The 72,089-nt window shown below is 42.0% G+C and overlaps 1 protein-coding gene and 1 pseudogene across 2 annotated transcripts; both read right to left on the bottom strand.

The window, feature by feature from the left end:
* LOC147465927 (uncharacterized) overlaps positions 1-150 on the bottom strand; it is a 541-nt pseudogene extending 391 nt beyond the window's left edge.
* Positions 151-41,610: 41,460 nt separating this feature from the next.
* Positions 41,611-57,065, bottom strand: LOC147465926 (putative zinc metalloprotease EGY2, chloroplastic). 2 transcript variants are annotated; one of them, XM_086522755.1, is made up of 12 exons: positions 56,892-57,065; positions 47,298-47,403; positions 44,718-44,777; positions 43,956-44,009; positions 43,631-43,735; positions 43,291-43,365; positions 43,111-43,216; positions 42,926-43,019; positions 42,646-42,799; positions 42,353-42,560; positions 42,101-42,261; positions 41,611-42,005 (listed from the first exon to the last, which is right to left on the bottom strand). In XM_086522755.1, the coding sequence occupies exons 1-12, from the start codon at positions 56,999-57,001 to the stop codon at positions 41,778-41,780; spliced, it is 1,461 nt and encodes a 486-aa protein (XP_086378881.1). In that variant the 5' UTR covers positions 57,002-57,065; the 3' UTR covers positions 41,611-41,777. The 2 variants fall into 2 exon arrangements, with proteins under 2 accessions (XP_086378881.1, XP_086378887.1); XM_086522761.1 differs by lacking the exon at positions 43,631-43,735 and having other exon boundaries at positions 56,892-57,058.
* Positions 57,066-72,089: the final 15,024 nt, after the last annotated feature.

Raw genomic sequence — 72,089 nt, 5'->3', positions numbered from 1 at the left:
GCGTGCCTCAATCTTGCTGAGGCGATCTTTGAGGTCACGATTCTCCTCCATGACACGATCAAGGGTTTCTTGAAGCTGTCCGATCTAAGTGAGCTTGCTAGGAGCCGCTACAATAGCCGCAAAGCTCGGCCAGACCCTTGCATTATTCATGCTTGAAGGTGAATCAAGCTACAATGTGAACAAACACTTAGGCAAAATGACTTTGAGGTAAACGTGTTCCAAAAGAGGTTTTTTTGCAGAGCCACTGGCAACAAGCAGGGGATGTATAGAGCACGACGACCACAGGGGGTGTGCAGACGAGGACCAGGTGGCGGGACAGGCTCTGCCAATTTGCAAAAAAAAAAAGGCTTTGTCGAGGACCAGGTGGCGGGGTTTTGGCATGCAACACAAGCAAGAAAATGAAAATGCAGGCTCTATGGACATGCAGAAATGCAGGCTCTATCGAGGACCAGGTGGGGGGACTTTGGGTTGGACAGGCAGGGCTAAGGGTTAACGCCCCCCCACAATGTTGCCCTCACCCAGGGGGAGACAAGAAGGGTAGTGTAAAGTTTAGGTTTAGACGCAAGCTCTGCACACACACACACACACACACACACACACACACACACACACACACACACACACACAGAGTTCATTTTGTTTTTATGTGTGTGTGAAAGATTGTGTATGTAAGAGTGTATGTGTGTGTTAGAGAGAGAGGTACAAAAAGAGACATAGAGAGAGTTTATAGAGATGTAGAGAGAGAGAGAGAGAGAGAGAGAGAGAGAGAGAGAGAGAGAGAGAGACAGAGAGGAGTTTAGAAAGGAATCATCTGCATCATGAAGACTCAAATTCAAACCTGTTTTCATGGGAGTGGCCATAGGTATTGCAATCCTCAAGTCCAAACTGACATAGCAATGTTTCTACGTAACTTTTTTGACACAATGCAAATACCACCATCACACTTCTTAAACTGTATACCAAAGTAATGATGCAACAGCCCCAAATCTTTCATCTTGAAAGTAGCATTCAAATCAGCCTTAAATTCAGCAATATGTCACTCATTTGGTCCAATGATCAACAAATCATCTACATAGAGAACCACAATGAGAAGTACATCACCCTCACGCTTTACATACAATGTGCTTTTTGTTGAATTTCTATGAAAGAATCATTTGACCAAATGAGTGTCAGCCTTCTCATACCTAGCATGAGGAGATTGCTTCAACCCATACAAAGATTTCTTACATTTGCACACTTTATCCTCTTGTCCTTTTTTGACAAAACCGCAAGCTTGCGTTACATAAACTTCCTCAAATATGTGACCATTGAAGAAAGCAGTAACAATGTCTGACTGATGTACATCCCAACTAAAATGAGATGCCAATGCACTTAGAAAATGCACAATAGTCATACAACAAGTGAGAGAAAAAGTCTCTTCATAATCTATGCCTTTCTATTGTGCAGAACCTTTTGCAACAAGTTGAGCCTTATAGCGATCAATCTCACCATCCGGCTTGTGTTTCAACTTGTAAACCCACTTCGTACCAATGGCCTTTTTGCCATAAGACAAATTACATAAAGTCCATGTGTCATTTTCTATAAGTGCATCATATTTTGATTGCATGGCAGCCATCCATTTTTTTGAATTCTATGCTTAGAGGGTCCTTAACATCATGTAAGCTTGACACAGCCAAAGCATAACAATCTGATTCATAAGATGCATGGTGAGAACCTGTACGAGTACGACTAGACAAAGGTGCATCCAATTTATTGTCACGTAAAGTATGCACCATCCATTTTGGCATACCTCTAGCCTGCTCATTCTCATCCCTTTCCTCATCAAGTACATCATGTACATCTGCATCAATAATAGGCTGATTTGTGACATTTTCAGAAACCCCCATAGGCTGTAAATTTGCCTCATTTCAATTTACATTCAAACTTCCACCACTGAAAAGAGGCAACAAAGTGTCATAAAGGTCATGTGAGCTTACATTATTGTCTCTAGTACATGACAACAAGGGCTGAATAGAATCTTCCACAAACACAACGTCCTATGAGACGAAGATACACATTGTCTGTGGATGATACAACGTGTAACCTTTGCTTTTAGCACTATAACCAACAAAAATACATTTGGCAACCTTATCATCCAATTTCCTACACTGCGTTTGTGGCACCAAAGCATATGCCAAACAACCAAAAACACGCATGTGCTCGATAGAAAGCTTTGTATAATGCCCTTGGGGGGTTCACTATGTGTAAAACTACCATGTCACGTGCGTTCAAGACATGTTTGTAAAACTCCTTATCTGTGAATTTTGTTAAGAATATAATGTACACTTTTCTTTTAAAATCTGTAAGTCTTTTTCAAATTTGAAAAAATAATGCCCTTCTCTATATATATTTCTGTAAGTTTCAAGAACTTTAAATACCCTTCTGTTGAACTAACGTGATAGGTTACATTTTTATTAGGTGACCTCCCTGAGATAATGCCATGCTTCATATAATTTTATAGACTGCAAAACTTTCAAAGGACATCTATTTAGTTCATAAGTGGCACACATTATGGACTCAAGCCAAAACAATGCGGCTTGACTTTTTACCATACATTGTGCCATTTCTATAAGTGACCTATTTTTCCTCTCAACAACACCATTTGGCTAAGGCGAATAAGGCACTGTACATTGGTGTTTTAACCCATGACTAGTCAGAAATGCATTAAACTCATGAGGCATATAATCCCCCCCTCGATCGGAACAGAGGGTGCCCATAGTACATTTTGAGACATTTTCAGCCATAGCCAAAAGTTGTTTGAAGCACATAAATACTTTGGACTTCGCTTTAAGTGGATATACCCATGCATTCCTGGAGTAATCATCAATGAAAGTCACAAAGTAAAGGTAATTTCCCAAGGACGGAGTTTGCATGGGCCCACAAACATCAGCATGCACAAGCTGCAACCTACATGTGGCCCTAACTAAATCATCCTTTGGAAACTTTGAATGCTGCATCTTACCCAAAATACAGCCTTCACAAACATGTTTGATAGGTGCTTCAAGAGGAGCCAAAGAAGCAACCATATTAGATTTTTGCAAACACAACAAATTGGCAAAATTCAGATGCCCAAAACGTGTATGCCAAAGTTTTGCATCTGAAATAGCCTTAGAATCCACAACTGCATTCGCAAAATTCTACCCACACTTGTCATATAAAGTGATCTTATACAACCCATGACATAAAATGCCAAATGCAACAATTTCATCACCGAAACTAAGATCATGTACTGTACATCTATCATCCACAAATTTGACTACAAGACCAAGTCTAGCAAGTGCAAATATAAACAAAAGATTCTTCTTGATCCGAGGTACATACAATGCATCAACAAGTGTGAAAGAACTACCATTTGCAGTAGTAAGCACAATCTTTTCAACTCCCTTGATCAGATAAGAGGCATTGTTGGCACACGAGTGACTGAATTCCCATGAGGGACATCCTCAAGAGAGGTTAAAAAGTCACGATGAGAGGTAATGTGCTTTGTAGCACCACTATCAAAGTACCATACTTGCGCATCTGCCACAACTGATAAACATGCATCATGGACATTAGGATCATATGTGCACTCTGCACTAAAAGCCCATTCAGCATCAACATCAACATCAACATCAACATGAACATCACAATCTCGTTTCACAGAAGACTCAACAATAGCTGCATTTGTAGTGGAACCAACATTTGCAGTGGAACCAACCTCTTTCTTCTTAGCCTCTTTGGCCTTCAACTCAGGACGTTGCTTGATCAAGTGATCATTAGCTTTACAATAATGGCAACACATCTTCTTCTACTCAAGATTCTCAAGACAGTCTCTTACAAGCCCACTTTGGCTTAGTGCAACTTATCCCTTTTTGTCCCTTGTAAGGTCCCTCAAAAGTTTGGAATTTGTGACTTTTTGGTATGTGGAAATTATTCTTGGGGTACCCTAAAAGTTTGGATTTAGAAAACCTGGAAAAAATCAACTTTAAAACCAAAAAAATTTCCACAAGCTTTCTTCCGATTTAATTTGGAGTTCTCTATCAAAATTTAGAGCAATTTTAGTGAATTGCACTTGAAACAACACTCAAGACAGTCTCATGACCCAAACACAGGAACTTTGGCTTGTATCTTGGTGTCTAGAAGGTATTTTTAGCTCAAAATTGAGATTTGGGATGTTCTCAAGTATGTCTACAAGATCATCAAGTGAGATACCCCCACTATGCTGAGGTACATGGATTGTGATCCATGTTCCTTTGTCAAATTATTTTTTCCAAATTTTCTCAAATTTTGACAGTTTGTAGACAAGGTCATATGCAAGCTCTGTACCAGTTTTCATCAAATTCTGAGATTGAGGTATATGGATAGTGATCCATGTTCAACCACATCTGGACTTGATCTCTTAGGTGTTTATTCCTAACTATGTCCGCAAGCTAAATCTCAAATCTTCTTGGATTTGGACTTGGTTTGATAGGTCAAATGTCCAATACAATGTCTACACTAAGGTTTTTTGTATGTCACCTATTTTGCTCCCTTTTGACCCAAATTTGCTCAAATTTTTTCACAACTAGGATTGGGGATATGTTTTTTTGTGTATGCACTATTGATCTGGAAATTTGTAGGTCAAGCTGTCACCATGGGTACATGGATCGCGAGCCATGTTTGAAGCCCAAATTAACTTTTCTTGGTACCATCAGAATCAACATGATTACTAGGTCCTATAGTAATTTTTGGATGGACCTATGGATTGAAACTTAGGTCAATTTTGACACTTTGTCAGAGTACTTGGTAGTTCTTGGTTTTTTATCTAGTCTTTGGTATCCAAAATCAATTTTGAAAAGACCACTAGACTCCTTGTGATGTCCTCTAGCTATGGTACAAGTTTGGTATTAGTCTGTGACATAGGAACATGGATCACGATCCATGTACCTCTGTGTCAGATGGTAATGAAACTTGACTCACACCTTGCCCTTGGTCCAGTGATCCTTGCTATATGGTTTTTATGTGATTTGGACTTGTTCATGACATGCAAAATTCAATCCCCAAGTCTGTTTTAGGGTTTTCACCTTGAACTTCTTTTGACTCTCTGCACCCACTTTTTGACCCTTTTTGATAAAAATTCTTTCGGGACTATTGTTCACAATGGTCTTTGCTACAGGCTTAAAAATTTTCTGTCCAAAAATTTCTCAGGGGTACACGAATCGCGATCAATGTTCCACCACTTTTGGATTTGAACTTTGGTGTGCTGATAGCTTGTGATGTTTGTAGCTTGCTCCACAAAGAATTTCTGGATTTGGATCAGTTTTGCCCTACCAAAACTGACTTCTAGAGTCTGCTGTGACAGTTTTGACAATGTTCTCTTTTTGGCTCTTTTGACCACTTTTTGCAACTTTTTTGCATACAATTCTTTTGGGAAAGTTGTTCCAAATGATACCAGCTACTTACTACTGAAATCTCAGCCAATTTTTTTTTATGTGTACATGGACCACGATCCATGTTCCATCACATCTGAACACCAAATTTGGTCTTACCTGCAGTGTCAGTAGTCTATTCCACCACTTCTTTTGAAATTTGGATATTTTTTTCTCAGTCAAAAGTGATATTTTTTGTTTGCCTTGCAATTTTTGGCTATCTGGAAGAATTTTGGTGTTTTGATCAACTTTTTTCAATTTTTTGCTATGCTCTCTTTTGGCAAAGTTGCTCCACAAGTTATCAGGGATGTACTTGTCAAATATCAGTCCCAAATGTCAAAAGGTATATAGATCGCGATCCATGCTTGACAACATTTTTTCATGAATTTTGTTATGTTGGTTCTCTAATCTCTGTAGAAGCCAAATCTCACCCCTTTTTGAATTTGGATCCTAAAAATTTGAAAAACCCCACATTTTGTGTCTGATATGCCTCTTTTGCATTTTTTTCCCTACCAGCCAATTTTGATGTGTTCTTTGAGTTTTTCTGTCAAGTAAACTTGATCAGAGCAATATCCCACTGATGCTCACTGTCACTGGTCCCTTTCCTTCAAAATTGGTCTCTGGGGTACATGGATTGCGATCCATGTTCCTCCACAAAATCTGTCCAAACTTTCTAGATTGCTTCTAGAGAGTATGTTGATGCCCTTAATCCACAAATTTTTGAATTTGGATCACTTTTGAGGTCTCTACCATCAAATTTCAGAATTTTAGAGTTATGGTCATTCTGGCAAAAATATGGTTTTCACCCTTTTTTCCCACAATCTTTTAGCCTAAATTTGATGGTGGTAGTTTCTACTTACCCTACTCCTAAGTACTGAAATGAAACATGAAACAAAAACAAACACAACGATACAAAATAAAGTCAAAACAAAAAACGAAATAGCACTTTGAAAGCATAGAGAAAATTGAAGAATGCACTGCTTTTGGCTATCTCACTTACAACACTCTTTACCTCTCGAGATAGATCTAGAAAGTCCTCGACTTCTAGACTCTACCAAGCACTAAAGCCCATGTCTAGCTGCTTCACTGCTACAGTGTAAATATAATGGAAGGCAAATTCTCAAAAAAGAATGCTCTAAATACGCACTAGGTCACTCACCATGTAAGGATCATATCCCCGGCAGTGGCACCAATGTTACGTCCGTCGCAGGTCACCGCGACGGACGTCTGTAGCATAGCTATCAGGCACTAACATAATGTCAATACTCAAGGAAGTGACTCGGATGGGGCACAGAGACTCTTTGAAATCGTCAATCTCAAGAATGAACCTAACAAACTAAGGCAACAACTCAACAAGCAAACAATCACTCAATGATCAGGGAAATCTGCCTATGTCCTTTCTTACAGCTCTAGGTCATCGCACCATTTCGGCATTTGAACGGACTTGAAATGCAACAACACTATAGGAGGAGGTCTAAAACACCTAGGTCCACTATCCTACCAAGTCTGGTCGCAATCCAACAAGGTACCAAAATCATGATCCATCATGAAAAACCTCCTAAAAACTGCAACAGATCAGTCCAAAAAGGTCGCCCTATGGTCTAGGAATACTCTCCTATAGTCAAAACGACCAAAAACAGTGATTTAAGCACTCAAATTTGCAATTAAGGCTCATAGATGTGTAGTCGCAAACCACAACAAAACTAACAATGCTTACACTTAAATGAAAGAGCAAAGAGAGAGGAACACAATGCATATTTTGGAATTGAAAATGTATTACCCAATCATTAGTTGCGATGATTACAAGTTGGAGCTTCTTCGTAGCTTGAACGTACATTTTCAGAGCTCCTTTCTTCTCTAAAGATAAGCCTCCTTTCATATTAAGGTTATTGACATTTATACACCTAGGGCATTCTAAATGGCCAGTGGCTGGCTCACACGGACTTTTACAATTGTCATGATAGAACTACAACTTAGGGAATTGACATGCTACTCTAGAATTAATTTACATAGAGTATCGCTACACTAGCTCGACAAAATGATAAACTACAAATGTGATGTCCGGCTACGTGTTCGGGAGGTGGGTGCCCGTTCAATCAATCCTCAAATAGTAGGTGGTTAAAAAATTAATGATACGGAAACATTGAAACATCTTACAAAGATAGGAGTTGAGAGAACTGTATGCAACCTTGTGATATTAGCATTTTGAGTGTTTTGTTTAGTTCTTCATATGCCCCATGAGGTTTGGTGGCTTTGAGGGAATGTGTCCAACCCTTGTTTACATATTAATGCTAAGGATGGGTTTACCATGCCATCAAGGTCCGTAGTCAGGACATGGCCTCTGGTAGGGTAAAGGCCCTTTGTTTCTTGAGAACATAAACATACTTCTTCCTCTTTACTATAGAACATGCTTCTTGCATCACAAAAGGTGACCTTCAAAGGTGGTTCAAAAGACCAATTGAAAATACAATCAGCCCACAAATGGGTAGTGGGGATGTTTAAGCCAAAAAAGAATAACTCAAAAAAACTCCTCAGGTTTTTGAGATCTAGCATAGGGTTTACAAACCGGATGTGGATAAAATTTCCACGATAATTTTTTTAAAAAAAAATAGAGTCTCTCATGGTGGGTATCTCACATCACCTATCAATCATATAGTAGTGATCCAGCACTTGCAAAGCATTGTTAATTAAATACAAGCCACCTGGTGCAAACATGTGGTTATGAGGGTTGAGATAGATGCGCCAGGTAGCTAGACATGGCCTATGGTGTACATCATCTACTGAAAGAGTTCGTAGGTGAGGCTTGACTCCATCTTGATTGCGGAGTAGAGTTTGAAGGGTGATGTTGCGTGAATAGTTGCCCCTTCCTCGAGCATGTCGTCCATGGTCTCCTTGGGCTTTCTTTGTCATCCAATTGCCATGCTCCTCTCTTGCAAGTGTGATAGCTTGTAGGATGAATCTATTTACCTTCATTTGATGAGGGCCACGCTTGGTTGAAGAGCACCATGTGCTTAATAGGTTCCTTTAGTTTCTCCATGTAAGCAAGGTGGATGATCACACGTGGTCTTAATGGCCTCTTGAGATTCTTTTGCAATCCAATTTAGGAATGCAATAGTGGATATTTTCATGTTTGAGCCTGAAAAAATAGAGGTAAATGATTTAAGATCATCCATAAAGCATGATCGAACCAGAGTACATTACGATCTTTGCATAGGTCGTCTTGGCCAACATGCTTGAATCCGCACTTGAAGAAGGACTGATGTATATTCTAAATATGTGTCATATAGTTTGGCTCTCTTCCCATAGTAGAAATGACTCCTTTGACCTCCATGATGCATCCAAAGGATGCTTTGCATGGATTGGCCTCAAAGTCAAACATTGTAAAAGGGATGGCCATGAGAGTATTCTCAATGAGATTAGAAGAATTAGAGTCAAGTATGTGCTGCAATCCCATCTTTTAACCATTTTTTTAGTGCCCTTAAGGAGAGTTAGAAGCAAACCTTCTTTTAAGGGTGCCATTAAGGAGAAGTTACCTAATGTTCAGGGTTTGTGGTGGGCATCTCCAGCGATGATTGCCAATAGCCTACACGGAATAAATAGGTATGTGTAGATTTTGAATGGATTCTTAGTGAAGTGGAGGGTAGGGCTATTCACAAAGAAGCTTTGGCTTGCAATCTGTAGCTCTTCTTCATCCAAATATGCAGGTAGCAGGACGCTATTGGTGTCCACCGTGGGTGACATTATGACCTCAAAGGCTTCTTCCCATGGCAATCCATGCACATGAGATTGGGGGACTATTCAATTCACTCTTTTGTTTCTCTTGCGCATCCTCCTCCACGATGGAATTGAGGGTTGCAGCAGCTCCTATAATCGCGTCACAATAGCACGTGGGTTTTCCCTTGCCATGGAGTATAATTTGAACCATTTTGGAAGTTAAAGTAGGTTAAGGAGTAGTAGCTTCGATTGTGCATCTTTCCTTAGAGTAGCACCATCAAGTTCAATTAGAGTAATGCGAAAGAGGGGGTCGTTCATGCATAACAGAACCCGTTTTACAATAGGAGGGGGTGGAGGTGAGAGGGGCCTGTATGCAATTTGGGAAAGTGCCTCCTCCCAACCTTCAACCATCTACCAACCATAAGACCACCACCGCTTTGATATTAATAAATTAAAATAGCGCGGATTTTTTATAAACTATTTGAAGGGGCTTACTGGCCATTGGTTGCATAAGTCAAGTTATGCTACTTGGCCACTAGAGAGAGTATATTTTTAAGAACTATATCTTTAGTTTAGCAAAAAAATAAGAAAGAAAGAAATACATATAGTCTTTGCAACAAAATTAGAACCATTGGATTCATTTAGAGGCCATGGAAAAAAAACCTTGATACAAGATAATAGTTGGGTAAGTTGTTGATATATTGTTGAACCCTTTAGTGATTGGATTTGGTAGAGAATTCTCTTATTACCTACCACCATCACCCAAAACAAAACATGAGAATGTTAAATTAAGTGGGTGGAAGACATGTGTCAAAAGACAAGTCTACTCGCTATAGATGTTTACATAATACAAACTCTAAAGGTGGTTATACCTGATTAGAGGGGTCCATAAAGTAGATGTTGGTGTAGTAACATGATAAAGCTCCCAAGCTAGCATAGTGTGTAAGTATCCGCTTGTAAAGGATCTTGCCATTTTCTCCCTTTATAAGTGAATTCCCATTCTGGTCTTCCCTCCAAAAAGAAAGTGGGTGAGTGGTGGGGTCTTCTTCTTTTTCTTTTGTTAAGAGAAGATTGGTGCTAAAGATTGTTTTGAAATAGCATAGTTGTGGTCTTTTATTGGATGCCTTTATCTTGGAGTATGTGGGATACCCATGCCCTTGTTTTTGGTTTTTGTTTGGTTTATGTGTTAGACAACCATGTACAAGCTTGTATGTACCACATTAAGGGGAAATATTTGACTAAAATGCTCCATGGGATTTGTGTGTTAGAGAGAGGGAGAGAGTGTGTGTAGATAGGCAAGAGTTTGTATGTAGAGAGAGAGAGAGAGAGAGAGAGAAGAGGAGAGAGAGACAGAGAATGTAGAGAGAGATATAGAGATACGGAGTAAGAATGTGTAGGGGGAGAGAGAGAGTGTGTGTGTGTATATAGGAAAGAGATAGGGAGAGTGAGTGTGTATATATAGAGAGAGAGTGTAGTAGATAGATTTTATTATCGTTCTGAGAGATCAAATATGACCTATGGGACCAAAGATACATGTGATGTAGTATGTATGGACTGATAAGTGATTCTTGATACTCGAGAATTGTGGTGATGAGAGTCGCAATGGAGACCCCACACTGTGGTTGGGAGAGGAAAGTGTGTAGGTATCTAAGGGTCATGAATGAAAATGTAAGGGAAGCAAGTTTGGATGTAAGCAAAAGTTGAGCACTCTAGTAGTGTGTGGTACTCAGACTCTTGAACTTGCAGCGGGCATAATATGCAGAGTCAAATTGACTCTTTCTTCATTGCCCCAACATCCTGTTTCACATCAAAGAGAGTGGGAGCTAAGTCGAATGGATGTGATCGTGTGTATCGCTAACAAACAAAAAGGCTCAAGCATATAAAGGTGAGTATGGTTTCCTCTTTTGCCAAAGAACATGGTTTTGTAGTTGGGGGCAATATGGGCAGTGTAATGTATGAAGAGAAATCCACCAGATTCCTCCCAAGCCATATTACCATGGCATTGTAGAAAAGCTTCATTCACTTGGGAGTCTATTGAGGCATCATGTAGTAAGTGTAATGCATCCCATCTCCCAAACTTCTTTATGTCTTGCATCCATACCACGCTCAAGATCTTGCTTTTATGCATTTTTTGAACTTTTCTCCTTACTTCCTATGCAATTGTAGGAAGTCGATGCGAGGGGTTTTGTTGCATTTTTATCATGTACTCCACAACCCTTTCCATGCCCATAACTTCAATTGGAAGAGATCCTGACTCAAGAAGTAGGAGCATATATGGTTTTTGTGTTTTAACTTGGAGAAAGTTTGTAAGAAAACACTTTTGGATATTCTCTCACTCTTTCCAAGTAGACTTTGAGATGCTCCCTCCGCACACTTCAACTCCATAAAGAAGGGTTGGTGTCACCTATGTGTCAAATAGGTACTTCTTGAGAACCCAATATTTGACACCCCCCCGCATTACACATGTTGTCAAATGCATAGTAGGCTCTTTTCCTAGTAGTGTTATTTTTCCTCTAGAGTTTTTTATTCCCATGCTTTGAGTAGCAAGACAACTTGAATGGATGGGACATGAATTCTCACAACAATGTGATCAACTTAAAACCCTTGATGAGACATGATTACGAGAAACTACAAATATTTATGCTAAAAAATGGCGTATGAAAAAATTATATGGACAAAATTTCAAAAGCAAAGAGTTTTTAGTGGGTGATTGTGTCCTCGTATACACAATAAAACAACATTCGACAATGAAAAGAGGAACGACTATTACAATCTTCAAAAGCAAAAGAACAAGCAAAACTTAGAGTTCTCACGGAGGAAAGATTGGGCACAAGAAGAAATGCCACAAGGGCTGCCACCACCACCAATTTATGATATTCAATCATCACCAAAATGTCTCGGCGGCACAGATGTATACATTAATGTGAAACTTTCTGATGGAACCTCAAAATGAGTATAAGTCGATGCAAGGGCAAGAGAAAATGTGATGAATTATACAGCTTATTGCAAGCTGACCATTGCACACCTTGCCAAGCAACAATTATATCTCAAGGTTGTAAATTAAAACATAATGGTGAGTACAAGCTGTGAAAATGTCAACCTCACTGTTGAACATCGTCAATGCCCACACTAGCTCCATATCATAGAAGACAAACATCAATGAAATTTTAGTTCTTGGAGTACCATGTATGCGCACCTACCGAGCACCACCCATGTGGTCTATGGATACCCTACAAATTGTCCATAACGGTCAAATACATGAAGATCCATTTGTAACTACCGACTATGAATGCCTAGTAATCTAAGTCAAACATCCTCAAGCCACTCCACACATCCACTTCCACCCACTTCAAGCATGCAGAGAACCATAAAATGTAATGTAATGGAATTGACCTATTAACTTGAGAGTAGCGGAAATTAATGAGAGTACTTTTGAGAGTTACTTTGTGAGCATAGCGGGTGAACATAATTGATGGTAGCAACATAAACATAGCCTTAAGTTAACTTGGCATGAACAATACTTTTGCAAGAGAGAGAATTTAGAGAACATGACAACAGTTGAGGACCGGATTTATGTGGAGCTGGCGGTCCCCCCTCCAATAGGCATTTGTATTATGATTTTTCCCATCAAGAGAGACTTGTTACAATAATACAATCTTTGTGTTCCTTGTGACCTAGGTTATGCAATGAAGATGGAAAGCTTCATGCATCACGAGCATAACATAAACTTTGAGGAAAGCATTAACTATCCCAAACCTGAGTCCCAAGACCTCAAACACCTTCGAAGGTGCAGAGAGCTAGCAGGGAATGAGTGTAGAGAAGAGGAAGAAGAAACATTTCATCGGAGAAAGAATTAGTTCCTCACTTATCATCACTCTTCTTGCTAGCATACATAATAGCATAGTAATGAAGATGGAGAAGATGGCAAGCTTAAGCATTGAAGCATGGCTCTTGGTTGGATTTGCACTCCATAGCCAATAGTGTTGGTGGTGTAGGCTCTCAACCTCTCTCCTTGCCTGGAGAAGGAGAGGGAACTCTTGCACTTTGCACTTCACACCATGAGAGTGTATGTGAGTGTGTGTGGGAGAGTATACCCCCTAAGCAAACCCCCTACTAGCTTTGGTCAACCCCCCCTTGTAGCTCATGCTTGAAGGTCATTGGACCCCTCCAGGCCTAGCCAATCATAAGCACAAGTCGTATCAAGCAAAAAGGGTAGCCTTGGGACAAGTGTCCCCCTTTCCCCTTTGAGAGAGAGGACTTGATAAATGCAAAGACAATTAATTAAATCTCCTAAATTATCATTGGACCTTGTGGGTGGCTAACCAATAGGCTTCAAGCACACCATAAGGGCAACATGAGGAGGAACTTGACAAGTGTCCCTTTTGCTTTCTTTGTACTAGGCATGCCTTGTGTGAGTGTGTGTGCATTCTCTCTCATCTACCCTGATGTAGGACTCACCCCCTGCTTGTAGGGATTGGCATTGACTTTTGCACATCTCAAGCCACTCAACCTTGGGCTTGGTTCCCACCACAATCTTGGCCCTTAAGCCCCTGAAGCTTGGGTCGGGGTTCCCACCTCAAATACAACCCTGGCTCTCAAGCATGACAAGCATCCCAGTCATCAAGCACGATAAGCACCTCACGCACCTTAAGCTTGGGTCGGGTTCCCACCTCAAGCTCAGCCCTAGCTTACCTAAGGTCAAAGGGATTTTACACTAACTATTGGAGGTCTTCAATGAAGCTAACCCTAAGGTCTTTATGCTCCATTGGTTAGCCTCGCTCTTTGATAGACCATCTCTCATTTGGGCCCCTTTACCATTGGCCCTGCATTGAGATAGATCTATAAGCACATGTCTATATCTTAACCCTTGTTCCTGTTTATTCTCCCACATTAAATGATCAGTCTTATATGAGAAAATCATCTGGGTTGGTTAGATATTAGATTTTATGACATTTAATTACCCAAGATGATGCTACGAGCATCCTCTACATCTATCAGAGTACCCAAACAAAATTACAATCAATGCCAACTGCAAAACCTTGTTGCATTAATCCTTGAAACAAGCCTCATATTTCTCAAGATCCTCATCATCATCAATCGCCACTCAAATGTTTCCCTCAAACAAACAATAAATGATGGATTTGGCTACCCAAACAACTAGGATCATCCTTGCTAGAGCCACATCATGCACCAATAGTTGACGAAATATAGACACCCTCAAGGAATATCATCATGGTGTTGTATGCAAGGCTATTTTACCCAGTCACTACATGAAAACATTCAAAGAAATCTTCATGACAAGGTTCTTTGAAATTGATTTACCAACCTTCAACTTGCTGACAAAGGACCTACAAGCACGGCATATTGCTTATCAAAATCGCGTGGTGTCCAACCCATTGGAGTACATAGCACATGGAGCTAAAGCTGTGAAACAAGGGTGGAAAAGTATGGATGTGCTCTGAATACACTCAATGCCTACAAATATCCTGACCTCAATTAAACAATGTTGAGGGTAACATCCGTCTAGGGGGGGAGTGTTTGTAGATGTTGAATACCCCTTTTAGTTAAAGTTCCTTTGTAAAATCCTCATATGTAATATCAAATTGCAAAAGCCCAACTTTTGATTTGTAATTTATGAATCCATTTATCATTTATACTGAGTTGTAAGCCATGGGAACTATGCCTAAGGCCATTCTTTAAACGAGACTATTCTTATGACATAAGTGATGCTATTAGACGACTTCTATTCATGTTTTGCTGACCTAAAAATCTATGAATCATGATTTGTGTACCTCTCAAAAATGGGATTATAGGGCCAAGATAGGTTTAATTTTTCCTTGCCTATAGTCTCCTAGGGTTTCATACTGTTCTGAGTTCATTTGGTTGAGGAATCATCAAGTAGCTAGTAGGAGCAAGGATTGAGCGTCCATTAGTTGTAGATTGTATGAGATGATTTGGTGATAGCTTGAAAGTGCAACTCTTTTCATAATAACTCCATTGGGTCTGAAAAACTCAATGTGTTTCCATGCCCCATCTGGATCGCTTCCCCTTGAGTATCAACATAGAGCATGCTACTGCTAGATAGCTATGCTATAAATGTCCATCCGCAGCAATCCGCTAACAATAGCTAAACTTTTTGTAACGAAATCCAAAGGGTTGTCGCATGTATAGACCTTGACAAGCTTGATCTGCTTGTTTGCCAACACATCCTATATAAAGTGATACCCCACCTCTATGTGTTTCATTTTGAAATGAAACACGAGATTCTATGCCAAAGCAATGACACCCTGACTATCACAATACAACACTAAAATCTATTGAATTTTGTCCAAATCTCCCACTAAATGTACAAACCACAATGCTTCCTTGTTGGTCTCTGACGTTGTAACATACTCAACCTTTGTAGTGGAAAAGGGCATACAATTATGAATCCATGATCTCCAAAAAATAGCCCCTCCTAGAAAATATGAAGATATAGCCATATGTAGACTTCTTGTTGTCTACATTCCCTACATAATTTTCATATGTATTCAAATATGGATGCACCACTATTGCAAAAGCGTAAGTAGTTCCTTGCCATACCTTTCAAGTACTTGAGGATATGTTTTATTGCATCCCAATGTTTCTTGCCAAGGTTAGCCATGTAACGACTCACAGCTCCCACTCCAAATGCCATGTCTAGCCTCATAGCCACTGTAGCATACATGAGACTACCCATCGTTAAGAGATATAGAATCTTATTCATCTTGGCCTTCTTAGCATGAGGTTTAGGAGAATCATTCTTGCTAAGTTTCAAATATTCCAGCATGGGGGTACTTGATGCCTTCCCCCTTGCAAATTGAAATGTTGCAAGACCTTTTGAATGTACGGTTCGTGAGAAAGCTCAAGAATACCCTTTGACCTATCATGATTGATATGCATACCAAGAAAGTGCATCAAACTTGTCAAGATTAAGATTTTATTTATCTAGATCATTCAAATGAACTACCAGGTACTGGCAACGAGAGAGGAAATGTCAACTTAGCTGATAGACATTTATCTAGATCATTTGAATGAACTACGGCAACCAGAGAGGAAATGATCAAGATAGTTGATAGACAGGGTGGCTATCAGTGGGCCAAAATTGTAAAAATGCCAAATCTTTATCCTCACAAACATCGCTAAGTTAAGGAGTGCAAGACAAACACAACTCTTGTAGAAGCCTAAACAAGGAAAGGATGATTTGAACAAGCAAGACTATGGGGATTGCAAACGACAAGTAGCAAAAAGCTCGATCACATGAGGCCACAATGCACTCTACTTATTCAACAAATAATGGACAACTGCCTTGTGGAAAAGCTTTTCAATGCTCATATAGCTATTTGGAAAGAGGAGCCCCAAATATTTCCTATGCATATACGAGGAGCTGGGAGAGGACCAACAGAGATCACAAGGTAGAGGCTGAGGGGGGGCGAAATGATGGCAAAGAGGGAGATGTAGGAGCTTGAGGGTGAGGGAGACATGGCCAATTGAGCCTGAAGGTCTTAGATATGACTTTAAGCTAGAACTTCCATAATGTAGGTAATTCCGCAGTTGAACAAAGATAGAGTTCTACCTTCATAGGACTCAAGAGAGCCAGCTATGGAGCAGATTTTTCTACTTCTTCCCACTGAGGTGGGCATTGAGACCTCCAGGGCTTCAACCTACATATCGTAGTGAGCACTAAGAGCTCCAGGTATTTTGCCTGACTCTCAAAATGCCAATGACTTTCCAAGAGAAGATGCAACCCTTATAAAAGTCCGTATCTAGAAGCGACCTGTGCACCCACTATTCTTGACTTGCACTAACGCCATCAATTCTCCTCACTCCCTCTTGTTGATCCACAATGGTGCATTCGTTTTATGGTGCTCCAACCTAGAGAGAGAAGCTGGGTCACCTTTGATACCTTTGCTCTGGTTGCCTCAACCAACACCCCTGCTACACAACGCTGATATAGTCTCTTGCACTCTGCCCTCTCGCCTGCTACTACAAGCTGCATGTGTACGCATGTGCCAAGGCCGAATCCAACACGAGCCCTCGCTTGCATGCACAACATTTCACATAGCATTTTCCCTGCTATGTGCTTCCCCTCTTGTCTCTGCAGCTCACCTTGAGAGAGAGAGAGAGAGAGAGAGAGGAGAAGATGAGGAGAATTCAAACTGGTAAATATGGGGCATTGATTTAGAAGTGGTAGTGTGTTTGGTGTGGATGCCAACGTGTCTCCATCTACACGGGCCCTTGGGCAAGCTCAAACAACCGTTACCATTGTTGTGACTACTAAAGGCTACAACACGAGGAGGAATTCCACCAAGGTAGTATTCTCCACCACATGGGAAAGACCTTGCCAAAGTTTGTGCATTGCTACGGCCAAGAAGAAGGTACACCCCACCTCAATTGTGGCAACCTTGCTCTCCTTCCACAATGATGCACTTGTGAGCTTTTGGAACTCGTTGGTACATGCATCGTGCATCAATTACTGATCTAGTTACTTACTCCATAGTAGGAACATACATTGTAGCTACTCTTCACATTCTAATCAAAGCAAGCATAAATTTTCCTTTTGGATTGGAATTCTATTTACTTTTTCCAAGGAATGTTCTAACAACTCATGAGATGTACGTACTCTCCACTTGCTCCTTGATTGACCAAGCTATAGTTGTCCTATGGATTTCCATGCTAGGTACATCATTTTCCATGCCAAGCTCTAGCACACTCTTCCCAATCAGCGCATGACCATTCCCCCCTCCCTCTCTCTCTCTCTCATCATTTTCCTTGGAGGTCTCCTAGGGTTGCTCTTACAATGTTATACTTTCCCTTTTTCTTTGTCTCTCCTTTGTCGGTGCAACACTGATTTGTAGTTGATGTTGTTGTTGTTGTTGTTGTTGTGTGTGTGTAGCAGTTCTAAATATATAAAATGATACGCAAGGGAACACTAACTGTTCACAGACAACAATTCTAGAAAAGTACAGTGGCTTTGCACAGTAATTTATTTGCAGTTGAAAATAAATTATGTACAAGGTAATGAAATAACAAAATACAGCTCAAGTATCCTTAAACCCAATGTCTGGGAAATCTTGTATCACACTACGAGATCCACCATTTGTTAAGAACTGGACGTTTTAATCAAGGAAGGTAGCCCTCACCTGCACCCATAGCCACAAGAAAACAGTTCGTTAGCACGTGACTGTACGCAGGTGATGCTGGGCATCCCAGTTGTTATCCATGTCACCATAAAAAAAAACATAGTTCTTAACTTGAATAATTGATTTTTAAAAAAAAACTTGGTAAGAGTGAAGATCCTTGGCTTCTCAGCCAATCTGATACAGACGGTACCCAATCCCATAGAGCAGCCATAAATTTTGTTTTATTTTTTCTCAAACATAACCCTTATTCCCAAAGTTCCTTATTTTTATGTTATGCCATTCCTACTACTGCCATATTCCAGCTAACAAATGTATACAACAATATGTTGGACCACTTATTCATAGTGAGCCAACTTAGACTCGGTCTAGAATTTTTTTTAAAAACCAATCTCAAGTTATGCCCAGCAAGAGGGAACTGTATGCCATGCTCAACACCATATCATGCATTCCTTCCTATCAACTATCAGAAGTTAGGGTAGTAACACTAAAGTAATCTGTGAATTCAAAGTATCCATTTAGTTAAATCCGAAAAAAACTTTTGCAATAAAACACATCAGATTTAACCAGCCAGGATCACTTAAGGTCACTATATGTTTTACCTTGTGGTATTGAGATCAAACTTACTAGTAAGATGTTAGGTAAGGCTAAGTGCCTATATACTTTAAATGAGAAAAAGAAGCCAGCAGAAGAAGTTAAAAAACGAATTGAGAAGCCAAGATTCGACCGAACTTCTACCATCATAAATCTGTCACTTCTTTGAACTAAGTGATAGGTTAATCAGAACCTACCTCTATGACAATGCTGAAAAAAACCAGTTAGAAAACTTGCTTTTTATTTAACATTAGTCCGGTATGTGAAGTCAGCATCAAGGGCACCATACCCGAAGCCAGCACATAGAATAACCTTTTTAGCCGCTTCAGTACACTAGGCTACAGGTAAAGAAAGTTGAGTTAAAAAAACCTTATTTAATCTTTATAGTCGGGTATGCGAAACCTATCATACCCTACTCTAAAGTAATATGCCTGGCCATTATTTCCAGAAAAAACAGTTTTGAATGTCCTTTGAATCCTCTCAAGTAGGTTTTTTTTTAAAAAAACACCAGATTTTAGTAACAGATTCAATTCCGGGTAAGTCTTTATTTCCGAAATTACCTCAACAAAGTCACCAGACTAATCCAACCACTTACATAAATCTCATTCATTTAGTGTAAGACATGTTATTTTCAGATCTGCAGTACACCATTCATGAGTACCTTACCCATTCGAGTAACAATATTACCCGAGTCAACACTGTATACCTTTCATGTCCTTTATCCTCATTTTTATGCAGTCAAAGGATAAGACATACACCTGGTAATCTGCTTTTTTCCAAAAAAAAATTATATAGGACATACAGAAAAAAACCAGTTAGACAGTCTCCCTTCATTTTTATAATTTTATTTCCATCAAAACATTACCCAGTAGATACTGGTTTATTTTACCGCATTCTTCATGCCAAGAAGAGCCATGTTTCGGAGCTAGTCTCCCAGTACTTTTACAAAGCAAAAAACATCTTTAGTCGAAGCAAAAAAAACCCATTCCATATACTTTTCTCCCTCTGAATTTAAGAACAGTCATCGGAGCAAAAAAAGCCGTCTACCTACCTGGTTTTTTTAACCCAAAGTATCATAATCATAAAAAAATCTTGTTAACCTGAAGATTTAGGAGGTAATTCTAAGTTTAACTTGAGCCATCCACGCTTCTTCCTTTACCAGTAAGAGTCAGATTCCAGAGCTAGGTTATATCTATGTATTTTTTTGTTTATTTTATGAAAACAAACACCATCAGTCAAACGGATAACACATGCCAGACTCTAGAGATAATTTCAGTTTGACACAAGAAAGCAAATCAGAAAACATCCTTTAATTTATTCCAAGTTTCTTTATTCCAAAATTCGATACTTGTAATCTGAGTCTATTCAGTCTGAGGTCAGCTCATGTAAATAACAGTACTCCGACTCCTTAGTATTTATAGCAGACATAAGTTTCTGACATTATAAGCCCACCATTTTTAGCCTATTTATTTTTTTAGATCTTTGTGAATATCTGGCTCTATGTAAAGACCAACAAGTTGATCAAACCCAGCTTAGCTTTACATTTTCAAATGAAGTCCGCTCTATAAACATGCCTTTAGACACGCTCAAGTCATTTTATTCCATTTCCGACAGAGTCAGACTCAACCACTCAAGAAATGATAAAAAACCAAATTTTTCTTTCCCCATCCACTGATTTCACGGACATACACATTAGTCAAAGCAAAACCATAACTTGCATTGATGACAAAGCAAGCCAATCGTATATATCTCCTCATACACCATTCACATGAAAGCTCAGTATCCGGAGATAATTTAACAAGTTTATTTTAAGAAATTTCCAGAAAACAGTCTCAGCAAAGCAACTTAGTGTATAAAGAAATTCCTTAGAGCAAGACAGAAATTTCCTGTTAACCTGAAGATTAGGAGACGATGACGCCTCCACACTGGCTTTCTCCGATTTTTTCGACATGCTTGAGCCACAGCCACCAATAGATGGAATACGCAAAGTTTTTGAAATAACACACGCAGGAAAATGATAACAGAGACGCAGCTATGTGAGTATGATAACTCACCTTAGAAGTCAAGTTTAAATAGTTGATGCTCCTCTGCAGCAAACACGACAGTTGAGTTGGACCGGTTAAGCCCTCAATCGAGGATCTCAGTCCAGGCACGTACACCGGTATCCTCATAGCCTAAGGCCCGGAGGCAGAATCCAGAGGTTTAGAGGGTAAGTTTCCACAATATCCGCCCTACTGCTCAAGAAAACATGGCGGGGAAGTCTGTCATCGCCGGCCTTTCCAAAAAACCCTACGCGGCTGCATGCAGAGGATGCAAGAAGGACCATAAGCCACGCTTACAGAAATTTAAGGATTAGTACTGAGACCAAATATTGTGAAGCCAAGTCGGATAGTCACCTCCACAATGGTATAGCCTATTTTCCCATAAAAGGCCCGGTTTTATTCACTAGACATGATTAAATACGGTGTCGGTTATAAACACCCCATTAGGTATTTTTTACCTGCTATCCTAGCATGACTTTTAGAAGTAAGTGGTTTTCACCAATTTATTTGTAAAGCCCGGTCAGGCAGACTACATCACCCCAAGGTAAAATTTAAATAGCAATGATTCCCGTATTCATACCCAGGTCACTAGACCCATATTTAGTAAGCAGTATCAGGTCTCGGGTATATAGTAGGTATTTATACATGCTATCCATGCCCTCTGTAAGGCTTCCACCTGCACAATAATGTGAAGAAAACCTTTTAAAATGTGAGAAACACCACCATATTAGGCACACTTTCCTAAAAAAGCTTTTTATTAGAGATGGTTGGTCAAATATAAAGCCCCAAGTATAGAGTATCATTCCAGAGTTTGGCATTCTTCATCTATTTTGCGTCCTTGGTGTATTATGGCCAACTTTCATGACCAGGTTCTTTTCATAGCAACAGCTCATCTCTTTATGTCAAATGAATCAATACGTCGAGCAACATTACTCCGTTATGAACAGCATCTATTCCCACAGCTAGGAACTTCTGTTTCTCAAACAAAATGGTGGACATATCAGGATCGAGTGACCAGAGTGACACTTTGGGGTCGTGAACATTTCAAAATAATATCCGATTGGCAATGTTTACTGAAGCAGTGGGTCTAGGGCCTAAATATTATTATATCGAGCATTCCATAAAGCCTGGTTTTTTAGATCGGCTATATCTGCTAGCCCAGTTTCTACCTCCTCAGAAGATTTTCCTATACCATAGTTATGGTCATCAGCTACGAGGATATTTTAACTGTACTCACCACACTCGGGAATATAGGGTAGCCTTGGCGACTCGTATCGTGCCTTTGGCAGAGCGGCCAAATACTTGCTTCTATTGTGATAGCTGTTTGTGTGATCATGTGATGGGCGGCATAATAGAGATGTAGCAGTAAAGCTCATTAGCTAAGCTTTCTTTTGTCCCGTGACATCTTTTTTGTGTGTGTGTGTGTGCCCACCCTTTCCCATGCACCTTATCCTATGAGGCAGTAGACCCCATAGAATAGGGGCCTACCACCTCAAGAAGTGTTTGTATTAATTCGCAACCAGCTATGTTGATGTTAGTTTTATTCTGTTCTAAGCAGACTAATCATATTATGTAAGTCAAACTAAGTCCAGTTGTGTTTTTCTAAGGATTTGCATATGCAAGCAACAAGGTCTTTTTTTGTAAACCCGTTTTTAATGAACTTGGCAATCAAAGCTTCAATCTCTTCATATGCTTTAAAACAGTAGGAAGAGGCATACCTTATAAGAAAAAGTATTCCAAGACAAGTGTGTAGAGAATTTTTGTATGGTCTATTTCTCTTTTTCTTCGTAAACTCAGAGGACACAAGTTTAAGATTGTCTCTTTTCCAAAAAAAAATTGTATAAAAATTTCCCAAAAAAGGTTGAGTCAAAGTAAACTCAATATTCAAGAAGTGTGTTCTAGAAACTATCCATTTATCCTGCCATAGTACTCTCTCGCAGAATGTAGGTTCAATACTTAAGCAAGGTGGATAAATATCTTTAAGAGTAATCTCAAATATGGGGTTGTTGACGCTACATAGGTCATCCATAAACCTGAATGAATGTGCAAAATGTGTGAGTAATGAGTTACTTACGGGGTTATTTAAAATTTTCCGGAGCCATTGATATTCGAAGTAACAGAGATAAAGATTACACATCACCGGAGAGCATGCAAACCCCATTGGGATTCCTAGAGTTTGTTTGTAGCAGGTATTTCCTAATTGGATACAACTGTTATTTAGTAGCCAAAGGATATACCTATAAAGATCTTCTTCTTTAAAGCTGAATGGTGCAAATTTGTTCGATTTTTTTACCCATCCTTTATTCGCTTTTTGCGAGATGCATGTATACCCAAGTTCCTTTCTATGGGCAAAGGCAATCTTTATAAGACACGATAAGGTATAAATAAGTCCAAAAGGCCCATCTAACGGGATATTTTCATAGCATTGAGTTATGTCTGCCGTGAAGATAGAGAAAATGCTTTCTGGGAGGTTGATAAGCACCTCAGCCGCGTTTTTTATGACCCAAAAAGGACAATAGTCTATATTTTTGAATCTCTTTATATCCCTGTGTTTGATGACACAGATATTTCTTATTTCTAGTAGGACCAAATTTAAGCAGTGGGTGATATCATTTGTAACACAAGAGAACAGGCAATTTGAAGCGTCAGAAATCCATCTAAATTTATGCTTATGATTTTTATATGTTGGGAAGAGTACATGAATTTTTAGAGATTCAGGACTATAGCCGAGTCCTGATAATTCCTTGTTCAATGTTGTAGCTACATATAGTGGAGAGTTATCAAGTTTACTAAAGTCATTACTATTAAGTCTTGAACTGGCTGCCTCAAAGGTCAATTTTTTACATATAACGGATGCAGTGTTTGACGCTTTATCTAGGCCAATAATGAGCCATTTCTTTTTAATATCATAGATAGAGGTCTTCATTTTTGGCGAAAGCCACGTAGTATCCGTGCTTAGCCATACTTGTGGCAAGAGACTGATCTTTTTCCAAAAATTTCTTTTGAGAGTTGATGTAAGTTGGAAGTGAACTTCCTCCTCCAGTTGGAGTTTTAAGGCCAAGTCGGCCAGGCATTCAAGTAGTGCAGATAAGGCACTTTGAGGATTAAGCGGCAAGGGAGGAATATGATTCAAGCCATTACTAAATAGACTACTTACTTGAGAATCCGAAACAATTTCTAAGTTAGATGTACAAACATGTAAACCAAATTCAGTGAAGCTTGACATTCTTGAGATGCTAGGGTTGCACTTGAGGTGAGAACCCACCCCAAGCTTAAAGTGCTTATGAGCCAAGCTTGTGGTGGGAACTGGGCCTATGCATGAGGGGTTGAGGTGTCAAAAATTCAAAGATTCAATCCCTACAAGGAGGGGGCGAGCCCTACATGAGGGGGGATGAGAGAGAACACCCACACACTCACACAAGGCATGCATGGTACAAAGAAAGCAAAAGGGACACTTGTCAAGCTCCCCCTCATGTTGCCCTCATGGTGTGCCTGAAGCCTAGTGGTTGGCCACCCAAGGGGTCCAATAATAATTTAAGAGATTTAATTAATTTATTTAGCATTTATCTAGCCCTCTCTCTCAAAGGGGAAAGGGGGACACTTGTCTCAAGGCTACCCTTGCTGCTTGTAATGCCTCCTGCTTGTGATTGGCTAGGCCTGGAGGGGTCCAATGAGCTTCAAGCATGAGCTACAAGGGGGGGTCGACCCAAGCAAGCTAGGGGGTTGCTTAGGGGGTATACTCACCCACACACACTCACAAACACTCTCATTGTGTGCCATGCAAAGTGCAAGAGCTCCCTCTCCATCTCCAAACAAGTAGAGGTTGAGAGCCTACACCAACACTCTTGGATATGGAGTGCAAATCCAACCAAGAGCCATGCTTCAATGCTTAAGCTTGCCATCTCCTTCTTCTTAATTACTAATGCTATTATGTATGCTAGCAACAAGAGTTATGATAAGTGAGGAACTAATTCTTTCTCCTACGAAATGTTTCTTCTTCCTCTTCCCTACCCTCATTCCCTGCTAGCTCTCTCCACCTTCGAAGGTGTTTGAGGTCTTGGGACTGAGGCTTGGGATAGTTAAAGCTTTCTTCAAGTTTATGTTATGTTTGTGATGCATGAAGCTTTCCATCTTCATTGCATCACCTAGGTCACAAGGAACACAAAGATTGTATTGTAACAAGTCTCTCTTAATGGGACAAATTATAATACAAATGCCTATTGGAGGGGGGACCGGCTCCACATAAATCCGGTCCTCAAATGTTGTCATGTTCTCTAAATTCTCTCTCTTGCAAAAGTATTGTTCATGCCAAGTTAACTAATTGCTATGATTATGTTGCTATCTTCAACTATGTTTACCCGCTATGCTCACAAAGTCATTTCTCAAAAGTACTTTCATTAATTTCCGCTACTCTCAAGTTAAATAGGCCAATTCCATTACATTGGTATCAGAGCATTTGGTTTCTCTTTTCTTGCTTAAGAAGAGAGGTCCTTAAGTAGCCTATAAATGGTTGATATTGTTAATTATATTAGGGTAAGTGGAACTAGGATCTATTATCTGTTTTGTTGAGCCCACTACGTGGGGGATGGTGCACACCTCGGGAGCTTTGGACTTAATAATGGAGTCTTTTTAGACTTGCCTATGGCTTTACCATTATTGAGCCAGAAGAAGTCCGAAAGGAGCTAGCCCTTGGCAACTTTGCTATGTTAGACCTACTCCTCTACTCTCTATAATTAACCACTTCGAGCCGTGGGTGTAGATACTTAAGAGCCGATTTTCAAAGGCTAAGAGGAGTGGCAACTAAGGTTTTGAATTGCCAAAGCATACACTAAGTAAATACATAAATTTTGTTAACATGGATGACAATAATCAAGAGAGTAGAATGAACATTGATAGCTTTGATTTTGCACATGAAGGTTCTAATGATGATGCTCCCATGTTTGTGAATTATCTCGTCACTAGGTTGCAACAAGCCATGGGCAACCCTGCTTTGCAAGCCGAAGTTAATCAAAAATTTCATGCTTATGGAATTTCCCTTCCTCTCCAGGAGGAGAGAGAGCTTAGGAGGCCTCTTGAAGAGACCCCCAAAGGAAGACTCTCTCCCATTCAAGAGGAGGAATCCAAAGAGCAAGAAAGCAATGAAAGTTTAAGTTCCTCTGAAGATGTGGCTCCACGAAGACGGCGGTCTAAACGATCACCCACTCCTCCCAAGAGGAAAAGATCAACACATAGTCCTTCTCCTCATCACTCTGAAAGGCAAGAGAGGAAACAAAGGAATAAAAGGGCTAGGAAGAGGTCACCCTCTTCTCCTTCTTCTTCACCTTCCTCCTCTTCTGCCGAAAGTTATGGTATTCTCCTAGAGAATACAAGAGGGGAGGACATCGCAAATCATTTCCTGCATGGCGAAGGTCACAAAAGCTAAAGAAGTTCAAGGAGGGAGGAAAGAGTATCTCTTTTCTCACCTATGATGGCACCTTCGGTGCTACCGACAAAGTGTTGGTCTTCATCCAGCAATTTGATGCGGCCTTTGGAAACGAGGGCTTCACAAAGTCCTCTAAGCTATGCCATGTAGCTATGCACTTCCAAAAATCAGCTCGTCAATGGTGGGCTAGCCTTCGTGGAAATGGTGAAGCCCCAAAGACATGGAAAACTCTACGAGTTTCCATCATGAAGCAATTCCTTGCAAGCGATGCAAAGGACAAAGTGCTTACCGAATGGCGCAGCTTGAAGCTCCTCTCCCATGAGTCTATCCACAAATATGTAGACAAGTTTTGGGATTTACATCTCAAGGCTACTGTCTTTCAAAAGATAGACTTTGCCGAGAAAAGGCAGCAATTCTGTGCGGGATTACCTGAAGAGATGGCCGAATACATCAACTCTCAATGGCATGGTACTATTAGCGAAGTAATCCATTACACCATGGTTGCTTCACGCATCAATTTCCATCAAGGGGCTAGACGTAATGTCAAGCCCATGGAAAACAAAGACAAAAATGATGCAAAGGGGAAAGCCAATGTTCAAAATACTTCCCAAGTCAATTCCAACAACAACAACAATCGGTCCAAGGAGAAGGGAGTTTACAAAGGTAAAAACAAACTCTCTCCTAAAGAGCTTGAAGCTTTTCGCAAGGACCATAAGTGTTTCAAGTGTGGGGAGCAAGGACATGGCTATCGTTCTTGCTCAAGAAGAATACTCGCAATAAGACTCCTAGGGCTCCCCACCATCGAAGCTCCAAAAGAGGATGCTCATTGCAAAGGATCATCACTTTCCTATGCTTGGGGAAAGGTAAGAGAGCATGATGCCTTCATCTTGTTTGACCTTGGCTCTACTCTTAACTTCATATCAATGGAGTTGGCCACCAAGTTGGGCATTCAAGCTTTTGAGATGGGAGATATAATAGTGGCTAATGCAGCTTTCAAGGGACAACAAGCCTCCGTTACTCCCTTGATTGGGAAGTTGAGGCTTCATGTCCAAAGCTATGTCGACAAGGAAGACTTCTTCATCTCTCCTCTCCAACATGAGGATGTTATCCTAGGGGCACCATGGTTTGATCGCATGGCTGCCAACATGAAGTTCCCTGAAAGGAGAATCTACTTCACCTACAGGGGAAAGAACATGTATATAGATGCTAGTGAGCGTGGTCGCACTATTCCACTTGTAAATCCTCTTGCTTTTGATAAGTCAATGAAGAGCTCAGTTTTTGCGTACATGATTTTTGTCAAAGAGTCTCTAAAAGATACTAATGTTTCATCAAATGTAAATGGTAGGAATCAAGAAGAGTTAGACTTGTCTAATTTTCTAAAAGGATTCCAAGATGTGTTCATCGATGATATCCCTATGGACTTACCTCCAAAACGAGGGGATGATGACCATCGTATTGAGCTCCTTCCTGGAAGCTCACAACCTAACAAGCCTCCTTATCGAGTCTCATAAGCTCAACAAGAGGAGATCATGAGGCAAGTACAAGAGCTGGTAGACAAGGGATGGTGAGGCCTAGTTCCTCTCCCTTTTGTTCTCCAGTCCTTTTAGTGCAAAAGAAAGATGGTACATACCGTATGTGTGTGGACTATCGAGCACTAAACCATATCAATATCAAAAACAGATTTCTCGTACCTCGGGTAGAAGATCTCTTTGATAATCTACAAGGTTCGACCTACTTCAGTAGGATTGACCTTAAGAGTGGCTATCATCAAATAAGGATAGTGGATGAAGATATCTTAAAGACTGCGTTTCGCACAACGTTTGGTCTTTATGAATATCTAGTCATGCCTTTTGGCTTGACTAATGCACCAGCTACATTCAATCGTTTGATGGAGAAAATTTTTAGACCATACCACAAATTCACTGGAGTGTTCTTTGATGATATCATCATCTACTCCAAGTCTTTGGAGGAACATAAGCAACATCTCCAAGTGATTTTTCAAGCATTGAGGGAGAACAAGATTTTTCTTAACCAAAAGAAAAGCGAATTCTTCCTTCAAGAGATTCAATACCTAGGTCATATTATCTCTAAAGATGGTATCCAAATGGATCCATCAAAGTTAGAGGTAATAAAAGCATGGCCTAACCCAAGAAATCTACATGAGCTAAGAAGATTTGTTGGTATGTGCGCATACTATAGACGCTTCATAGCAAAATTCTCTCAAGTAGCAGGACCACTACATGACTTAACTAAGAAGATCGTTAAGTTTGTATGGACTGCTAAGGAGCAAAATGCTTTTGAAAAGCTCAAAGAGAAGCTTACTTCCCAACCAGTCCTAGTGCTTCCGGATCTCTCAAAGCCATTTGAGGTCCAATGTGATGCTTGTGGTGATTGCCTTGGAGCAGTTTTGCTTCAAGAAGGGCATGCCATAGCATATGAGAGCCGAAGGCTCAATATTGATGAACGAGTCTTGGGCATTTATGAGAAAGAGCTTTTAGCTATTCTACATGCCGTAGATACATGGAAGCACTACCTATTGGGGACTCCATTTATCCTACGAACCGACCACCAAAGTCTCAAGTATTTCATGACTCAAACCAAGCTTTCCGACAAACAAATGAGGTGGGCAAATTTTCTTTCACAATTTAACTTCCATATTGCTCACATAGCTGGTAAGCACAATCAAGTGGCTGATGCACTTTCACGACGACCCACAGTTAATGCGGTGTCTATAGCTACTCACAATGATCTATCCTCTATGATAGATGAGTATGCTACTGACCCTGACTTTAGAGACATAATGTCAGCCCTTGCTTTGGGGAAGAAAGAGGAACCATTCACCTTGAAGGATGGTTATCTTCTCCACGGCAATAGGCTATGTGTTACCCATTCCCTTCGTGAGAAAGTTATGTATGAATCCCATGCTCCTCCATATGCGGGGCATAGAGGTATTCAACCTACTCTCCGAGGAGTAGAGACGTACTTCTATTGGCCTACCATGAAAGTGGACATACAAGAGTATGTTTCAAAATGTGTAGTATGCCAAAAGACCAAGTATGATCGAGGGAAGCAACCTGGATTACTCCAGCCATTGCCTATCCCAAATTCACCATGGGAGAGTATATCCATGGATTTCATCTTTGGATTACCCAAGTTTATCCATGGGAATACAGGACTATGGACAATAGTTGACAGGTTTAGTAAGCAAGCACATTTTATTCCTGTCAAAAAGACTATTAAGGCACATCAAATGGCAACTCTCTTCATATCTCAGATTTTCAAGCACCATGGATTACCCACGTCCATCGTGTCAGATAGAGATCCTAGAATGACCAGTAATTTCTGGAAAGGTCTCTTTGAAAATCTAGGAACAAGATTGAATTTCTCTTCGGCCTATTACCCACAAACGGATGGCCAAAGTGAGATAGCCAATCTCACGATACTCGATCTACTCAAGACTTATGTTACTGAAGTAGATAAACTCTCACAATGGAAAAAGTATTTACCTCTTGTAGAGTATGCCTACAATAATATTGTACATACTTCTACGGGAAAAGCACCTTTTGAGATCATTGAGGGAAGACCTAAAAGTCCCTTGCTACTCAAAGTACATGGGAAGATCTTCGCCGCCGATGAGTATAGCCGTGACCTACCAGAATCTTTTCAAAAGATTAGGGAGGCTATATCCATCTCTCAACAAAGACAAAAAGCTGTTGCTGATAAGCAAAGAAGATCCTTAATGTTCAAAGAAAATGATTGGGTCTTACTCAAGTTTCCTAAGGCTCGATTAAGGCAAACGACGGGCAAAAATCCTACGGGCCATCAAAAGTATTATGCTAAACTAGCAAAAAGATACTATGGTCCTTTCCAAATCTTGAAGCCCATCAATGAGACGGCTTATCAACTCATGTTTCCCAACCATTGGCTCATACACAATGCCTTTCATGTAAGCCTACTTAAGCCCTACAAAGGAGAGCCACTGACGGGAGCAAAGCGAACCCCGACGGCCTCTAAAACACCGGGGACCGAATGGCGCGCCTCGAGCGTGTCATGGTAAAGCAAACAGGGGGCACCACCTAGCTTCAGCGGCTAGGACGCAAACAACACACCACCATAACAAAGTTTTCATCCAAGAGAGATGGATGCTTGGGAGTAATGATGAAGAGGAAAGGGAATGAGATCAAGTGAGAGAGAGAGAGAGCGAGAGAGAGAGAGATAGGGTATAGCGGCTTAGTACTTAGGCACCACAAAAGGATGGCGAATCCGCACACCCTTCACACATACACAAGCTCACTCCAAACACAAGACTAGGTGGCGATTCCGCACACCTCACATGGGCTAAACATTGCAAGAAAACATACTCACAAAACCTCAAGCTTTATTTAGAGAATAAGGCGATGAAATGGGGAGCATAGGGTAGGGGAATGAGAAGGGAGAGCGTGGTAGAGCACACGGCGGATAGGTGGGAGTTGATGGCGAAGACTCGCACGAGGGTTATGGCCATCATCCTTCATTTAGTTTCCCTTCATCTTCCATAGCCCAAGGGTGTAGAGGTCATGCTCAAGACGAGCATGGTGATTGCGGTGATGGTGATGGTGTGGGTGTGTGTGTGTGTGTGTGTGTGTGTGCACTAGGCACACACAGTGCATAGTGTACTCTTTGGTGATGGTGTGTGTTTTTGTGTGATGGTGACCCCTCTTTATATAGGGGAGGAGGGGGGGGGGAGAAATTCTAGAATTTAGAAATGAAGAAATCATTATCTACATAGGCCATGTGACTATGGGCCCCACTTGTCTGGCTGTGTGTATATGTGCCAGAACAGTAGTCTCATGAGAGAGAGACTAAGAGAGAGAGATGGGTTGATGAAAAAAAGTGAGAGGTGACATGGAGAATAAAGTAATTACAAGAGGGGAGAGAGAGGAGTGTGTCCAGAGGTGAATCTGTGTGCAGATGTGTGTGAACACAAGAAAAATCAGGTAACCCCGGGTGGGGATAGGTCTGTGGGCACCTTTTTTAGTGAAACTGAATGTGTGTGAGTGTGGGGGAGGTTATTTAGCTACAAGACAAGAGACATGGCGCCCTTTAGAGAGAGGGGGGGGTATTTGGGTCATGGGATATGATAGGAGAGAGAAAGGGGGGGTGGGGTATACTATTTTAGAAGATAGGGTAAGTTGCATGTGAGTTAGAATGCATTATTGGTGAGAGGTGGGGTAGCTTGAGGGGAGAGAGAAAGGAGAAAGGACAAGGGGAAGAGAGAGGGGGTTGACCTTTTGAGTGGAGGAGAGGAAAATGGACACACGGCCGGGCAACAGTGAAGAAAAAGGAGGCAAGGTGGGGATGGGCTGCTCCGCAGGCATGAGGTGGCCTATTTTACCTTTCTCATATATTTACATAATCATACTTTATTTTTTTCCTACTTTTTTCCAATGTCTTTTATCACTCCCTCCCTAAGAGGGGGGTTTCATGGGGTGGGGACGAGAGAAGAGGGGTATGGGAGCTTGGCTTGTGAAAAGCCCCCATCATTAGCCCTCCCCTTTTGGCTAGAGGCATTCATGTCTTAGCTCATCTGTTTGATCATTATCGTCAGAGGTGGCGGCTGATGGTGTGTCCTCATCTGGAATGTCAATAGGTGGAGGCTGGTCAAATCGAAGAAAATAAGGTTTAAGTCGCCAACCATTTACCTTGGTTTTATGAATTTTTCCATTAGCCACCATAAGCTGGTAGCTTCCATTGGCATACTTTTTCCTGATGATGAAAGGACCTTCCCATCGGAGTAGGAGTTTCTTATCCTTGCGCATGTCGAAGCGATTGTCGTAGCAGAGCACCAACATTCCTTTCTTCAATTCTTTTTTCCGGAGATGCTCGTTAAAGCAAAGCCGTCTATGCTCTGCTTGTGCTGCATAATAATTTATTGCTTCTTCTCTGTCCAGCTGCAGTCTTTCCAAGTTGATGATGTGATCTCTCAAATGCATGTTGGGCTGTTGAAGCTGGCTTGCCATTACTCTGAGACTTTGTAGTTACACTTCAATGGGCAAGATTGCTTCCTTACCAAATACTAGATGATACAGTGTGAATCCCAAGGATGTACGAAATGAAGTTTTGTAGGCCCATAAAGCTGGTAGTAGATACTTATCCCAGTCTCTAGGATGATTGTTTACCTGCTTGGTAATAATTTTAGAAACCGTTCCATTTACCTTTTCAACTACGCCATTACATTGAGGGTAATATGGTGAAGAGTGCCTCCTTGTAATGCCCAGTTTCTGCATTAATTCTACTACCAAGTCTGCTCTGAAACCCGGCCTTCTATCAGAGATGATCTCTAAAGGTGTGCCAAACCTACAGCATATGTGCTCGTAGATAAATTTAGCTACCTCTACCGCTGTGATTCTAGTGGTGGCTGTAGCCTCTGCCCATCTAGTCATGTAGTCGACCCCCATGATAATGTAGAATTTTCCTGAGTTGGCCCTAGGTAATGGCCCAATGGCATCGATACCCCATTTTTCAAATGGGCCATATGAGAGAATAGGTGTCTGTGGTTCAGGCATAAGTGACCTAGTGCCGGCCTTTTGACACAACTTACATGTTTTGCACCAGTGGTGTACATCACGGTTGAGGCTAGGCCATATGAAGCCTGTCTGCAAGATTTTCCTACTTGTTATGTCTAGGGCAAAGTGACCACCACAAACCCCGTCGTGACAGCTAGTAATTACTCCCGTGATTTCCTGAGAGAGAGGGACCTTCCTGAGTATTTGGTCCTTACCCTTACAGTACAAATCGTCATTGATGAGTCGATACCTTGTGGCATTCCGCGTCAGCCATTGCTTCTGTCCCTTTGTTAAATCTGATGGGCATTCCCCTGTTTCCAAAAAATTCATGATGTCAGGCAAGGCATCACTTCCTTGAAATAGAGGGAGCTTTAGTTTTATTGCTCCAACCACCACTTCCTGTAGTCTTTCACTTGCTAGGGCATCTACTTCTTGGTTTTGAGCCCTTGGGATATTGTGTATTTGAACTTCTTCAAACTTACCCAACAAGGTTTTTACACCACTTAAGTGAGTCCTTAAACTAGGATTCTTGCATGTCCATGCTCCATTTACTTGCCTTACCAGAAGTAGAGGATCCCCAAATACATTAAGGCGTTGTACACCTTGCGAGACGCACCATTGTAGACCCTTGGTTAGTGCTGCATACTCAGCTTCATTATTAGAATGTGAATCTAACAATTGGCCCAACAAAAATACCTTTGTCCTTTTGTCATCAAAGACCACTATGCCTGCAGCTGCTTTGTCGGACGCTCGCTTGTAGGCTCCATCAAAGTAGAGAGAGTATGCTCCTTCTACCATCAATGGTACTGGAGGTAATCGGACTTCTCCTTCCTTAGATCGCTTCTCCTTCCTTTCAAAGACTTGGTAGGTCATGAGTCCCCCCAAACTTGCCCTTGTCGTGCTTTCTACCTGTACCGTGTAGTCAAACTCTTGCAGACGAACTAGCCATTTAGTAATTCTAGCAGACACATCCATGTGTTGTACAACATAGGGAAATATTTCATCCGTGGTTAGAATCACAAATTGCTTAGGCAGCAAATAAGACCTAAACTTTGTAGTTGCAAATCTAAGAGCTAGGACTAAGTGTTCCACATGGGTGAAACCTTTCTCTCCTACTGTCATCATTCGACTAGAGAAGTAGATTGGCCTCATGAAAGATGTCGTCGTATCCTTTTGGAGTAGCACAGCCCCCAATGAGTCATCACCAACACTTGAGGTGACATAGAATTTTTCATCCCACTTAGGTGGTGAGATAGTTGGCAGAGTGGCTAAGACCTCCTTTACCTTGTTGTAGTGATGTTCGCTTTCCTCGTCCCAAGTGAAAGTTGATCTTTGAGTGAGTTGTTGCAGTGGTAGAACAAGTTGTGATAGTAGATGTATGAATCTACTTAAGTACCTCACCTTCTGTAGAAAAGAGACCAGTTGACAATTGGAAGGATGTCATCCATGGTGCATCCCGAATTTAGGAGATTTAATTAATTGATTTAGCATTTATCTAGCCCTCTCTCTCAAAGGGGAAAGGGGGACACTTTTCTCAAGGCTACCCTTGCTGCTTGTAATGCCTCTTGCTTGTGATTGGCTAGGCCTGGAGGGGTCCAATGAGCTTCAAGCATGAGCTACAAGGGAGGGTCGACCCAAGCAAGCTAGGGGGTTGCTTAGGGGGTATACTCACCCACACACACTCACAAACACTCTCATTGTGTGCTACGCAAAGTGCAAGAGCTCCCTCTCCTTCTCCAAGCAAGTAGAGGTTGAGAGCCTACACGAACACTCTTGGATATGGAGTGCAAATCCAACCAAGAGCCATGCTTCAATGCTTAAGCTTGCCATCTCCTTCTTCTTCATTACTATGCTATTATGGATGCTAGCAACAAGAGTTATGATAAGTGAGGAACTAATTCTTTCTCCTACGAAATGTTTCTTCTTCCTCTTCCCTACCATCATTCCCTGCTAGCTCTCTCCACCTTCGAAGGTGTTTGAGGTCTTGGGACCGAGGCTTGGGATAGTTAAAGCTTTCTTCAAGTTTATGTTATGTTTGTGATGCATGAAGCTTTCCATCTTCATTGCATCACCTAGGTCACAAGGAACACAAAGATTGTATTGTAACAAGTCTCTTTTAATGGGAGAAATCATAATACAAATGCCTATTGGAGGGGGGACCGGCTCCACATAAATCCGGTCCTCAACTGTTGTCATGTTCTCTAAATTCTCTCTCTTGCAAAAGTATTGTTCATGCCAAGTTAGCTAATTGCTATGATTATGTTGCTATCTTCAACTATGTTTACCCGCTATGCTCACAAAGTCATTTCTCAAAAGTACTTTCATTAATTTCCGCTACTCTCAAGTTAAATAGGCCAATTCCATTACATTGGTATCAGAGCATTTGGTTTCTCTTTTCTTGCTTAAGAAGAGAGGTCCTTAAGTAGCCTATAAATGGTTGATGTTGTTAATTATATTAGGGTAAGTGGAACTAGGATCTATTATCGGTTTTGTTGAGCCCACTATGTGGGGGATGGTGCACACCTCGGGAGCTTTGGACTTAATAATGGAGTCTTTTTAGACTTGCCTACGGCTTTCCCATTATTGAGCCATAAGAAGTCGGAAAGGAGCTAGCCCTTGGCAACTCTGCTATGTTAGACCTATTCCTCTACTCTCTATAATTAACCACTTCGAGCTGTGGGTGTAGATACTTAAGAGCCGATTTTCAAAGGCTAAGAGGAGTGGCAACTAAGGTTTTGAATTGCCAAAGCATACACTAAGTAAATACATAAATTTTGTTAACATGGATGACAATAATCAAGAGAGTAGAATGAACATTGATAGCTTTGATTTTGCACATGAAGGTGCTAATGATGATGCTCCCATGTTTGTGAATTTTCTCGTCACTAGGTTGCAGCAAGCTATGGGCAACCCTGCTTTGCAAGCCGAAGTTACTCAAAAACTTCATGCTTATGTAATTTCCCTTCCTCTCCAAGAGGAGAGAGAGCTTAGGAGGCCTCTTGAAGAGACCCCCAAAAGAAGACTCTCTCCCATTCGAGAAGAGGAGTCCAAAGAGCAAGAAAGCAATGAAAGTTTAAGTTCCTCTGAAGATGTGGCTCCACGAAGACGGCGGTCTAGACGATAGCCCACTCCTCCCAAGAGGAAAAGATCAACACATAGTCCTTCTCCTCATCACTCTGAAAGGAAAGAGAGGAAACAAAGGAAGAAAAGGGCGAGGAATAGGTCACCCTCTTCTCCTTCTTCTTCACCTTCCTCCTCTTCTGACAAAAGTTATGGTCATTCTCCTAGAGAATACAAGAGGGGAGGACATCGCAAATCATTTCCTGCATGGCGAAGGTCACAAAAGCTAAAGAAGTTCAAGGAGGGAGGAAAGAGTATCTCTTTTCTCACCTATGATGGCACCTTCGGTGCTACCGACAAAGTGTTGGCCTTCATCCAGCAATTTGATGCGGCCTTTGGAGACGAGGGCTTCACAGAGTCCTCTAAGCTACGCCATGTAGCTATGCACTTCCAAAAATCAGCTCGTCAATGGTGGGCTAGCCTTCGTGGAAATGGTGAAGCCCCAAATTTTGGGGTATAAAGCCCAATGTGGTCGCCCAGGTAAGTAGGCGGGACGCCAGGTATGTACACATATTGTTTTGTAAAAACCTAATAAGAACTCGCTATGCTCTACACATTACAGTAGAGCGAGTTCACCATATCGTCGTGCTCTTCTTCTCGCACTCTCTCTCGCGTCGCACTTCCGCTCGTCCTCCTTCAACTGGTATCAGAGCTCAGATCGAGGCTCGGGGTAGCACTGCAGGAGGCTAGAGTCACCAGCTCAGATTGGAGTGAAATTCGACAGGCGAAGACACGGCCCCAAATCCTGAGGGAGATGCTCGAAGGACTCTGTGTTCTCAGAATTTCATTCTGAGGTCATCTCGGTCACCGTTAGGCTTCGACAAAGTTCTGCGCAGGCCATTTTCGACTACGTGGTCTCAACGGGTGCATATCCGACTCTGCAAATTTGGGGTTTTCAGCCTACGACTGCAGGTGCTGAGGATATCGACACTCCCAGAGTGTTGATTTGTGGCTATCTACACATCAAAGGACGGCTCACAGTTCTTGGAGGCATGTCACATACGACACGGGCGCATCTACACACAGACTGTAGGCGACATCCACTGCTTCATCAAGTAGCTTGTGTTTGCTGCTTGATATTCCAGATTTCATCCTGACATTGCAGGTAATTCCACATGGGATGTATTGTCAGAGATGATGTATGTCTGTTGAGGGTTTGCTGGCTGTGAGTCACGCAGCAAAAAACCGCTGCAGCGGTTACAGCGTACAGTGGGAAATTTGTGGATGTATGACTTTGTGGGAAGTCTATGTACTGTCAGATTTACTGCAGCCTTTGTTGAGGGTTGAGTGAGGTTTTATTGAGTTGGGGGATTCTCGAATGTTGAGATCCTTTCGGTGATACAGGTCTTGGAGCGATCCCTCGAGCACCCTTAGATAGGCAGCTAGGATGTATTGACTGTGAGTTAGACAGTTGGGATTGCATCTTTGCTTTACTGCCGTTGAGGCATTGTCCCAGTCTATGCTTATAGGACAGTGACAGGACAGTGAGAGACAGTACAGGTGTAGGACACGTTTACCCGCAGCTTACAGTGTCAGAGAGACAGTGTTTTTTTGAGCTGTTTTTGGTCTGTTTTTTGAGTACACCAGAGCCATTTTACAAAGGAGACTCTGCCGAAATTTATGCAGAATCTAAAGCTTTCCTTGTTCATTTGACAGGTTGATATTGGTTCAGAGGTCAGTTTACAGGGGAAACTCTGCCGAATTTTTCCCAGGAAAGTAATCTACTGTGAAGCGTAGCTATGGCTGGATCACAGGACAGTGCTCTTTACAATATCAAGAAGCTGGATGGAACCAATTTCCCATTGTGGAAGAAGCAGATTTGGCACGTGTTGGTACAAAAGAAGCAGATAAAACCTATAAAGCTCAAGGGGATAAAACCAGAAGATATGGACGAAGATGAATGGAGCGAAATGGATGAATTGGCACTTTCTACCATTATGCTGACTTTGGCAGAAAGCGTTTACTTCAATGTAGCAGACGAGATGTCGGCTTATCAAGCATGGTTAAAGCTGAGTGATCTTTATGAGAAGCAGAGTGCAGCTTCACAGGTATACTGGCTTAAGAAGCTTGTTGACTTGAAGATGAAAGAAGGGACACCTATGTCCAATCATCTGAATGAATTCAACACAATCTATAGTCAGTTGTCAGCTCAAGGTGTCAAGTTTGATGAACCTGTTAGAGCTATGTTCCTGTTGATCACATTGCCGGAAAGTTGGGACACTTTTCGCACAGCTTTGAGTAATTCTGCACCTCCAGATGGTTTGAACATAGCAGGTGTAGAAGGAAGTCTGCTTACTGAAGAAACCAATAGAAAGACAATGGACAAAGGCAAAGGAACAGCCTTAGTTGTCGGGGGAAGGACATAAGAAAAGTACAAAGGTGGAAAGAGGAATCAATCTCGTAGCAAGTCCCGCAGTGCTAAAGGCAAGAGTGACATAGAATGCTACCATTGTGGCAAGAAGGGTCACATGAAAAGAGACTGCAGAGAATGGAAAGCAGAAAAAGGCAAAGAGAAAGCTGAAGACCATAGTGAGAAGAACAAGTCCTCAGTGAAGATTCAAGAAATAAATGTGACAAACACTGTTGCAAAGGATGACAGTCTAGTGTCAGGAGACATCTACTTTTTGAAGAATACAATGGACTCAGCTCTTCTTACAGCATCTGATGGAAATGCACTGAGTGACTGGATTATAGACTCAGGGGCATCACTTCATGTGTCTCCAAACAAGGAGTGGTTTACCTCTTATGTGACCACTAAAGATCATGTTCGGCTAGGCAATGGGCAGACATGTGAGATCTTAGGTGTTGGAGATGTTCAATTGAAGTTTCAGAATGGCTCTTCTTTCACGCTAACGAATGTGAGACATGTTCCCGCAATTACAAAGAGCTTGATCAGCACAGGGTTACTTGAAGATGCTGGGTACGTCACCACTTTTGGACAGAACATGTGGAAGATATCCAAGGGTTCTATGACAGTAGCACATGGAGTAAAGTCTGGAGGACTTTACATGATTAATGTATCAAATGTCTCTAAAAATGTAATCAATGTAACTGAGCAGCCGAACGTTTCTTTGTGGCATAGCCGGTTAGGACATATGTCCAAGAAGGGAATGGAAATCTTGTCTCGTTCTGGTTATTTGCCTGGCTTTTCATTTAATGATTTTGAAATCTCTGAACATTGTCTGTATGGTAAGCAAACACAGCAGCCACATAAGCATAGAAGCAGTAGAAGAGATACACAGTTGGCACTTGTTCATAGTGATTTGTGTGGACCTATGCCTAACCTATCTCTAGGGGGAGCTTCTTACTTTATGACATTTATAGATGATTACTCGAGGAAAGTATGGGTTTACTTTCTCAAGCACAAGGATGAAGCGTTTAGTGTTTTCAAAACGTTTGTGACACTTGTGGAGAATCAGAGTGGCAAGAGTGTGTGTGTGTGTGTGTGTGTGTGTGTGTGTGTGTGTGTGTGTGACACCAAAATATTAACATTGGTGAGAGTGTGTGTGTGTGTGTGTGTGTGTGTGTGTGTGTGTGTGTGAGAGAGAGAGAGAGAGAGAGAGAGAGAGAGAGAGAGAGAGTGTGTGTGTGTGTGTGTGTGTGTGAGTGTGAGAGAGAGAGAGAGAGAGAGAGAGAATGAAATGAAATGTTATAATAACGTCTTCCAAAGGCCAAAATGACCTATGAGACCAAAAAGTTACAATTGGTAAATCTGATATATCATGTCTGAGTACGGAAATTACAAAGAACTAAAACTAAAACACTAAGGGACTAAGGAGAAAGGAAATAAATCTGAAGTTGATTCAGGATTGAGGCGAGATAGGGCGGGGGGGGAGGGCTTCAAATGAAATCTCTCATTGGTCGCTATCGAATCTCATCAACCTCCTCCATGGTCAGTACTCTGGTTGGGTGTCTTGCATGTCGAGCTAGAGTGATCTGTATATTCTATTGCGACCTTCGTCGGTGGTGGGAGACCCCCCGAGGTCGTGGGCCAAAATGTTATATTAACGTTTTCGAAAGACCAAAATGACCTATGAGACCAAAGCGTTACAATGTGGTGAATTTGATACAAAGTCAGAGTAACAAAATGAAATACTATGAAATCCTAAGCTGGTAGGTGTGAACTAAGCAGCTAGCCGGGATAGCTAAATCACAAGTCACAAGAGATCCAACATTAGTCACTGGCAGATCTCATCAATCTCCTCCATGGTCAGCAGGCTGACCGGGCGTCGTGCATGTCGGCCCAAAGTGATCGAATCCTCTAAGAGACAAATACACATGAACGTTCCAAGCAAAATTGATTTTAAACTCCGTACTTTTTGTCAAACTTTCATTTATGTCTAGTCGATCATTCTATATTTGAGGAACCCCTTAACTATTTAACATTATGATGCCAAACTCTACGATATCAGGAGCATAACCCACAAACACCAGGATTATTTTTATTTTTCTGTTGTTCTGGAGCAGGGTGGTTGCAAGGATCACCCTTTTGACTTTTTAGAAGGGTGGGGGGGAAGAAGAAGAAGAAGAAGAAGAGAACTTAACCGTCGTAGGAAACTATCCAGAGAGAGAGAGAGAGAGAGAGAGAGAGAGAGAGAGAGAGAGGCTGACAAGGGGGCGTGTGTATATGTACATGAGGGGTGAGGGAGATAGAGCTCTAACTCTAACGGATGGGGAGCTATGTGCATAGAGAAGTACGACCATGATGTGCATGAGGCTAGCAAGCTCCATCTGATACCGAAATAGGGGTGTAGAATGCCATGCATAGATGGGTACAAAGGAAAGAGTCCCCACAACATAGCAGCATGGTCTAACAAGCCACTATCTCCCTCTGTTCAGTTTGTGCCTGTCGCAATCGGATAGAATGAAGCCAGTCTCTAGAATACTTATGAAGGGCTCTCTATAATACTTCATCTTCCACGGAAGAGGTTGCTTAGGTGTAGTCCATGTCTCTCAGATGTATAGCTATCAAGAGATCGTGTCAAAGGACCCGGTTCCTTTGACTATGTGAGGTGTATAAAATGGTGAGTCTAGGTCACACTGAAAAGGCGAAGCCGCTCTTTATCCAGACCATGTGTGTTGAACTACTGTCATATGTGCATACCATGACTCACTGAGGGCTCACTGAGTACTCTTGATGTGCAAAAATCATCTAAAGCCTTATATGGAGCTAGAGTCCCTCCTTTTACTAAGACAATTTCATCAACAACTAGCATAATATGAACTCGAGGACTTGCCAGATCCATGCTTGTTCCTCTTGCACAAAAAATATACTCTGTTATGTCTTTGATCTAGAGGACTAACAGAGTCGCTGAGAGCAAGCACCCTTGCTTCACACCAATACTGCTAGCGATGGGCTCTGAGGTGCCTTTTGGGCGTACTTGACCTACCCCATGCTCATAGAGAGAGTAGATCTACAGGCCATTGGACAGTCCAGTTTCCCATGTTCTGTGGGAAGTTACTCAAGGCTAAATTGTATCAGACGAATATTGAACTCAAGACCTTGTCTCACACAGAGAGAGAGAGAGAGAGAGAGAGAGAGAGAGAGAGACTAGGGAAACGCACAAAGATGGACAAGGACACAGGAAATTCACAAGCACATAAATTTTGATTTTGGTTGTTCATTGTAGCATATGTCAACAATTATCCGGAACTCTCCTATGTACATATGTACATACCGTACAAAACCATTCAAGATACAGAGCCAGTACATGATTCTGGGTGGGTTGTGTACCTGACATCAATGCAACAGACGTCTATGAAAGAGGAAATGGGAAAGGCAGGCAGATGAGCAATGACAAAAGTAGGACAGCAACACCAGCCACTGCGTGCTCATTGTTTGGCGAGGAGATCTCCTCTGCCTGAGGAGTGATAGGACCTCTTTGGAGAAAAATCACTAGCACCACCCAGTACAAGGAGACATCACTGAAAAGAGCAGAAAAACCCAATAGAGCAATCGTAACACCATTCACGCGACTCCAAACCTGATGGCATTCAAAGGCTTAGTGTCCTCACACCACTAGAAACTGATAGACACTAAGATATTAGCAAAGAGAAAAGAAAAAAGCAAAACAAAAACCTTTCTGCCCCAAAGTGCTTGTGAAATCCGCCCACCATCAAGCTCACCGACTGGAATGCTGTTGATGCCATTTATGAGGAGCCCTGCCCATGCCCATAGTACGAGCGGATTGATTCCTACACTTGCGCCTTCTTTCAACGAATCTCCCATGAACAGCTTCCCTGCAAATTCACGCCATTCCATACTGTCATATAAGCTTGGGAAAGCTTTAGAAGGGTGGGATAACTCCATGAAGCAAGGAATAGACCTTACCCAGAGTACCCACAAGTAAAGAGTCATGAAAAGCAGTGGCATTGACAATGATACCCTGCCCTTCACTTGGAGGAAACGCAAACCCAATCAAGAGGAGAAGAATAGCTAAACCAGTTCCAATCAAAGGACCTGCAGCAGCTATCTTAAGCAGATCTTGACGATTTGGCAGAGTGCTGATTATGCGTGTTATACTTCCAAATGAGCCAATCTGTGACAAGAATTGACCTTGAACGACCAGAAGAAATCATTGACATCAAACATAACAAACAACAGTATTGACTCTCACAAATTACCTGCCAACTAGGAACAAGATATGGCACACCTAGCTTTGCTCCCATGTTTTTAGCCGCAAAGATGTGGCCTGCTTCATGCGCTGCTAGTATAGCCAATGTCACCACAGCGCCTGGGATACCCTCAATTAGAAGCTGATAGTTTCCCATTGATGACCTGTCAGGGTCAGAATAGTCATGTAACAATCTTGAGGTAGGAGACATTCCTGCCATAATTATGAAAGTTCTGTGCAGAGTACAACAATTTCCCTTTCTAACAAATACACCAAAACAAGCCACGTACAAGGGATCTAATTGCAAAGAAGGAGAATTTCTGAGAACAATTGTGTATAAGCTAGCCAGTCCAAATGCACTGGCAGCAAGCCACTCGGGTATTGCTACACTTGGACAACAATACACTTGAGTTATGTAGAATCAGGTTGAGACTTGAACTTCAGATAACTGAAACAAAAGCGCGCAAGTTCTCACTGGCAGGATCTGGCTCGACAAGCTCCTTAAGAGTTACAATGGCGACAGGCTTTTCATCCTCAGGATTAGACAGAAGAAAAAGCCTATACTGGTCTCCAAATTTACCCTGCAACAGCAAGAAAAATCATCAATGGTCGGTGGAAATTGGCTAGAACTAGTGATTTGCCTACTTTTCTTCACCTGCAGTCTGCCATTAATTTTTGTATAACTCTTTGAAGGATCGCCCCGCAAGTTTCCCTTGAAAAGAATGCCTCCCTAAGAAATGTAAGATGGCTTACAAACAAACCCATAGCAAAATTGTTTTCACAGACTTCTTAAGTTTATTCAGCAAACTAGTCGAGTCTCTTTCTCTGTGAGAGAGATACTGCCTTCAAAATTGTTCAACATGATGATTGGGCTGTTGATAGGATAGAAGGTACATTCAGATAAAAACAAACATCCCATGCAATTCTAAAAACTAAAACCATAATCTGTTAAACAGAGCAAAATAATGATGGAGAAAGAACTTCCCTTCCTTTACCTCATAAGGTTCCTGAGCAGTTACAAAGAATGTGTCAAATCCAAACACTTGATCTCTCAAAACCTCAATCACACTTCTAGGAATCTGCCCAATGTCTCCAGAAGCCTTCACATTATATAAAACAGATATTACTAAAACATGATAGATGTATTGGATATGATTTTTCTGAAAACCTAAGTCTCTTTTTTCTTTAAACATTGAATGAAATTTTTAGAAATCTGCTTACAGTTCCAGAAGCATTCAAGCACCCCATATTATCATATATCATGTGTAATAAAACATAATAGACTCATAAAGACGTATGGTGATAGCTCAGAGTCCTGACCTTCACTCCAGGAAGAAGAGGGCCACTGGAGATTTTCAAAGGTTCTTCTACAGCCTGAAAAAATCGTTTGCTGAAGCGTTATGGTGAAATAAAGGTGCGAAAAGATCAACACTGTAACATCAATGTTTCAAAACTACAAGAATTCACTTCCTCAATATCCATGCGCACAAACTAGATTGAATGTTTAGAAAACAGTCAAAATACAAGAAAGCCCACTTTTTTGCTGAAGAGCATATCTAAAGCAGCACCACTGCTCCAGCATTACTAGAGCGTTTGTTGAGCCTACAAATTCAAAATGATCCTTGAAACACAGCCTAGCTCTTCTTGCATCTGATATGACAGCATATCCGTAAGCCTACTAAAGATAGTAGTGGCAAGCAGATTGCCAAAAAACACAAGTTCAAACTTGGCAGGGTAACAATAAGAACTTGCTTCCAGTCAAAGTTGTCATATTAGAGCTAGAAAAAAAGAGCTGTTTGCCTTTCAGACAAGGATGAGCAATTAGCTTTATGCTGAGATGTATAAAAAGGCATATTTTCTTATTTTCAGAATGTAAGGTAGTCATGTAACCAAAAATCTCGCGGTGGATGGCATTAATATAGACATAGAAACTCAAAAATGATACTGTTCTTTCTCTCTTTTGTACTTCATATAAAAAGCTGAATGGATTTACAAGAATCGTGTGAAAGTGCTTAAACAATCCAAGATAAAGTCCTTGAAAAAATGCAGCCAGTTTTAAGGTGGTTCGAAGATAGGAGAAACCTCGTCAGTTGCATTCTCTACTCCAGATCCAGAAGCATTCTCACTCTGTTCTGCATCATCCTGTTGGCATTGCAATGTTTACAGTCACTTGAAAGCTCCTGTACAAGAACCAAAATAAATTTGTTGTCCAACAATCTACCTCAAATACCAACCAAAACCTTACAACATCTAGAATAAATTGACTTTAGAGCAAGATGAAGTAATCCAACAAAGGAGTGAGATTTGATGCAGAAAGAAATCAAATGCATAGCATGTAACTGCGGTTTCATGTAAACAATTTGAGTACCATCCACCCAATCCTGTAGCAAAATCTAAGGAAGAAGAAATCAAGACGTGACACTCTTTGCTGCTTTGGGCTCTGATCGTCAAAGACCAGAACTGACACCTTTCATATTACATAAATTCACAATTAAACAACACATACAGTTAGAAATCTTCTCAAAGTGCACAATATCAAAGATAGAAAGAAGCAATATCCTATGCTAAAAAATTTCTACGTCTAGAAACTGAATAAAACTAGAGAACGTCAACTTAAAGCACATGTTTCTGGGTATGCTTGTCTTAGGTAAAATGAAGACCTTCCCGTTGCCAAGAACAATTGGTGTTTCTGCCTGCCAAAGAGGAGGCACAAGGGTCTCTTTATGTGACCCCTTCCAGTTGGTTGCACATTATTACGGTGGTCACTAGAAATGTCAAACTTATCACGATAAAACAATCAGAAATCAAGCAATCAGCAACCTTGCATGAATCAAGTGACTGGAAGCTCTTTCAGTTCCTCAGTTCCTTTCAAGATAGCTGAAAAGCAGACTATATCCCACAGGTATATCTAGATGAATCTAAGATAAACCTAGATACACCTTTAAAGGGAAGTGCGAAGTATAGACTCATGGTAGGCATCCACAAGACAATAAAACCATCCGCTACACCATGCATGGTATTGACTAGAATACTACGACATCCTCACTATCGCCATCAGTACCCAATAGTTGGTGTAGAACTAGGTACAGATATACGATCCCGCACTGCACATGCACGCACACGCACACGAGCATACATCAATACTGCATACTGAGTTACTGTCATAACTATAGAGATGCAGAGCAGACTCTGCCATTATGCAAGCTAGCACTAAAAGAAGCCTTAGATAGGAAGAATTGATACAATTACAAGGGTAGTTGATAGGGCATACACACTACCAAAGATAGAAAGAAATAAGACGACATCAACAAGTCGTAACGTGGACAAAAACTTCAGTAGTGAAGTTTGCATGTCCACTATACGACTAAACCATATACCTAGACGAATCTAGGATAAGCCTAGATATCCCTTTAAAGTGAAATGCAAGGTATAGACTCATGGTACTCATCCACAAAACAATATAATCATCAGCTCCATCATGCATAGTACTGACTAAACTACCATGCAGAGTATTCACTAAAATACTACAACATTCCCACCAATGTCATCAAAGCTAAATAGTGGGTGTTAATACAAAGGTCCGCAAACTGAGTTTTTGTCATAACTATAGAGATGCAGGGCAGACTCTGCCATAATGAAGTCCGGCACTAAAAGTAGCATTAGATAGGAAGGATTGATACAATATAGGGATAGTTGATAGGGCATATGCACCTCTCAAGATTGAAAGGATTAAGCCAATGTAACTCGGATGAAAAGTCCACAATGTGAAGTCTACAGGTCCTCTATCCAACGAAAAACCTGTGTACCAAGATGAATCTAGGATAAGTCTCATGGTAATCACCATGAGACAATATAACCATCAGCTCCATCATGCATACTAACAGACTACAACATTCCCACTAACATCACCAGTAGTGGGTGTAGAACTAGGGTATGCTCCCGCACACGCACACGCACACGCACACACACATGAGCATACATCAACACAAAGAACAACTTACCAAGTTTCTGTCACAATTTGGATGCTGGGCAGACTCGGCCATAATAAAGCCTAGCACTTAAAAATCACTGTATTCGTCTGACAGACCCTCTCGTCTGTGGTCGGTACGTGCAATTTCAAGTAAGGCCCAGTTGTGCAATACAGATGTTGCGCTGCTAGATTAAGTGCTCTATGATCAAGCTAGAGTAGCTCATAATTTCCACTAAGTGTAATATATCAATCCAGAAGAGGGAGGCAAACAAGCAAGCAACTTACGCTGAACCCAGCCCTTCTACCAACTGCTATTCTACTCATTTTTCTCTGTTGCCTTAAGCCACGCTTAATATTGAGCCTGGTTCTACACACACCCATACAAACATTATATAACTAGAACACGACCCTGTTGGCAATTCTACTCGTATCGAAAACCCTTCTGGTTATTTTGCAGAGTGCCTGGTATGGAAACTTCCTCAAATTTGACAACCTGGATGCGAAATCCTCGTATAGAAAAATTACATGTCGATGCCAAACAAAGGTTCTGTACTGGTCCTACCCAAAATAGGGAGAATTTTTTAGAAATTCCATGTTAAAATACGTTACCAGCTGGAAAACATAATAACAAAGAATTCATTGCAATCCGCGCATGTTGGCTCCTAGCAAAGCAAAAAGAAAGAAACATGAACCTGGCTTCTTGAAGAATGTTCAGTGCCAGTCACAGGATCATCTTCTGATGATGCAGAGCAATGAAACACCTTTTCCCTCCTAAAATGTAAAGACTGGTTATCTTTCCTGTTTCAAAAAAAAAACTAAAACTGTAAACCCTCAGTTAAAATAGAGATAAACTACTACTACGGCAGAAAAACTGGTCACCTCTCTTGTTTTTTTTTTTTTTATAATCATAACTGTAAATCCTCATCTAAAATTGAGATTCCGCGGCAGAAAACAGATAGTTGCTTTGATAAGGAAATGCTAACATTTCAAAGGAAACAGTTTGTGCTTCTTCTTGAGATCGCAGTAGAAAAAGATCTAATGAGACAAAAAGTTCGGTTGGGACAAGGATAGCTGTGAACTTTTTCATTGATTCACTCTTAGCTCACAAATTCTTCCAATCTCTCCTCAATTTTAAGATTTTTAGACTCCGTTTGTGAGGCTGAAAAATACTTTCAGACATGCACACACCCTATGTTGACCACTACTTGGGTCATTCTTGTTAGAGTTACAGCATCTCTCTGGATTCGTCCAGTCGGCCCCAGTTTCTCCGAGGGACAGGTGTTAGGGAGTGGGGGCTGTTTTGTGGCTGTACCCGGCCACTGAGAGGTAGGTTTCTCATGTCGGGATATGTCCATGTTTAGCCTTGGGTTTTGGGCTTGGTTCCACGGTCTTCTGTCATCCTGCAGGCTGGGAGCACTTTTCCCCACTCTCCGCACATTTTTCCCCTGAGCCCTATGGGCCTCCAGTGCTCCTTTCCATACTCTCCTTATTTTTCCCCCATTTACCAGGGTTGTGGGGCTGGAGGAACGGGTCAGGAAGCCTGCCTTTGGGCATATATATGCAGCACGGGGGGGCTGGGGGCTGTCACTTCATTAGTATAGCAGTACAGCCCAGAGGGGGGCACCCAAGGATGCAGATGCAGGGCAGCCAACGTTTTGGCTGCAGATCAGCCCAGCGTTTTTCATGGGCAGCAGGTGCAGTGCTTGGAGACCATCTCTACAGTGCAGCGTTTCCTCAAGGCGGCCTCTCACAGGCCTTGTGATCATGCAGTGGCAAGTTTTCTTTTTCGAGATCCGGATCTAGATCTAGATTTAGCTAGGAGGAGGTGCACCAGATCTATGCTCTTAAGAGCATGTTGGAGATGGTACCCATGTGGAGACCGTGCCAGTGGTCTTGTGTGCAAGAGCAGTTGGCATTGTCACTAGCAGTTGCAGTTGTGTGTACCTCGGGTCTATCCAATTGGCATGTCAGTTCTATGCCGGACCACCCTTGGTCACTTGTATGAGCAGCTTGGTATCAACATGCAGAGTGAGAGTGCGCGTGTGCAAAAGCGTTAGAGAGAGAGAGAGAGAGAGAGAGAGAGAGAGAGAGAGAGAGAGAGATGAAATATTATATTAACATCTTCAAAAGGCCAAAATGACCTATGAGACCAAAGCGTTACAATGTGGTGGATTTGATACAAAGTCAGAGTAACAAAATGAAATGATAAAATGATAAAATATAAACACTATGAAACCCTAAGCTGGTAGGTAGGTGTGAACTAAGCAGCTAGTCGGGATAGCTAAATCACAAGTCACAAGAGATCCAGCATTGGTCGCAACAACAACAACAAACGCTAGGTGTGGAAGAGGGGGCTATCAGCCCCCCACGACTACCAGAGCAACAGACCCTTTATACAATGATCAGATGTGTGTGTGTGTGTGTGTGTGTGTGTGTGTCTGTGGGTACCCCCCTTGCCCCCATATATAGGTGCCCAAGGGGTGGTAGGGCAATGCCAATGAAAGCCCCACGATCCAGCAAGAAAAAAACATATAAGGGCGCCTGGACAAAAGCCAGGCGGCCGGCCCATAAGTGGGCAACCGGACAATGCAGTGGGTGGCCAACCTGGAGATATACTAGCCATACATGTATGCCCTAGACCTGAGTGAAGTAGCAGAGTGGTGTAAATCTAACACCCCCTCTCAGCACCGGATGTTGAACAAACCGCATGAAGCCGAAGATGTGAGGCAAATCATGAAGATGTCTACTGCGTTGTGTGCAATAGTCTAGGGTGTCCCAACCTCCAAGAGATCTCCCTGGTAAAGTGCCGTCACGAGCACTGTAGCAAAATGCTGAAGGTCCGGTACTGAGTGTGAAAACAACTCCTTGTTGTAAAAGAAGTGTCATAATAACTAATATCTAATTCTCCTAAATGATTTTCTCATGTTAAACTGATCATTTAATATGGGGAAGTGTCACGGGAGAAAAAGCTAGAATATTGGTTAAGCTGGCAGACCAACCACAATAGGGATCCAAAGAAGGAAAAATAGGGATCCAAAGGAGGGAAAATAGGGATCCAAACGGGAGGCCATCTGCAAAAGAGCAATGTGCAACAATGGGCTTTAAAGACCCTAAGGTTCAGCCCATTAAGACTTCCAAAATGCTAAGGTTCCAAAATTCAAAGGTTGCGTCCAATGGTCAAGCTTAGTAAAATTGGAAGCTTAGTGAGTGTGCCAAAAAGTCTTCATGACTCCTACATAGGAGGGGGCCAGCCCTGTAAGTAGGGGATGAGAGAGAAACACACACACACACACATGCTCCCTTTACACATGTCAGCTCCCTAGGCCAATTGCCCACAAGGTGCACTCAAATCCTATTGGATGGCCATAGAGGTGGACCAATGAGAATTAGGCTAGAGTAAATCTAATTTAATTCATTTAAAAACACTTGATAAAAGAACCAATATGAATTAAGCTCTCTAGAAGACTATTGGCCAGTCTCCCAAGGGGTCCAATGAGCATTCAGCAGCCCCATGGCTTGCCTGATTCTTATTGGCCAATAGGCAAAGGGGTCCAATGAGAGTTTAGTTGCATTATTTAATTACCTAAAGCTCTCACAAAAGGGGAAAGGGGACACATGTCACAAGGCTATCACTTATGCTTCTTAAACCCTATTGGCTAAGCTTGGAGAGGTCCAATGGGAAGCAAGCAAGAGGATTTAGCAAGAGGGGTATCGACCAAGAGAGAGAGAGGGGGCTGAATTTTCAAAGGCATCATCACACACACACACTCACACAATCTCATGGTGAAGCAAGAAGACTCTCTCTCTCTCTCTCTTTCTCTCTCTCTCTCTCTCTCTCTCTCTCTCTCTCTCTCTCTCCTTCTCAAGCTTTAATGAAAAGCTCATCATCTACTCCAAGCTTGTGAGAAGGGAGACCTACACCAACAACTCTTGGCTTTGTGATGCGAATCCAACCAAGAGCCAAGCTTCAATGCATGCTCATCTCCTCTACCATGCTAATTACTAAGCTATGCTAATCTTTTATGAGTGCTTATGTGAGGAGATATACTTCTTTCTCGTAAGACGACTCCTTCCTCTCAATCTACTCTCATACCCCGCTAGCTCTCACCATCTTCGAAGGTGTGTGAGGTCTTGGGTTTGAGACCGTGAGGGAATTGCTGTTGTGTTTTATAAGTATTTGCTTAGTGCTTGAAGCTTCCATCTTCATTGCACTAGCTAGTTATTGAAGAAACACAAAGAATTGTATTGTACAATGTCTCCCTTGATGGGGGAAACCTATAATACAAAGCCTTTTGGAGGGGGGACCGACTCCATGTAAATCCGGTCCTCAACTGTTGTCAATAGCTTAATTTCTCTCTTTTGAAGTATTGTTCATGCCTATCTAACTGGGTGTTATGCTTTTTGTTGCTCTCTCCATCCAAGCACTCTTACTATGCTCATTAGGAATTTATTCTAATGAATTGCTCACTATGTTCATGTTATTTTCCGCTACACACAAGTTACTAGGCCATTAAATGTTACATTGGTATTAGAGCACAAGGTTTCTCTTTTCTTGCTCAAGAAAGGAGGTCCTTAGGCTAGCTATAAATGGTTGTTATTATTAATTGCAATTGAGTAAGTAGAATAGGGATTTTTCAGCCTTGTAGTGTTAGGTGCAGCGGAAGTGAATGTTGAACTTTGCTCAAGATGAGTGCTCCGAATTGTGCTCAACGTCCTTTTTACTTATGGAAGGGAGAGCCTTCAGTTCTTTAATGAGAGAGTGCAATGGACACAAACAAAGTGAATGGACACTGTGCGTGCAAGTGTATGAGACTGAGAGATAGAGAGAGAAGAGAAATACACTAGAGGCGTAAAACCCTCCTCTGAAGGCCCCACTCTCGTCAACGAGCGTGGTCTACTATTGATTGCACAAATCTCTACAATGCTTGGACTTGCCGACGATGTCGACGACGATGAGACGGGCTGAAATCTAAAAACTCTAAGGGCTGAAATCTGCAAATCTTTATCTGCTGAAAACTAACTCTATGTCGATGACGATGGCGACAACGACCACGACGACGCACTGAAAACGCAGATGCTGAAATCTGCGTTTTCCGGGTTGAAACTGTAAACCTTGCGGAAACTGACCGTGCGGCGAGGAACTACTGCGGGAAGGTGAGATCTGCGAGGTTCGGGGGTTCTACTCTGGAGTCTTAACTGCTGAAAACTGAAAACGCTGATGCTTGTGGGGAAAGGGAGAAGGTACGCTTTCCATTAAAGCTTCATCACCTGCACTAACTACTCACACACACATATAGAGCTCACACTGTGTAAAATTAGCCTCCTCTCTCATTTTGGGTGCCCCCTCTTCATGCTGGACTGGGAAATTCCACCTGGAGCCGCAATGTGTCCACTTTGCCTCTTTTGAGTTACTTTCCTAGTATCCACCAACTTATAAGTGTAGCGAGAGGGCCTAAATGACTTTGAACTGAGCCTAAAAACCCTTTTACTACTCGGATTCTAGTGCCGACTAACCCGACCATGACTAACCCGACCATCTCGTGGCGACTTGCCCTTCCTAATTGTGGGTGAAACTCTCGACCGTCGGCCGTTTCACGTTGGCCACACAATGTCCGACCATTTGCAACTTCAAAAAGAGGGTCTCCAAAAATTAAATAAAAATCATTGAAAAGAAACCAACAACTAAGGTTAGCAATTGCCACCTCCTCGTGACAATAATTAGCAGTTGCCACATCCTTGTGACAACACCCCTTTTGGTATTTATTTTTTTATTAATGCTTGAGCAGAGTTACAACTCCTGCGGGCCCCCTCTGATCAATTGCTCGTCAGCACACTGAGGGAAAAAGAAATTGCGGAAATCCATACAGCCTGCCACGTGGCATGTCAACGCAAAACGCGGAGATCCGTATTGCTGCCACGTCAGCATGCCAACGTAATTCCTGATCGTCCGTACAGTTCTGCCACGTCATCACTTTATGACAGCAAACATTAGCGATCTAACATTCTTTGTCTAGTGCTCACCTTTTTGGCCCTTCCATTGTGGTTAGTACCCCCAATGCTCCTAGTGCTTTTTTCCTCATCCAACAATTTTGGAGACTACTGCGTCTTTTTTGGAGCCTTGGCTGCGCTTTTGTTGAGAAAGGAGGTAGGGCTATGTCTATGCCTTCTTCTTGCCGAATCTAGCACCACAACCGGTCTGACCTCTTCTTTGGCACTATTTTTTTATTGTTTTTCTTTTTCTGTTTTCAGCCATTTGAATGGTTGTGCGCACAGAGTTGTACCCTTCTTCGACCATCTGCACCACTTTCGCACCTATCGCGAGCCCATAAGCACGCTGAAATTTGCCTCACAACTGCCTTTTTAACCCCTCATACTTGCATTTTTAGGTAAAGAACCACCTATCGGGTTGCGTTTTGTGCATTGCAGAATGCTACCTCCTGAAAGACACCATCTGGTGGTGGTCCATGCGCTATATCGAAGACTATTGCAACATGCGATAGCTTCGACTTCACTTTGATCTTCTACAGACGTATGTGTCATAGTCGACGATACGGAAGCGTAGAGACCAATGGGAGTGAGCACGAGAGAGAGAGAGAGAGAGAGAGAGAGAGAGAGTCTCCTGAACCAATCAACCTTGGCAATGAGTAATTGAATGTGTATACAATGGAGGCAAGGGGTTGCTTATATAGCAATCCCAGTAAATTGCCCTACCCGAGACTAACAATTAAGTAAAATAAATACCTAAAAGCCAAACTAAATAATGGGATCACATTGGGCAGCTCACTTGAGATGCCAAAACTTTAACACCCTCTCTGCAACTCATAGCGGACATCAATAGTGAGACCAAGTCGATGAAGAAGCTACCATGGACACCCTAGCACCGGCCGGGATACTGGATACACCTTGGTGTTGCTCTCCTCAAATTTGTACCTGAAAAGTAATGCCATCTTGAGCAACGATTGCCTCTGTAGCAACTTTGAACTGTAGACCACACTACGTCCAATAATCCCCATTCATGAACTGTGAACACATCACGTCCAAAATATAAAACTCCAAGATAATGAACTATTGGAACACATCCTATCCATAATCTGACCAACAACAATCGATTGGTGCACTCATCCATAGTATTTTAGACGTCTGATTGGTTCCCTGCCACATGCACATGCCTTGAACTCCGACCTACGGGTCCAAATAACGATAACTTGAACTCCAACACAAGGGTCCAAATTAATTATAGGGAGCATTCATTGCCCCTCTCTGCCACTCACAAGCCTCTCTGTGGCTGAAGCTAGTGGTGACACCTGTCATTCGATTAGAAATCAAACGTCGAGGCCACTGTGGCCACCGCCACGAGTGCCATACCGATCTCCTCTCTCAAATCTTTATTACCATAATCTCTGTCTAGCTTGCCTTTGTCCTTGTCTATCTGTGAGTTCCTTCTTTTGCCTTTGGCTTCAAACTCTCAAGCCAAACAAAGCGTCGAGTCACATTCATGACAACTGTGATCGTACCTCGTGGGTACCAAGGCAGCTAACTGAGTACTGATACTGCCATCCTTGTCTAACTGACCTATGTCGTTGTCCTCTAGCGAACTCCTCCATTTGCTTTTGACTTCACAAACTTGAGCCAAACAATTTTTCGGGTTTCTTGCGAACTATACCGATGCATAGGCCGCTACATGGATGGTTGACGATCCACTATCCATAGCTTTTGAATGGTTTTGGTCGATGTCGTGGGGGTGCTCGAGCAAGGGGGGGCCATGATGAAATTGCAAAATCTGGAAAATGTGTATCCTTCTCGCACTCCAAGAGGTGGCCGTACAAAACTCCACCAAGCCTTCCGCCAAATTTGCCCTCTCTTGAGCTCCAAGATCCTCGCCTCCTCCAAGGACCGCAAGATGGGCACAAAGCCACTCCCAAAACTGCTCCCAATTTCTATCCAAAGAAGGACAAAAAAGGTTGCATTTTGAAATGCAAGCCGTTGACCACCTGCTGAGCTGGCATTTCAAAACGCAAGAGAAAACAGCATGCTTCACTGTCAAGTCGACTCCCTTCGAGCGTCAGAGAAGGTATGCTCTGCCGTCGTCGATCATGTCAAGCAGCACCGTCAAGAGCGTTTAAAACGTTGCATGAAGAGGTGGGGGAGAGGACGTAAACGGTGCTAAAAATGCTAGGGTTTCAAAATGCCTATCGCCAACATGTCATCGTCTCCACTTGATGCTAGTCATACCGGGAGACTTCCCTTCTGCCTTCTACGCTTCAAAACGCCGCGCCAAGCCTCCTCTTCAAACTATCGATGCCAAGTGCTTTGGCCACCGCCTCAGTCCGCAGCATTTTGAATCGCTCACAGAGAGAGCTAGCGGCCTCCAAGAGTGGAGACAATGGAGGATGGCGACGGGGGCAAAAACACCAAGCATTTTGGAACGTAGGGGTCAGCGCTAGTGGAGCACCAACGAAGCAGCGTTTTGAAACGCTAATTGCAAAGTCATGGCACCGGTAAGGAGCGTGCAATGGTAGACAGTTCCCTTCATGGGTTCTCTTCTCCGGGCTGCTCCTCCACGCCAAGGGCTTCTTCGATCACCGAGCTACACCAAGTTCTGATACCATGTCAAAGTCGATGATGCGAAAGCGTAGAGACCAAGGGGAGTGAGCACGAGAGAGAGAGAGAGAGAGAGAGAGAGAGAGAGAGAGAGAGAGAGAGAGAGAGAGAGTCTCCTGAACTAAACAACCTTGGCAATGAATAATTGAATGTGTATACAATGGAGGCAAGGGGCTGCTTATATAGCAATCCTAGTAAATTGTTCTGCCCAAGAATTTGACAAATAAGTAAAATAAATACCTAAAAGCCAAACTAAATAACGGGATCACATTGGGCAGTTCACTTGAGATGCCAAAACTTTAACAATACGATCCTTGGGAGATCCATTTAATCCAAGCCTTGCTTGGTGGCAATTTCTCACTCCAAAGGGGATCGTGACTTGTGGATTGCTTTGGTGTAATGTGCAATGGAAGAGATTTATGGTGGTAACTCAGGATGAGTGCTTAGGGCATACTCAAGGTTCCTTTTACTTCATGAGAAAACTGTGCAATAGACTAGAGAATGAAGAGAGAATCATACTATGACTGAAACTTGAAAGTTCTGTGAATGATAGAGAGAGAAGAAGACTAACACCAGATGGGGTCCCAAACCCGCCTCCAAAGGCCCCCCTCTCTATTGCTAGAGAGGTATGTTAGATTGCACAAATGCTGATACGATGGTCCTACATGCTGAGATGCTAATAAGATCCGACTATGGGTGCTTGGATCTGTGAGGCTAAGAGTACCTCGGATTGAATCTAGTACTGTAGGCTAATGCTAGGCAAAACCGCCTAGGTTGTTGGAGGTGATGGTGAAAGACGCTAGCATGTTGAGGTACTGCAGGTACTTGGTGCTTGTACTAAGGGTACTGCCTTCTGCCGTGACAGGTGAGCATCCTTAGCGACAACAGATCTCAGCCTTCATTGCTACAAGTTGCAAATTTCAGCCCATAGCACAAGGATTATTCAATTTTTCAGCCAGCATCATCATCCTGATCAACATCTTTTCTCTCCCTAGTCTATTGCATATCTCTCACATGGAGTAAACGGAACTCTTTTCTATAGTAAAAGGAACCTTGAGTACGCACTGAACACTCATCCTGAGCATTCACCATAAATCGTTTGGATTCACCATCCTGAGCCACCCGGAGATTGGTTTGGACGGCAGTGCAGTTGCTGTTCTACCCTCAGCAACTACCCTCCTAATTGTTTGCATTGTTATCTTCAGAATTAATTACACTCACCTTCGATAACCTTACAACAAACTTATGTCCCCACCTAGGCAGAGGTTCTCTCTCAGCTAATCCAAATTGAGAGCCACACCGAGTTGCGGTTTGGTGGCATTGTTGACATGGATCATGCTTTGGTTGACACTGGTGGATTCGAGGCAGAAGACACAAATAGGACAGCTAAGAGAAATTGGTCTGGCCACTTATTCGATAATTTCACATGTAAAGTTTCTTTGCGGTGCTTCTCCCTGTTTACTGCTTTATTCAATTTCTTCCTAACAACATCTACCCATCCTTCTTTGTTTCCCAGCTAATATCACTATGTGTACATTCTGATGCACGCCATAATGAGCTGGTAGAATGCAGATGTTCTGGATGAGTGCATTTACACAGAAATGCCGATATCCATGACCGAAGCAACTGGTTGCATGCAAGAGCTGATGCAGAGACTGTATAAATAAGAGATGAGAAAGACAAACCGTAGGGAGAAAGGTCGAGTGCGGTAGCGAAATAGCGAGGCGCTTCCAGAGACACCCAGAAGGGCAGGTGCATTGCTCCGAGCTGAGATTACCGGTGGCAGCAAAACCATGGCTACGTCGCCGTTCTATCCTGTGCAGCCTTCGCGTTTTATATGACAAAGGCTATCCAGGACAATCCATGACTCTAATAAGAAGTTGAGAACAAGATAAGAAAGTTACGAATGTGTGAATTGTTGCCCCCCTTCAATTCAAAAAGTAGCAAAATAGGGTGAAGGGGCCACCTAAGGAGGGAAAGAGATTTGGGGGTCAAAAATAAAGAAATCTGAACAATTCAAGTATTCATGGGAAGTGCAAGCTCTTCCTCTACAAGAAGAGATGAGGTGATAGTATTTTTGGTCAAGGGAAGTGGGGCTATTAGTTAAATTAATAATTCCTTTGTATCAAAATTGGGGTGGAAAGACTTCAGCACTAAAGGGCACGGGGCATTAAAAGAAGCTCAAGAGGTGGGATCTACGGTTGAGAAGGCCGGGCACAAAAGCAGAGGTGCACAGGGCCGTAGGATGTCCAGAAGTAAACTAGAACGTCGAAAAGTAAATTTGGACATGGACACACCCTGTCCACGTTTATTTATCATGCATTTGTTGCCCACCGTGGTCAACGTATGCGCATAGGGGGGTTGGATAAGTCATGCGCCTTGCTTGGCACCCACTAGGGTTCAAACTTGTGTGTAGCACCCCACGCCTCATTTTTTTGAGCCCTCAAATCTCCTTGAGATTCGTGCCCGGGCTTCTCAGCCGTCGATCCCACCTCTCGAGCTTCATTTAATGCCCGTGCCCTTTAGTGCTGAGGGTGGAAAGAGGAACAATGGTCCCCTTTACACTAGTCCACATGCACTCCCATTTGTGGTGTGTGAATGCTCAGAAGCAAACTTCAGCCCGTCACCACTAATGGGCCACCCTCTATTGTTTAGGGAACCACTAGAGGTTGCCCACTTGTCTTTGTGTGTTTCTCTTAGGAGGCCATTCTTGTGAGTGCGCCTACTAGGCCTAGTGTCTCTCCCCGCAAAAGGGCCCCATGCAGCGATGGAAAGAGTTGTAGAAAAAACCTTCAAGCAGAAGAAGGTAGGCAGGAAGTTGTGCCTTGTCGTGCTCGCATTAACAAATGCAGAGGTCCTGGGCCTGAGAAGATGCGTTGGAATGATGGCAAGCAAACAGAGCTCTCAGCAAAGGCCCTTTGCAAGCACTTCGAGAAACAAGCTTGAGGCATGTACAGGAATATAGTGAAACAAGCCTGGAGTCCTCAAAAGGGGACTCTTCTTCATCATGTTGGGAAGGAAAATGCCCAATAGAGCATGTAGTGCACAATCAAAGCTCTTTTGGTGTTGACAGAGACGCTCAAGCCTCCTTTTTTTATGGCATCTCTTTTCATGAGGACTCGCTCAATTGTAAAGAAAGCCTTCACGCTGAAGTTTCTCCTATTATGGCCTTTGAGTATGACCACAGGAACACACATGAAGAGGGTGATCCATTTGCCCACATTGAGGATTTTTCCTTGCAAAGGTTGTAGAAACTATTCGAGTGAGGTTTATGAACCTCACTCGAACAATCGCTAATTTGATTTTACATTTGTGTTCTTTTTCATTGAAAGAGTTCTACATTAAGGATGTACAAATCAATATGTACAAAACTTCTTATTGAAAAGTTTTGTTGAGAGTATGTGTCCCATTTGAAGTAACTTTCGGAAGTGAATTTTTTGTGAACAAAGAGTGATGTAATAACTTTAAGAATAGATCTATGTAAAAGGTGATTCACATGGTTAAAACTCAATAATTTTTTCTCAGGCGGGTGAAATTTTTAATTGAGCAAGTTTTCAACAAGGAAAGACTTGGTTGTCCTTAAAGTGAGTTGCTTTTTAAATTATTATGGCATACACTACTTTAACAGATGCTAAAGGAAGGTTGCTAGGTAAATACTCGATTAAAGAGTGAAAAAGGACTTAAGCATGGAGATCTTAACTATGGTTGAGGTGGGAAATTGTGAAGCATAATACCTCGAGTTAGTAGCAAGACATGAACTGCTTATCCTAAGGGGCTTTCAAAAAAAAAACTTATATAGACAGTTTTCATAACATACAAATTGCCATCTTTTAAGAGCTTGTCAAGGTTAAACACATATGCTCTCCGAAAACCCAAACTGATATGGTTATAAATTAGGAAAAGGCACTCAGGATTGATGGTAAACAGTACAAAATACATTGGTTAGTTGAAGTAGATACAAAAACTATTTTATAGAAGATGGTCATGATTGCAAGAGTTGATTGATACTACAGAATACATTACTCTGTTGAAGTACTTACCAAACTGATATGGTTATAAATTAGTAAAAGGCACTCAGACTGATGGTAAACAATACAAAATACGTTGGTTAGTTGAAGTAGATACAAAAACTATTTTATAGAAGATGGTCATGATTGCAAGAGGTGATTGATACTACAGAATGCATTACTCTGTTGAAGTACTTACCAAAATTGCTTGGGTCACATAGTTAGGAGAAGGCCATGGTTGGTATTACAAAAATACTTCGTTGTCGATAATGCAAAAAACTCCTTACATTGCTGAAGTAGTTACAAAAAACTGCTATAGTCATATAGTTAAGAAACTTATCTTCTTGAAGAAAGTTGTGTCCGGGAACGCCACATCTTCTCCATTCTTTGTCTTCAGGCAAAAGCTTGATATGGTTGATCCAAGTGCAAAGAACGAAGGATGAAACCTTGTGTAAAGCCACCTTCCCAAAGTACTGATCGCATTTGCGCTTCAAATGTCAATTGTTATGCCTCCCAATTCTTGCAAGAATCCTTTGCTTGTTCAGCTTCAATCCGTCGTTTCTGTGCTGCATCTTTTTCTCCCTTGGTCTGTAATCTTCTTTTCTCTTTCTCTACTCTCTTGTCTTCTCTTGTCTTTGCTATTTCCTCTTTATTTGTGTTCTTTGCTCGCATGCTCTTAATGTATTGCGTAGAGGTTAGAATCAAATTGTTTGTGTAATCTACGAAAGGTTCCCTATTGACTTGCCTTATGCACACTTCAGCTGTTAGAACTCGCAATAGGTCGATAAAACGTTGGCTATCATCTCCGTTGTGAGGCTGACATGTTGAATGTGGGTTTGTGTTTTTGTCTTGAAATCTCTCTCTCTAAACGAACTTCTGCATGACCTCTCCCTTGGAAATTCTGAGTGTGATTCTGAGTGTGATCGATTGTTTTCTCTCTGTGCTTCATCAAAAGACAGAGGCTCCTCAACATCATGTAAGCTAGACACAACCAAAGCATAACAATCTGATGCATAAGATGCATGGCGAGAGCCTGAACGAGTACGACTAGACAAAGGTGCATCCAATTTACTGTCACACAAAGTGTGTACCAGCCATTTTGGCATACCTCTAGCCTGCTCATTTTCAGCCCTTTCCTCATCAAGTACATCATGTACATCTGCATCAATAATAGGCTGATCTGTAACATTTTCAGAAACCTCATAGGCTGTACATTTGCCTCATTGGAACTTACATTCGTATTTCCACCACCGAAAAGAGGCAACAAAGTGTCATAAATGTCCTGTGAGCTTACATTACTGTCTCTAGTACATGACAGCAAGGGCTGAACAGGCTTCCACAAACACTACATCTCGTGAAACCAGAATACGTTTTGTTTGCGGATGATACAACCTATAACCTTTGCTTTTTAGCACTATAACCAACAAAAATACATTTGACAGCCTTATCATCCAATTTTCTGCATTGTGTTTGTGGCACCAAAGCATATGCCAAACAACCAAAAACACGCATGTGCTCAATAGAAGGCTTTCTATCATGCCATGCTTCATATGGAGTAATAGACTACAAAGCTTTCATAGGACACCTGTTTAGTACATAAGTGGCACACATGATGGTCTCAAGCCAAAACGAATGCGGCAAAGCTTGACTTTTGACCATACATCATGCCATTTTTGTAAGTGACCTGTTTTTCCTCTCAGCAACACCATTTTGCTGAGGTGTATAAGGCACTGTACATTAGTGTTTTATCCCACGACTAGCCAGAAATGCATTGAATTCATGAGACATATATTCCCCCCCTCGATCGGAACGGAGGGTGCCCATAGTACATTTTGAAACATTTTCAGCCATAGCCAGAAATTGTTTGAAGCACATAAAAACTTTGGACTTCGCTTTAAGCGAAAATCCCCATGCATGCCTGGAGTAATCATCAATGGAAGTCATGAAGTAAAGTTAATTGCCCAAGGACGGAGTTTGCATGGGCCCACAAACATCACTATGCACAAGCTACAACCTGCATGTGGCCCGAACTGAACCATCCTTTGGAAACTTAGAACGCTGCATCTTACCCAAAATACAGCCTTCACAAACATGTTTGACAGGTGCTTCACGAGGCAACAAAGAAGCAACCATATCAAATTTCTACAAACGCAGCAAACTGGAAAAATTCAGATGACCAAAATGTGCATGCCAAAGTTTTGCATCTGAAATAGCCCTTGAATCTGCAACTGCATTTGCAAAATCTTGTCCACACTTGTCATACAAAGTGAGCTTATACAACCCACGGCACAAAAGCCCAGATGCAACGATTTCATCGCCAAAACTGAGATCATAAATTGTACATCTGTCATCCACAAATTTGACTACAAGTCCAAGTCTAGCAAGTGCAGATACAGACAAAAGATTCTTCTTAATCCCAGGTACATAAAGTGCATCAACAAGTGTGAAAGAACTGCCATTAGCAGCAGTAAGCACAATCTTTTCAACTCCCTGAACCGGATAAGAGGCATTGTTGGCACAAGTGACTGAATTCCCATGAGGGACAGACTCGAGAGAGGTGAACAATTCACGATGTGAGGTAATGTGCTTTGTAGCACCACTGTCGAAATACCACACATGTGAATGTGCAGCAACAACTGACAAGCATGCATCATGGACAACAGGATTGTAAGTGCACTCTACACTAAAAGCCCATTCTGCATCAACATCAGCAACACAGTCTCCTTTCACAGAAGACTCAACAATGGCTGCATTTGTAGTGAAACCAGCATTTGCAGTGGAACCACCCTCTTTCTTCTTAGCCTCTTTGGCCTTCAACTTAGGACACTGCTTGATCAAGTGATCATCAGCTTTACAAAAATGGCAACGCATCTTCTTTTTGCCCTTATCACCAAAATTTCCAGACGAATTGCTGCCAGCAGAAGCATTAAGAACATAAGTTTTCCCACTTGCAGCAAAACCATAAGAAGTGGTTTCATTGCTGTTACCACCGTTTCTTTAAGAAGCAATAAAAGCCTGTTCAACTGCATGCTGTCTAGTCCTGTTTGTTTTGGAAAGTGACTCTTGCAACAGCAATGTGCATAATGCATCAAACTTGACAACTTCTGGATTTCCTTGGGTCATAAGTCTCCAAGTACTATCAAAAGTCTGGTAAGAATCTGGTAAGGCATCAAGAACAGTCTGCACAAGGGAGCTGTCTGAAATGACTTCACCTGCAAAAATAAGTTGCTCATTGGTATCCTTGACACCAGTAAGAAAAGTATCATCTTCCTCATGCATAATCTTTGACTCCAGCTCTTTACGCAGCAAAGCAATTTTAGCCTCATTGTGGCTTGCATAAAGACCTGCTAGAATATCCCAAGCCTGTTTTGCAGATTTTGCTGAACATATGTGAGGAGCAATGGTGCACTTCACAGACAACGCAATCAATGCATGAGCCTACGCATACTTTACATCCCAACGAGCTTGTTCTGTCGTAGGCAAAACAACTCTAATAGCAGCAATCCTTGCAGCAAGACCTGCAACATCCTCAACATCGCCTACATCCTCAGAATGAAGACGTACATCAATGCCCTGCACAATATTCCAAACTCCCTTTGACACAAGAACGTGTTGCATTATATAAGCCCACATAGGGTAATTGTCCCTATCCAACCTGTCCTCAGCAGCAAACATCTTGAAGACATCTGTGTTGTTGTCAGCCATGGTAAATGTTGCACCTGATGTGAAAACTGCCCGAAAATAGGAGAAACGGAGCGAAAACAACACGTGCTATATAGCACAAACCGTAGAAGATTGTAAGGCACCTGTTATGCAGAAAACGGCACTTACAAAAATTTTGCACAAAATGACAAAATTGCCTATGCAGTACTGCCTGTAGTGGAAACGGAGGCCGAAATGAGCCCGAATCAAAAATCTGAGTAGATCAAGCTCTACAAGCTCTCCCAAAATATTTGTCGACCTACGAAAACTCGCAAACCTCACTGTAATCGGAGAAAGTGAGCAGGCGGGTGCGGGTGCTGGAGCAGCTGGTGACTAAGCCCGGGAGGATGTAACCTGCTCTGATACCAATTGTTGGAATTAGGGTTGCAGAGAAACGCACACAGCTTGGAGAAGACGAAGGAAGCTCAAGGCACACAATAGAGAGTGTTACTTAGTGTGCAACGGAAAGATGTGTATTCCAATTCTCAAAGGATGGGCAAGGAAACACAACCGAAAGGCACTCCTTTGTCATCATGTCCACCTAAAATCTCGGGGATTGTAGAATCACTATGTGAATGTAATCTAAATTTATCAACACATGCAAACACTCTATACTCAGATGAAGTTAAAAGGTGCTATGAGAATATATAACATTAAGGCTCCATTGGTTTAATACACCACATTAACAAAGCTACTTGCGTATGCTTTCTCTTGTGCGCATGGGAAATTTATCTCTTTCAGATACCTTCCCTCTCATTGTTTGGAAGGAACATGGTCCTCCACATGGGGACGGTTACGAAGCGAGCTCAACGGAACGAACTTGGAGCGAGCTTCTTTTTTTTTTCATACCACCACCACTACCTCCCATTGCCGCCCCTTAGCACCCATTGGCACCACCAACTTAGCCCATCACTGGTGGTTAGTGGTACTAACTTACTACCACCATATGTGCCGCCCCTAATCCTACAACCATACTCCATTGCCGCCCCTCCATCCAGTGGAGTAGCCAAGAAACTCCTCCTCCTTCTGTGTGTGTGTGTGTGTGTGTGTGTCAGCCCCTACCCTCCCCCCCCCCCCCCCCCCCCCCCTCTCTCTGTTTCTCCACTCACCCCTTCTCTCTCTCTCTATCAGCCCCTCTCCTTCCCCGCCCCTCTCTCTCTCTCTCTCTCTCTCTCTCTCACACACACACACACACACACACATACACACACACACACACACACACACATAGTTGGCCCCTTCTCTTCTCTCTCTCTCTCCCCCCTCCCCCTCTCTCCCTCTCATGATCTCTCCCTCACTCTCACTCTCACTCTCTCTCACACTCACACACACATCCGCCCCTCCCTCTCTCCTCTCTCACTCTCCCTCATCTCTCTCACACACACACTCGCCCTCCCCTCTCTCTTCTATCCCTCATCTTTATCTCCCCATACCCTCCCCTTCTCTCTCTCTCTCTCTCTCTCTCTCTCTCTCTCTCTCTCATCTCTCATCTCTCTCGTGCGTGTGTGCGTGTGTGTGCGCGCATGATAATAGAAAGAGGAAAATGGTATAACCTTTCTATCACCCAAGTGTGGTAGATTGGTTATCCCATTTCCATCTTGAATAACAGGTCTTAGTTTAACTCTCGTATCTTTGAGGCCTCTTGGGATAGTTTCCTACGATGTTAAAATCCTCTTCTTCTCGAGTGTGTGTTAATAAAAAAAGGAAAATGGTATAACCTTTCTATCAGCCAAGTGTGGTAGATTCCCCTTGAATAACAAGTCTTGAATTCAACTCTCGTCATTGAGGTTAGAGAGAGAGAGAGAGAGAGAGAGCACATGCATTATCGATGGCCAGAATCCGACGAGGGGTGAGCGAACGCGTGACCCAGGCTAGGTTGCATACATGCAACGTATGCAGTCGGGGGCGAGCAGGTCAACATGACAAATTATTGCTTTTCAAAAGACGTAGAGCCTGTCTACCATTGAGAGTTCCTCCCGCCACTCCAACGGTGAAGAACGCAGGTGAACGTTGTTGCACTACCTTCTCACGTTCCGATTCACACGATGGCAGGCGGTGGAGAAAACGGTGAGTGTACACAGGGGTGTGGTGGGCCTGTGGTGGGGCTGCTGCGCAGAGAGAGAGAGAGAGAGAGAGAGAGAGAGAGAGAGAGAGAGAGAGAGAGAGAGAGTTGGGGGGGGGGGGGGGGGGGGGGCTGGGGGAGGGGTGCTTTAGGCAAAAAAGGGAAGAAAAAAAAATCCAAGCCCACGCAATACCCCCTCCCCCCCACTCTTTCCCTCTTTTAAAAAAGAAAAAAATAGAAGGCATTCCCCCCCCCCCCCCCCCCCACCTCTCTCTCTCTCTCTCTCTCTCTCTCTCTCTCTCTCTCTCTCTCTCTCTTGCCACACCTCGCTCTCCCTCAACCCTAGCCTCTGTTGGTACTCCTCTAAATCTGCGAGCCTCAATCTCTATTGATGTGATGATGCGCCCATCTGTCCAATAACACATCGTAATCCATGGGATAGATGAGTGTTCATGTAGGCGCTCCCCCCCCCCCCGCCTGGTTTCTCTCTCTCTCTCTCTCTGTGCCACATCTCCATCTCTCTCAACCCTAACCTCTAATGGTACTCTCTAAATCTTCTAGCTGCAATCTCTAATTGATGTGATGATGTGCGCATCTTTTGAATAACACATCATAATCCATGGGATAGATGAGTGTTCATGTAGGCAGGTCTGATCACAAAACCATCCTCTGTAAGTTCAAGGAGATGCTCTCTGTAGAAAGCCATCTTCGTGCCAAACACATGCATAGGCTATATCCATGTCCTCCTAGTGTCTAACTGAATCAAGTTGTGTCTAATGAGCTGCGTGATCTCGGTTTGTGTGAGAGACAAGGAGGGTGCGTCTAGTGTATAATTGGAAAGGGGATAATCTATCCATGTGTGTGTGTGTGTGTGTGTGAGAGAGAGAGAGAGAGAGAGAGAGAGAGAGAGAGAGAGAGAGAGAAGAAGAAGAAGAAGAAGAAAGAACCCACAACCTCAGCTTGTCCTATCCAAACTTGGACTACCCTTTCGCTATTTTGATGTGATCTTACTAATAAACTCACAAGACCCCGCATTCTTCATGGAACAACATAGAATCTATCTCGAGTGCCTCACAATGGAAGTGGGCAGCAGTGAGCATACCAAATTTCTTAACCTACATTTGCAGGTTAGAAATGGGCAACTTTACAAAACCCTTGCCCAAAAGGAGGCCAACCTCCCTTGAAGAGAGCAAGTAATAGAGACCTTCTGACTAGGCACCTAAGGTCATCCTTTCCCAACTCAAACCCATCTTCTTTTGTAACTCGGATCCTATAGAAGCAGCAAATAACATAAAAAAACTAGTCAAGGATTTTTGCTATAATGGCTTTGAGAGAGCAAAACTTTGGAGACTGGTTGGGTACATCCAAGCATGTGTAGCTTCTCCCCGTACATGCAATCCTAATGATGTTTCATAGCATCTCAAAATTGGAGGGCATTAGGGCCTAGTGGCCCCAAAGAGGGTTCACCATCCTAGTGTGGGTGGTAAAGGCTCTCTCTCTCTCTCTCTCTCTCTCTCTCTCTCTCTCTCTCTCTCCTATGCCAAATGCTACGTGGGAACCCCCCTTAGTCTCATTTGTTGACTACTCACCCCCCATGGAGTGAAGGCGTTCAAAATAAAGGGCCTAATACGTTATGAGGAGGGTATAGGGAGGTTGCACTTACTCCCTCCCTAAGGCCTAAAATGGACCGACGAACACCCCTCCCCCCGTTCCCCCCCAACCCACTCCTCCTTCCCACTCCCTCAAACCATTCAAACTTCTTGGGATTTTTTTGGGGGCTTGTAGCAAAAGGTATATAAAGAGCTTGTGTTTTGCGAGGTACTGTACATAATAAAAATGGGAACTTTACCTAGAGGCATTTCCCCCCCCCCCCCCAACTCAACCACCTTACTTATAGAGCCCTCTTCTTAAGTCACATAATTTTTGGTGTTTTTTTATTAAACTGACAACAATAACAAGTAGCCTTCTTTGTTGATACTGTCTTCCACATGTAAATACAAGCATTTTTATGTTTTTGTTTCTGGTGATGGTGGCAGGTAATAGAAGAAGTCTTTTTTAATATTTACATCAAAGATATCCTAGCCTTTTCTAAGAAGATATCCTTTTCTAATCACGGAGCAAAAAAAAACCAAGCAAAGATAAAGCCGAGCAAATTGATACAAGATCAACAATGGTGAAAGACAAAAATTATGCCATGCACATTACTTTCACTACCACAAATCTGACACTTAAATGACAAAAAATGAGATTTTAGAACCATTCTGAAAATTGAATACTCAAGACACAAGTAGTCTCTTCATACTCTATACATATATAATTCAATTCTATGTAGCATACCTCCTCTCAAAAATAGCCCACCAAAAACTTGGCACCTAGATTTTGCAAAAAAGTAACCTCGTAATCTTACAATACTATTCGAGAACCTCCTAAAGCATAAACACGTCCACTTTTGTAAGCAAGAAAAAACAATTTCTTAAAGCAAACAAAACAAGATCTCTCTCTCTCTCTCTCTCTCTCCTCTCTCTCTCTCTCTCCTCTCTTTGCTTCACAGTGCAGCACCCTTGAGCGGCCCTCCCTTTCCTCTTGCCAGCTCAACACTAAAATGGTGGAGGAAATGAGAGCAGTAAGGTGTGGATGCACCCTGCAACTACATCAATGGCATATGTAGTGGCAATGATGAAGTGATTTTCCCACTAAATGCATGATGAGCTCAAGCATACCCAACTGCCTCATGACCATCTCAACGAGATTCTTGAGGTATGATTTTTACTGATTATTACCATACTTGACTAACAGTTAATTCATGTTGAGATTTGCTAGGAACACAAGAGAAGGGCCCATTCTATGAGGCTCATGTGTAATAGATAGATGATTAGTTGTTTCTTTGCTTAGTTGCGAAAAAAGCAGATTTCTAAAGTCTCCTTTACTCAAACAGATTTACAGACAACGACATTATTTAAGGGAAGCTTGCAAGTGCAAATTGGGGCTTGTCTGTATAGACAAGACCGTGAAATGGGAGAAATCAACCAAGGAAGCATAGTAGGTTGTCAGCTCTTTTCAAAATTGTTGCGTCACATTGAGAGTGTTCCTTTGGAAGTCAATACTTGTGAAAGAAATTGGATATCTATGCTTGACAGAGAAATTAATACAATCATAGTTATAGTGGAAAATTTGAGTAAAATGAACTTAATTTCATAAAATTTAGCAGGTGCTTGTACAAGCAAGCTAAATTGATTGAGAGGTTAACATGTCTAGCTATCATGGATTTGATTGTTGTTTTCTAGATTTATAAACATAGCTGCTGAGATGCATGAGGTCTTAGACAATATATCAGGGAGGAGTCCAAGTTAAAAGCAAAGAGGCAGTAGAAGGGTTGTGGCAAGCTCCAGTTTACTAGTTACCAAAAGTTCTTGTCTCGCTTAAGTTCCCTAGCAACTTGTGCAACATTGGTTTCTAAGCTACCTCTTAATTATCTGAGACCTTCTAATTGCCAATTCTTAAGTTCTTGTCTCGCTTAAGTTCCCTAGCAACTTGTGCAACATTGGTTTCTAAGCTACCTCTTAATTCTCTGAGACCTTCTAATTCTCTGAGACCTTCTAATTGCAAATTTAAGAACAAAATAAAGCTTGAATAGGTGCCTTGTAGAGACCTCCAGAAGGTTGCTTGATTTGATCATTTGATCCTATGCCCTAGTCCCTTTAATCATGGAAAAAAGAGCCCTTGCATTGCTCGCCATCACATTGTAGGTGTCGTTGTATTGTCATCCATTGTCAACAACTCAACATCTTGCCATCTCGCCATCGTTTTCCCAAGAGGCACATAGTTGAATTATTTGCCTGTCTGTGGTTCCGCTTTCTTTGCTAGTGGCATTGCATGCTACAACACATCCCTGGTTTGCTTGGTGTTTAAAAAAAACAAATGAGTCTACCCATATGACCCTACCCCTCCCTAGTCTTCTCCCTACCCGCATGACCCTACCCTCCCTAGTCTTCTTGCAACCATTTTTGTTTTAAAGAAATGACCCGCATGATGCTACCCCTCCCTAGTATTCTCCCTACCCTCATGACCCTACCCTACCCTTTCCTGGACTGGTTGCAATGACAGACCAGGGAGGGGAAGGGTCATGAGGGTAGGGTGGTTTTTTTTTTTAAGTATTATTTTGGTCTTCAAGGTGGCGGTGGTCCGCTTGCTATAGCCTTGGATTCTCTGTGCGCGTCGCACGATGCATGGACCTGGAGGTTGACACTCCCTACGCTTGAGAGTTCGGGCACGTGGCCCTTGCTACCCTTTGGCCCTTCACCTCCAAAGTCGAACGTAGCCTAATCACCGCCCAATGAGTCCCAAAACTCCAGCCCGCATGCCGTGCTTGAATGGCCAATGAAATGGAACCTGCGACTTGCCTTGCTTGGTGATTTTATAAAAAAAACAAAAACTGTTGGAACCTTGACTTGCTGGAACCCGCTTGACTGGCCAATGAAATGGAGCCCGTGACTTGCCTTGCTGCAGTTGCGCAACAACCTACTTCAACTCCTAGGTGATTTATAAAAAAAAACAAAAACCTGCTGGATTGGTGAACCTGCTGGAACCGTTCCGCGCCGGTGCGACTGGTTTCGAGCAAAAAGGGAAGGGGCAATAGTTGAAGAGCTGGCCAGTCTTGGAGCGAGTGTGTACACATGTGCACGATCAGAGGAGAGTGGGAAGCTGCTAGTTTCAATGTTAAGGGATCCACCCGAGGAATATGCTTCATCTCGGGAGTAGACGGAGGCCTTATTTCATGATGTTTCCTCACCCTTCAATGGAAAGCTCAATATTCTGGTGAATAATGTGGGCATGAATATAAGAAAGCCTACCTCTCTACATAAGGTGTCGGCATTTGCTCCCTAAACGTCGCACTGCCCACAAGGCCCCTGCGCCAATACAGGGGTCTTATGGGAGATTCTTATTTTGTTATGGGTAATACACCACACCAGGGCTTTTCAAGAACATTTTTTCCAACGAGAGAAAATAAAGACACACGATGGGCACACTTAATATTTCTTCTGGCTCATATATAAAATTTGAAGCATTTGTTGGTATTTATACTAAACAGTTTAATATTTTACTAGTTTTCTTGAAGACAAGCTCGCTCGGAATGTAGTCAAAATTTTGCAATTTTAGCCCGTAAAGATACACTAGACCACAGTTTTGTTCAAACGCTTCATTGCACTGGCCATTTGTGGCCCTCATGTAATGGAAGCTAAGAGACAGTTCACAAGGTTATTGATTTGCAAATGGCAACAATGCAATTTTAGTTTATTTGGTGTGAGAAAACAACGAGAACATGAACATATGATTTTTAGATCTTTAAAAAATACTATTTTAAACCAAAAATAGAGCATGTAGACTACGTCATGTTTATCATTTATGTGGTTGCCCTCCCACTTCACTCTTAAGAGGTGGAGCAAAAACGAAATAGTTTTCAATTAGCAACCAAAAATAGGACCCACAACCAGTCGTGAACCATGCATGCCACAAGTCACTTGATCAGGGTGTAAATCTTTTTAAAAATAATATGAAAGCAAGGAGTTTTCTATGGTCCTTTATGTTTGTGCAAGGGGCTAGAGCCACCTCGTAGCGTCCCTTTTTGGTCAACATTGCTTTCTCAATCTATCCATTATTTTAGAGTATCACACATTGCTCTACCACAATGTTACACATAAAACACACAACATAAGAAAGCCCAAGTTTTAAATGTACATCACTAAGGAGCCCAAGTTCCTAAATTTATTTTCTTTTGACAACAGAAACCTAGAGGCCTTAAATATGCTTACTTACTTATAGTGTCGTACTTCAAGACAAATATAGTGCCTAGCTTGTACTCAATATGTAGAAGGGGCTTGTTAGTTATCTCTATCCCCATGTATCATCATGTGGGTTAACTCATAGTAAATGGCATTCATCAATGTGGAAATAGCTCCGTGCTTTAAAAATAAAGAAAAATAGTCGTAGGTCGACAATTCCCATTCATGGTATCATTCTCTCTCATGTCATTCTCGATGTCTAAGAGTTTTCTACAACCTATTCCCTTCCTTGCAAGACATTACTAGACAGACAACGATAATGGGAAAATATATGTATTGTGGATACTCAACTTGGGAAACTTTTTATGGCTCCTATTCATACTCTCTCTACAAAGATTGACTCAAATACATGTTCAAGACATGGAATAAAATGCAAGAAAGCTTTGATATTTGCTCGGATTTTAGTTCAGTCGAGAAATCTCGCTCGGGCTATGGTAAGACCCCAATTCTTGCTCTCTTGGGAAATTCCCCTCTTGTACTTACCTCAATAGCACAAGTGGCCAAATGCAGCTTCTTGGGTTACTTTTGGTGTCAATCTCTTTAAATCCTTAAAGTTTTTTATTTAAAAAAATTGGGATTCCTATGTGGTATTTTGAAGTGATAGGCCTAGTCACGTACTCTTCTTTCTTTCTGTGTGTGTGTGTGTTTGTTATCTTTTTATTAATCTGAACAATATAATAAACTATTATACACAATGGGACTAGAGACCAGGCAAGGTTTGCATGAAAAAAATACATCTTTTTAGTCAAAAATGACAGACAAGATTGTACAAATGACAACATTTTAGACTGGATGTATTGCATTATATATTTATTAGAGAAGTGTTTACAAGTACAAAACCAACACTGGATGATCTCCAACTATCATTGCAGTTCCCTTCGTAATCCCAAGGAAGGAACCTCTTACCTGCCACCATCCAAGAACACAAGCACGTCAATACTGGAATTACTTGGAAGATAGGTGTCAATGACCCCTTCCCCTTGTTATCGTGTCCAAAATTACCAAGAAACTAACAGCTAAGCAAAGATCAAATTTATGACAAAAACAAAAAGAACCACATTTTGGAAATTTTTAAGATTATGTATGCTTATCAATTTCTGTTCAAAATCTGCAAAAAAATTCTTATTTCTATGTTATGAAAAGTCCTTGTAATCCAAGGTTCCCACAACACTCTAAAAGTCCAGAGTTTATTGACGATTATGTACTATTCCATCATCTAGATTACCAATCCCTAAAAGTAAAAATCTGGACAGCATCTCCTTTGTACAAAGA

Source organism: Adiantum capillus-veneris, chromosome 1 (genome assembly GCF_014529385.1).
Source record: "Adiantum capillus-veneris isolate H3 chromosome 1, ASM1452938v2, whole genome shotgun sequence".
Taxonomy (NCBI): Eukaryota; Viridiplantae; Streptophyta; class Polypodiopsida; order Polypodiales; family Pteridaceae; genus Adiantum; species Adiantum capillus-veneris.
Note: the sequence above shows the minus strand (reverse complement) of the source record. Positions and strands in the feature narration are given on the sequence as shown.

What these genes read in the sequence shown, in the direction of transcription:
- LOC147465926 (XM_086522755.1), bottom strand. Translation starts at nt 57,001, where the DNA reads ATGGTTTTGCTGCCACCGGTAATCTCAGCTCGGAGCAATGCACCTGCC. An exon ending in AACATTCTTCAAGAAGCCAG is followed by an intron (nt 44,778 to 47,297) that starts GTTCATGTTTCT and finishes CAATGCCAACAG; the next exon opens with GATGATGCAGAACAGAGTGA. An exon ending in TGTCGAGCCAGATCCTGCCA is followed by an intron (nt 43,020 to 43,110) that starts GTGAGAACTTGC and finishes GTCCAAGTGTAG; the next exon opens with CAATACCCGAGTGGCTTGCT.